Genomic DNA, 71,264 nt, shown 5'->3' with positions numbered 1-71,264 from the left:
GTCTCCTTTGATGGCGCATTTGTCTCCTTTGATGGTACACTTGTCTCCTGTGATGGTGCACTTATCTCCTGTGATGGTGCACTTGTCTCCTGTGATGGTGCACTTGTCTCCTATGATGGTGCACTGCCTCTTTATATAGTTTCTGTTAACTTGTCACTCATTGTGGCCAAACCATCTGCAGCATGAATCAGATATTATCATTATAGTATATTATTCCCTGAAATTCTGCCACATTTCTGCTCAGCTTCTCCTTCTCTATCTCATGTGGTTGACAGACAATACTGAGTGTTCAACCTGACAGGTTCACTGTAACATTGTGCTATTATTTAGAATTATGGACTGCAGAGAAGGATACCGTATGGTTATCCTAGCAAGTGTTCCCAGGAAATGTCCAATATGTAGATAAAACTCCAATACTCTGTTGCCTCCATTGCAGAACATGAAAAGCGTTGTCCCTTCTTCTCTGGTGAGGAGTGCACCGCTGCCAGACAGACAACTTCCTGCTTCCTGTGGTCGCTGCACTTCTGGTTGACTGACTATTCGGACCAGTAGAGTCACTGGCCTGAACTGGTCACTCCCAGTATGCAGTATGGAGAGCACAATGCCACTTAAGCTGGCCACAATATCAAGACATACCTGCATTACAAGACCAACAGGATAATACTTACAAAGACGCGCATGTTCAGCCACCACTTATGGCCTAAATTGGTGACTGGACCATTAGGCAATGAGCTCAAAAATATGTGAAACACCAGGAAAACTCTGTTATATTTTCAGATTCTGGAGAATCCTGCTACATGTGGAGGTACAATACTATTCTCATATATTTGCTTTTCAAAGAAAACTTGATCTTTCTTTCCATGTTTCTGACTTTTAATTTAGATTTGCTGGTCAAAAATCTTTCATTATTTCAGATATGAATTATATTTGGAAGACGACTCGGCTCTTCATACTCCGCTGATTAATTATAACCACTGTTCCTGAAAGATATAAGCAAAGGTTCACAACACAACATTTCATCCACATCTCAAAGTTGTGTGAATTAGCTCTCGGCCACCATTAATTTTCCAGCTGCTTGGACCACCATTGTGAAGATTCCTCGATATCTGGCTATCCAGTGTCTGGTTCTATAATTATTTTGGACTATCACCCACTACATTATTTTCAGCTCACTATTTGGCTTTATTACTCCCTTCTCTGTGACTTGTGTCTCTTTTGGGTTTAGTGTCACTAGTTTGTTACAAGTGTCGTATTCAAGCTTGGAAGCTACAATTTCTTATTTGGACCCAGTCATTGACAGTTTGACCACTGGGACCCTCACCAATCCTAAGAACAAGAACTCTGAAAATCCCTATGTGAATAGATTGGTGGTCGATCATTCTTAATGGGAGTGTCAAAGACCATCCAACCACTGCGCCTGGACTATCTCCTGGGGTCCCATAGAGAATGGATTGAATTTTTTGGACCAAATGACAGGTCCATTTTAAACATACATCTGTGCTGAGTTAATGGTTGAGAGGTAGTGATTTCAAAGACCTTGGTCCCATGTTCCCCTTGGAGTTAGAGTTTTAGGCATCTAGTCAACAGGACTCATGACCATAGAGATGTTGTGCTAGGAGTTGGAAGGTCCTCTGTGAGCCGTAGCAGCACTTATGGGGCAACAAATGGTCATCTAGGCATGGCGGACTCTCTGCTATCAATGTAATGGAAGTAATAATGTTGTCCAGCAAAGATTGTGTCCAAAATCAAGGTTGTACCATCACTTATGACAGAGATGCTGTGTGCCTCTGCAAGCATTATATGTTATATATCTATAGGAATATGTTGATGACTGATGGCCATGGGCTTCACTATGGAAGAGGTGAGGATTCTCTGTTTTACATAACCTTTTGTTACAGATATGTCTGTGGAAATTGTAGATGTTAAGGATTTGCCTGAACACAAATCATGGTCTTTCATCCTGTGTCTGGTCAGAAGGAAAGCCTTCCATCCACAGACGTTTTGTGAGTAGAAGACGGATGAAGGTAAGACCTTGCAGACACTATCAGGAGCCATCAATGGGTGAAGCTCAGGTACATCAATAGAGTAGAGGCCTGTACCTGTAGATATGATCACACATGGATTGTCATTGGTCATACAATAATATGGGACAATTCTGATTATTCCGGAGAAAAAACATTTTTGAGCCAAGAGTGACAGTAAATAATATTAAGATGGATATTGATGGTGGCCACCAAAACCTCTTGCCCTACGTCATTGTTTTAGCCCTGGAGTTAACAGCAGGAACATTTTTCAATGCCTTTATTATATCCGTCATCTTCTATGACTTCTATAAAGAGAAAAACATGATTGACAGTAATAAAATCGTGATGTGCATTTGCATTTCGAATGTGATTTACAACGTTCTGACAGCTGCCGGCATCATGGATGACTGTGTTGGTCTTCACTCCTCACTCACATTTGACCTGTCCTATTTGTATATGATCTTAGTGCTCTACAACATCAGCTCTTGTGGGTGGCTCTCCGCCGGCCTTGGGGTCTTCTACTTTGTAATGATATCCCAGGCCAAACTTCTTGCTTGGGTGAAGTTCCGCATCAGCTCCATTGTTCCTTGGATGTTGTTGATTCTTGAGGTTGTGTCCTTCATCAACAGCCTCTCCAGCAGTTTACTGCTCATTTTTCCTCGGATAAGATCTCGAAACATCACGGAGAGTACTCCATCTATCATGCAGGTGCTAGCAGAGAACAAAGCAGGACTTATTAACGCTGCTGTAGCAAATACTTCCATGCCTATTGTGATAATTCTGATCTCCACCATCTGTACCATATTGACCCTTAAACAACACAGTCTGAAAATGAAAAGAGGTATGGAAACAGTGGACCAGAGATGCTTGACCCCATTTGAGAGGGTGGTTTGTAGAATGACATATTTCCTCCTTTTCTACTTGGCCTTTTACTCTCTGGTATTGAATTTTTATTTTTCTATTGTTTCCCAAGTGGAGTCAGGATTCTGGGTAACGTTAATGCTGATGTCGTCCTTCACCCCGGTACAATCTATGCTCCTCATTCTTGGTAATCCCAGATTTAAAGATGTCTGGAAAGAGATGCTCTGTTATCAGAAATTAGTCAAGTTGTTACGTGGAAGTAACGATGGAAGAATGTGATCCGGTTCTATGGTGATTGGTTTTGCGTGGGTCATTTTATTTATCTGGGATCTCAATATTAGTGATCTGTGTGTGAGTACAAGGAACATCTGGAATAAATATGTTCATTGCCATAAAAATTGTGGTGTGCAATGTATGATAAATAGGAAATAGCTGTCTAATGGAGTTGAGAGGACCTTAGGCTCGAGGCTCGGAGTTTAGGCTCGGAAAATGATGTGAAAAATCACCAAGGTGAGTATAGTGCTGTGCTTGTGTCTGAGTGATGCCTAGCATTGTGCGCACTGTAGTTAGTGTTTGATTGGCTCAAATTTGGCTTACATTCAGTATTCTCAGATGTTTTGTTCAGAGAGAATAATAAAAAAAACAAAAAAATACCGCCCATCCACCTCTGGAAATGTTTTGCTTTTGGCCTATAGCAAAACATTTCTGGAGATGGGTGGGCGGTGTTTGTTTTTTTTATTGTCCGTGAACGAAACATCTGAGAACGCTGAATGTAAGCCAATTTTGAGTTGATCAAACACTAACCGCAGCTCGCACAATGCGGGGCATCACTCAGAAACTAGCACAGCGCGATACTCACCTTGGTGATTTTCACGTAATTTTCCAAGCCCAAACCCCGAGCCTCAGGTTCACTCAACTCTGCTCGCTAACCTAAAAACAGTGAGATTCTGTCAGTTAATGGCCACAGTGTGAATGTGCACCTATACATTGCACTTATACCAACAGGTGTGTCGGGCAATTTCTTTGGTCTTCCTTTATTTTCTAAGCCTTGTCTGACGAGAGATGACAAAAACAACTTGGCAGTCAAATCTTGAAGCAAAGACGGTGAATTTTCATTCCCAGACACTGAATAGCACAAACGTTTCGGGCGGTAACAGACTGTCACGTTCTCACCGGAGTCCGCTCCTGTGACTTCTGCTTTGGTCACCAGGTGCTGCCGTGTTCCCAATGTCGACTGTGCTGGTGATAGAAGACGAGTCGTGCCAGTGACTCTGGTGGGTGCAGGCTCCACTCATCCACAAGCTTGGTTTCCCTGGGACCTGCTATACCACTGGCTGACTGTAGGTGGCGTGCGTCTTCCAGCTGAAGTTACCACCATTCAGTTATGGCCAATGGGAAGACACCACATTCTTCTAATTCCCCCTCTTGCCTGCTGGTCACTGCTACAGATAGTTTTGTATTCCTGCTTGTGTCTGTTGCCCACTCTGTTCTGACTATTGATCCCTGTGTTTTGACCTCTGCCTGCTCTCTGACTACTCTCCTGCCTGCCATTTTTGTACCTCGCTGCCATCTCCAGTTTTGACCTCTGTCTGATTTCCTGACTATGCTCTTGTCTGCCAATTTTGTCCCTTTTCTGTATCTCTTGGTTTGACCCTGCCTGCCGACTAATCTTCTTGGACTCAGCCTTTCACAGGTAGTGATCTCCGGGGCCCCGTAGTAAATCCAAATCCCTGTATATGGGTTAAGGGTTTCGGGGTTCTCGGAATCCTGCTTAGTGAGCGGCTTTCCTCTAACCTGTACGTAACTGCCATTCTGAGACTGTGGTTCCAGGCAGGACCTTCCTCAGTGTGCAGTGGTGATTCAGCGAGAGGTATCAAGAGGCTGGCGCTTATCTTAACTTTGCGATGTCCACCACTGAAGTGAGCTAGCTTTAGTTTTGATACAATCACGGTTCTACCAGATTATCAGTCAAGAACTATTAAACTCACTGAGTATCATGTCGGCATCTGACGCTGTTCACACTGCAGAATCTGACACTTCACACTGTGCCTCCTTTGGTGCTTCTGAGTTACACAGACAGGCTCGGGCGTCGACCAGCTGTGTTCTCCTTAGTGAGTGGGCTTGAAGAAATTTATTTCTACTATCCTGGTGGTTACTTCTTGCATTGCATGTTGTGGGAGAACTATCACAGTCACTCCCCACCTTTTTAAGATGGAGGAGCCTGTCTTCCCATGCCAACTATATCTTTAACTACACCTTCTGTGTGCTGTACTGGGATACACCCAGTACTGCTGGTGATTGTATTGCTTTGTGCATGGTCTTGTTGTGGAGTTGTTTCATCTTGTTGTTTCCTCCCAGCTCTTATTTTCCTCCTTATCACTTTTTGTCTAGTAACTCTGTGTGAGCGTGCTATGTGATAAGGCCACTTTACACGCTACGATTTATCTGACCATCTCATTAGCGATGTGACACGCCCAGATCGTAGTTACGATTTGCCGAGATCGCTCATAGGTCGTTTATTAGCAGGTACACGTAACGATCTCACAAGCGACGCAAAATCGTTCAGCGATATATTGTTTGACCAAGGCGGTCATGTGGATGTTGTTCGTTGTTGGCAGGGTGTCAAACGTAGCAATATGTCTGCTGCGTTCCAAACGATGAACAATATTTTGAAAGTGAACGACGTGTCAACGATCAACGATTTTCAACCTATTTGCGATCGCTCGAAGTCGCACGTAGGTGTCACACGCAACGACATCGCTAACGATGCCGGATGTGCGTCACGGAATCCGTGACCCCGACGACATATCGTCAGATAAATCGTAGCGTGTAACGCCTATAGAGTTTTGGTTTCCCCTGTTTGTCCTTATCTGTGGGTTCTACCACTTCTGTCGTGGCCCTCCCCTGTTGTGATAGAGAGGGGGTATCAGATCAGGGCTGTGGCTGTGCCTTATAGGTAATGATGTCATGGTGATCATGTAACACTGATGGACGGGGGAGGTTCACATTTCTATTCACGCCCCTACTTTTCCCATTGGTGCATAGTTCAGGGGGACCTTGTCCTTTGTCTGTGACCCGATATAAACTGATCACATGAGCTAATAAAATAGGATTCTGGAAATTCACCATATTATTTTGTGCGCTGTATTGATTTCCTGAGCGCTTGTAAAACAAATCTTATTAATTTTGGGTTCAAGAGGCATAGAAGGAGGGTATTTCGCTGACACCTGCACTTTATAGGATATTTTGTTGTTTTTTTTCACCGATTGACTGCAGCTGTGATGGGGTTTTCTGGAACACACAGATGTAGATCAAGCATCTGAAACTCACCCGGGTAAATGGGCCGCACATAGAAACAATGTGAAGTTGAAGGGCCACATTGCTTGTTTTCTTTACAACTTTTTGATAACTGTTTATTCAATTTTTTGTTAGTTTGTATAATGAAATAGCTACATTTTTGGGGTGTACATTTTTTTGCAGTGTCCATTGTATGGGTTATGGTGCAGTTTTATAGCTTAGATCATTCTGGATACAGAGATACCAAACATGACATCATGGGCCATCCGCCGATGTCCCCTGATAGCCTCTGATTGGCTGGCATCTTGTATAACTGTTGTCATCGCTCTCTGCACCACAATACATTTCAGTTGAATGGTCATCGGCGGGCCCCCATCCTCTCCGGGCCTGGTTATCATTCCTGTTCTGGTCTCCGGGACCCTGCAGGACATGTGTTCATCTGTGGACCCCCATCCTCTTCGGGCGTGGTTATCATTCCTGCTCTGGTCTCCAGTGCCCTGAAGGTCATGTGTTCATCTGTGGACCCCCATCCTCTCCGGGCCTGGTTATCATTCCTGCTCTGGTCTCTGGTGCCCTGCAGGACATGTGTTCATCTATGGATCCCATCCTCTCTGGGTTGGGTTATCATTCCGGCTTTGGTCTCCGGTGCTCTGCAGGACATGTGTTCATCTGTGGATCCCCATCCTCTCCGGGCTGGGTTATCATTCCGGCTCTGGTCTCCGGTGCCCTGTAGGACATGTGTTCATCTGTGGACCCCCCTCCTCTCCTGGCCTGGTTATCATTACGGCTCTGGTCTCGGGTGCCCTGCAGGACATGTGTTCATCTGTGGACCCCCCTCCTCTCCGGGCCTGGTTATCATTCCGGCTCTGGTCTCCGGTGCCCTGCAGGACATGTGTTCATCTGTGGACCCCCATCCTCTCCGGGCCTGGTTATCATTACAGCTCTGTTCTACAGTGCCCTGCAGGACATGTGTTCATGGGCAGACCCCCCCTCCTCTCCGGGCCTGGTTATCATTACGGCTCTGGTCTACGGTGCCCTGCAGGACATGTGTTCATCGGCAGACCCCCTTCCTCTCCGGGCCTGGTTATCATTACGGCTCTGGTCTCGGGTGCCCTGCAGGACATGTGTTCATCTGTGGACCCCCATCCTCTCCGGGTCTGGTTATCATTCCGGGTCTGGTTATCATTCCGGCTCTGGTCTCTGGTGCCCTGCAGGACATGTGTTCATCGGCAGACCCCCCTCCTCTCTGGGCCTGGTTATCATTCCGGCTCTAGTCTACGGTGCCCTGCAGGACATGTGTTCATCTGTGGACCCCCATCCTCTCCGGGCCTGGTTATCATTACGGCTCTGGTCTCCGGTGCCCTGCAGGACATGTGTTCATCTGTGGACCCCCCTCCTCTCCGGGCCTGGTTATCATTACGGCTCTGGTCTCGAATGCCCTGTAGGACATGTGTTCATCTGTGGACTCCCATCCTCTCCGGGCCTGGTTATCATTACGGTTCTGGTCTATGGTGACCTGAAGGACATGTGTTCATCTGTGGACCCCCCTCCTCTCCGGGCCTGGTTATCATTACGGCTCTGGTCTCAGGTGCCCTGCAGGACATGTGTTCATCTGTGGACCCCCATCCTGTCCGGGCCTGGTTATCATTACGGCTCTGGTCTACGGTGCCCTGCAGGACATGTGTTCATCGGCAGACCCCCCTCCTCTCCGGGCCTAGTTATCATTACGGCTCTGGTCTACGGTGCCCTGCAGGACATGTGTTCATCTGTGGACCCCCCTCCTCTCCGGGCCTAGTTATCATTGCGGCTCTGGTCTCCGGTGCCCTGCAGGACATGTGTTCATCTGTGGACCGCCATCCTCTCCGGGCCTAGTTATCATTGCGGCTCTGGTCTCCGGTGCCCTGCAGGACATGTGTTCATCTGTGGACCGCCATCCTCTCCGGGCCTAGTTATCATTGCGGCTCTGGTCTCCGGTGCCCTGCAGGACATGTGTTCATCTGTGGACCGCCATCCTCTCCGGGCCTAGTTATCATTGCGGCTCTGGTCTCCGGTGCCCTGCAGGACATGTGTTAATGATCCCTGATGTAGATAATTTATTATTATATTATTGTATGAGTTATTGCAGTTATATTAGATATATTTATTATTATTATAGACCTGATCCATATCTCTTCATTACAATGTCTGTAAAATGTAAGGAGCTTAAATAAAGCAGAAATAAAGAATAATAAAAATATTAATAAAATAAAATATAAATAAAAATAATAAATATTAACGAATTGGAAGCAAGTGCGTATGTGTACATTTTGTCACCTCACATGTAAAATATGGATATTAAGTAACAAAAAATAGAATTGTACAAAAATATTCAAGTGATATTACAGATAATCAAGTAATATAAGAAGAATTATACCTGGGATAGAGGTTTCTATGACGCGGATCTGCTGTCCCGGATATAAACATTGCAATAGGGGCAATGTGAAGACAAGGTGTCTGCTCAGATGAGGGCAATGTGTATGAGATAGTCAAAAAAATGTCAATAAACTCTCACTGAGGTTTTTTTGGGAAATCTATAGTCATAGGAGTGAAGAATTAGTCATGGGACCATTTAATTACTCCAATATGGGCCTTTCGCTGCAGCCACCTGACGTTAATCTCTTTGCTTGTACAGTGGAACCTCGGTATACGAGTAACTTCGTGTGCTAGTATTTCGCTATACAAGCGAAGCTCGCTGTAAATTTGTAACTATGTTTACAAGCAATGCTTTGCTATATGAGCAAATACTCACCGCACACACTTCCGGTTCCGTACTTTCACCGCGCTCCTACGAACTCTTGCAGTCCGCACAAACACACACAAACACACTGTAACGTCACCACTGGAGTCTGCTCCAGCGACTTCTGCTCCGATCGCCAGGCGACGCCGTGTTTCTGCCGTGGATAGTGCTGGTGATGGGAGAGGAGTGGATACCAGCGGCATCGGTGGGCGCAGGCTCCGATCATCCACTGGGCTTGGTTTCCTGGGGATCTGCAGTACCACTGGCTGACTGTAGGTGGCGGGTGTCTCCCAGCTGAAGTACCATCATTCAGCTACAGCCAATGGGAAGACACCACACCCTTCTGAATTCCCCTCCTGTCACATGACCACTGCCAGAGATAGTTCTGATTTTCCTGGCTCCTGTTACGTCCTATTCTGTTTTGTGATTCCTGTGTGCTGACTTCTGCGTGTTTTCTGACTACCCTCCTGCCTGCTGTTTATGTACCTCGCTGCGATCCGGATTTTACCTCTGCTACGTTTTCTGATTACGTCATTGCCTGCCGATTCTGTCCCTGTTCCGCAATTCCTGGTTTGACCCTGGCTGACGACTACTCTCATCAGACTGCAGCCTTCCACAGGTAGTGATCACCAGTGCCCTGTGTAATTCCAAATCCCTATATAGGGGTTAAAGGGTTTCAGGGTTCTGGGGGCCCTGCTTGGTGAGTGGCTTCCCTCTAGTCTGTCCATTACAGCCCATCTGAGTTTGTGGATCCAGGCAGGCGTTACACACACACACACACACACACATACTATGCTCACTTTACCCTCCGTTCCCTCGGCAGCCTCCTGGTTCTTGTAGTCTGCCGGTATGTGTAACCGGTAAACATCGCGACGATGCAGGAGCTTCCACTGTCAGCCTTTCTCAAAGGCAGAGCCCTGACCAATCAGAGGCAAGTGGATCCTGCGTATGACGTCTGGTGCTGAAGCACTGACAGCGGAAGCTCCTGCATCGGTCGCAATAGTTACTGGATACACATACCTGCGGACTACAAGAACCAGGTTAGAGGCCGCCGAGGGAACGGAGGGTAGGTGAGCATAATATGTGTGCGCGTTTGTGTGTGTTTGTGTGTGTTTGTGTGTGTTTGTGCATGTGTGGAATGGCACAATAGGGGACCAAGGATGGGACATTGCACAAGCTGTGGAACAAATTGTCTGAGCTTGCATTATTTCCTACAGGAAATTTTGCTTTGCTAGACGAGTAACTTGGTTAACAAGCAACTCCCAGAACGGATTGTTCTCGAAAACCAAGGCTCCACTGTACAAGTGATCCACTGATGGATTATATGAAGATCAAAAGAACTGTTAGAAGGCATGATAATGAAGACAGTACAAGGCCTCTTTCACATGTCTGTGTTTTTGGCATGTTTGATGTCCGTTTTCGCAGGTACCGGAGACACGGACACACGTCGACCCATTAAAATCAATGGGTCAGCGCACACCTCCGTATTTTCACACTGATGTGTGTCAGTGTGCTCCACGCGGCGACATGTCCGTTTTTCTTCAGCAGCACTGATGTCACACGGCCCGCACACTGATGTGATCCGTGTGACACGTACCGGAGAAAACACGTGTCTATGAAATAAAACTATTTTCTTTACTTTTCTGTTTCCAGCACTGCTATCACTTGCTTCCGGGCCCGCTCATTATGCTCATGCATAGTCACTGCACTGCAGACCCGGAAGCAGCAGCGCTGGGGAACAGATGAGTATATGTAATAGCCAATTTATGACAACCCAAGGGAATGGAAATAAATATAGCACAAGGTTGAAAGTACAAAAATCTCCTAGGAGACACTAATATAAAACTTAACATTTATTAATGACCTTAAATAAAAAGTGAACAGGGTCACTGGTAATCGTGATTAATGTTAAAAGAAAATAACACACATCTGGAGTATGATCCCAGCCTCATATGAGTCAATACCGTCATGTATGATCAATGCAAAAACATACAGCATCTGACTCAAGCCATTCAGAGATCAACCCCAGTGCACGCGACACAGATTGAATCCATGCATATAATGGTCATGTCAGACCTACTCCACTCCAAATATAAACTTAGCCCACTCATATAATGGACCTTAGAGTGGTCATGGAAAGTGAGATCCAAACCTGCCACTTAAACTTCAGGAAACCACCCTCATTCAACCGTGGGGGTCCTACTGTAGCAAAAAAGGAAAGGTCTCACCACATCCAGGCGGGCTTCATTCAATTTAGTAAACCTGCATCCAATATGCTCATTACTTCGGTTTACTTCAATATAAAGCAATCTACTTCCGACGCGTTTCTACATCCTACCTAAGGTACACAAGGGCCTTGACCCTCTCAGGGGACGCCCCATTGTCTCAGGCATTGGGGGTCTCACTGAGAAATTGAGTGTCTATGTGGACAGGATACTGCGCCCGTTTGTGTTGTCCCTTAACTCCTACTTGGGGGACACTACTGAATTTCTGAGAAAGATTGATGATGTCTTCCTTGAAGATGGAATAGTCCTTTGTAGTATAGATGTTGAGACACTTTACTCCTCGATCCCTCATGATTTAGGGATCGAGGCAGTGAGGTACTATTTGAACTCTAGAGGAAGTCATCTTGCTGCACATAGTGACTTTGTGATCCAAGCCCTTCGTTTCTGTCTGACAAAAAACGTATTTACCTTTGGAGGGAGGTACTTCCACCAGCTCAGGGGTACGGCGATGGGGAGTTGTTGTGCCCCATCGTATGCCAACTTATTCCTGGGCTGGTGTGAGGAGAAGGTGGTCTTTGGAGGTAAACCTGACACGGAGGATGTGGTAATGTGGGTCAGGTTTATTGACGACATTTTTGTGATTTGGAAGGGGTGTGAGGATGGTTTCAAGGAATTTGTATGTTCACTGAATGTGAATGATCTGGGCCTTAGGTTCACCTTTGAGATGCACCAGAGCAGACTGGCCTTTCTGGATGTCCTTGTGGAGAGGGGACCTGAGGGGAAACTTATGACTAGTACATACAGAAAAGAAACGTCATCTAACTCATTGTTAAGATGGGAGAGTGCGCACCCTAGGTCTCACAAAAAGGGCATCCCGAAGGGCCAGTTTATCAGAATGAGACGGAATTGCTCGAGTGATGAGGCATTTGGAGTACAGGCAGTGGATTTAACGAGGCAACTGGAGGAGAGAGGCTACCCTGCCAAGGAGGTCAGGAGAGCCTTCGAATCAGTGTGTCAGATGGACCGCACGAGTGTCCTGAATCCTAGGCCCAAGAAGGAAAATTCAAATGAATCTTTAAGATATATTACCACATATAATAATGGAGCAATGGGTCTACGTAATATTCTTTGTAAACATTGGCCAATTCTAAAGATGGATCCGACTGTTGGAAAGTACATACCTGACAATCCTTCTATAACGTATCGCAAGGCTAGGTCCTTAAAAGATAGACTGGTTCACAGTTTTTTCAAGGAGGACAGGCCATCATGGTTGGCATGTAGGGTGAAGGGATGCTTTAAATGTCATAACTGTGTTAATTGTTTCCTCATTGAAGAGGGTAAGGCCTTTCGTAGTGGGTCTAATGATAGGACCTTTGAGATCAGGTCACTGATTACATGCAGAACTAAAGGGGTCATATATAGAGTGACATGCCCCTGCAATAAACAGTACATAGGAAAAACCATCAGGGAACTAAGGAAAAGAGTTGGTGAACACAAGAATGACATCAGAAATAGGAATGACACTCCGTTGGCTAGACACATTAATACCCATCATGAAGGGAATGAGAATTGCATTAGAATAATGGGCATCGATCATGTCAAGCCACCGCCAAGAGGAGGCAACTGGGATAAGATGATTATTCGCAAGGAATGTTTCTGAATTTACACATTGGGCACCATGGCCCCAGCTGGCCTTAACGAACAACTTTCTTTTACCCCCTTTTTAGGTACACCTTAGCTGGTAGGAATAGCCAGGAGGGTCAGCCGACGGTGAGTGGGGGCGCCACTGGCGGAGGTTTTTAAGGTGCCGACCTCTGCAGGAAGGTAGGGATAGATGTATAAGTGAGGGTTAGGTGTAGTGTGCACTTAGCTCCCCTTCCTTCCCCCCTTTTTTCCTTTTTCTTTATTTTTGAGGAGGGTGGTTGAAACCCCTTTAAAATCCTTGCAATCTGAAGTGATTTTGCCTTGTATGTAAGAAATGGTGGTCTGTCCTCTTGGTAGATGAGTTATCCTTTTATTAAGTGTCTGCAATTGGGATGGGAGAAACAGCAATACATTTTTAAGTTTTTTTACCATCTTCCTTCTTTTGGCCCAGCTTCATGGCACTCTATGTGGTAGTATGATGGAAGAGGTTTTTCTTCCTGAATTTTTTTGAACATGTAGAGTATGACTGTTTCTGTAGGAGGAGAGGGGGTTTTCTCGCCGTAATATCACTGTAACTTTTGGTGTATTTTTTAATATGAAGAGGTCTGTATACCGTTACGGGTAGACTATAATATGGTTATAGATGGGTCTTGTACCTATCTATTATTGGTATGTTTCAATAGATGGAACGCAAGCCCTGGTGGGACGCAGATGTGATCAATATGATATGTTGTTCCGGTTGGCGTTCCACAGTCCGGATGGAGCGTCACCAGATGCTGTATGTTTTTGCATTGATCATACATGACGGTATTGACTCATATGAGGCTGGGATCATACTCCAGATGTGTGTTATTTTCTTTTAACATTAATCACGATTACCAGTGACCCTGTTTACTTTTTATTTAAGGTCATTAATAAATGTTAAGTTTTATATTAGTGTCTCCTAGGAGATTTTTGTACTTTCAACCTTGTGCTATATTTATGAACAGATGAGTATAGAAGTTCCTGCTGTCTGTGTGCTATCATAGATCACTGACAGCACACGCTGAACACACACGGACACACACACATATGCGCACCCACACCACAGGCCATGAAAAACGTGTATATTTTACACGGACGTATGAAAGAGGCCCAAGATGGAGAGCCAGGCTGTCTGCCAGAAGCCTCGTTCTATCAGAAATACAGAACTGGAAATCAGTTAATGTATATCTGGCAAAATCTCAGGGATCGTTCAACTGCCGAACCCTTTTGTTCTGTAGGAACAACCATTAGAAGAGTCTGGAAGCAGCTTATTTACTGTTACTGAGAATGCATGCACACTCCTCTGAATGGAGCATACATGTGTATGGGACGGGGAAAACAGATAACCGTCCAATGAAGATGAAGACGTCTTTATAATTCCAATTCTAATCAATGCTGAATCCAAAGTATCTACAATTGCCCTGTGAAAAAAATAAATGTCTTACTTATTTTTTTAGTAAGTACGCAATGAGGAGCAAGAAAGAAAGACTTCAAAATGTAAAAAATAAACAGATATATTTTATATAGAATAAAAAAGGTTGACAAAAATAAGAGTTCATTGTATGTTGATTACAGAAAATAAAAAGTAGCATTGTCCTTTAGCTTATGTGATGGATTCAATAATAATAATAATAATAGTCCATTTCTTTACCAAATCAGTACATTTATTTTCTTTCCCTCGCACTAATCTTCTGCGGGGCTGTCACACACTATCTGTACAGTTTCCTCAGTATTTTATGACTTTCTTTATCTCTATTACTAATCTGTGAGCTGACGTCCTCTCATTATTCAGATTCACCACAAAATGGCTGCTGCCATCCCTGAATTGACTTTTACACAGGCTCAAATCGTCGTTCCTGATTGGCTGGGCTATACCATGTGATGTGATAGCTGCAAGGCATTATGGAAACGTCTGCCTAAAGCGGGCTTTACACGCTGCAACATCGCTACATCGGTAGTGATGCACATCCGGCGCCGGTAGCGACATCGCAGCGTGTGACGCAAATGAGAGACAATCAACGAGCGCAAATACGTGCGATATCGTAGCTCGTTGTCATGTCGTCCATTTCCATAATATCACTACAGCGACGGTACGATGTTGTCGCTACAGCGGCATCACACATCGCTGTGTGTGACGCCGCTGGAACGATAAACATCTCCTTATCTCCATCCACCGGAAAAAAAGGAAGGAAAGAGGTGGGCGGGAGGTTCCGACCGCTCATCTCCGCCTCTCCTTTTCTATTGGGCGGCGGTTCAGTGACGCTGCTGTGAGTGACGTCGCTGTGACGCTGAACGAACCGCCCCCTTAGAAAGGAGGCAGTTTGCCAGTCACAGCGACGTCGCAGAGCAGGTATGTGCGTGTGAAGCTGCCGTAGCGATAATGTTCGCTACGACAGCGATCACCACTTATTGCATGTGCAACGGGGGCGGGTGTAATCACACTCGGCATCGTTAGCAATCGCTAGCGATGTCGCAGCGTGTAAAGCCCGCTTAAGGTCATGTGACTTTCTGTCGGTGCTGCAATCTTCTGCACTGGGTAAATTTGTGGTCACCATTTTTGTGTAGTAAATTGCACATTGTTTGAATTAGTTCAACAAATCCTCTAAACTTGACCCAAATTTGGTTTAGTCGCCTCTAAATCTCTCTAATAAGGATGGCCACCTATAGCAGTATCAATTAATTCAAGACGCCATGTTTCTTGAGCTCTATACAGAGGACCTCACCCCATGATAACCAGTCCACCCTATACTGGATTCGTAGGCGGGATTTACACGCTGCGACATCGCTAGCAATGCTAGCGATGTAGAGCGCGATAGCACCCGCCCCCGTCGCACATGCGATATCTTGTGATAGCTGCCGTAGCGAACATTATCGCTACGGCAGCGTCACACGCATTTACCTGGTCGGTGACATCACTGTGACCGGCGAACAATATCTCCCTCAAGGGGGAGGTGCGTTCGGCGTCACAGCGATGTCACCGCGATGTCACTAAGCAGTCGGCCAATAAAAGCGGAGGGGCGGAGATGAGCGGGACATAACATCCCGCCCACCTCCTTGCTTCCGCATTGCCGGTAGACGCAGGTAAGGAGATGTTTGTCGTTCCTGCGGTGTTTCACATAGCGATGTGTGCTGCTGCAGGAATGACAAACAACATCGTACCGGCGGCAGCAACGATATTATGGAATGGAGCAACGTGTCACCAATCAACGATTTTTGACATTTTTGCGATCGGTGATCTTCGCTCCTAGGGTTTACAAGCTGCGATGTCAGTAACGGCGCCGGATGTGCGTCACTAACAACGTGACCCCGACGATATATCACTACCGATGTCGCAATGTGAAAAGCCCACCTTACTGTAAAGTGAACATAGGAAAACCACAATTGTTGGATAGAGTCTTCACTCCAAAATATAAACCCCGTCTTCAAATGTTTCCTGCAAACTCCTCATCCATCTGATCTTTTTTGTCTGAACTCTTTATCACTAAAATTATGTCCCTTTATGAGATGATAAAGTCTCCCAAAATTTGTTTTACCCAAATTTTGCAGATTCAATTTGGTTTGAACAAATTTGGTCTGCATCTAAAGTGTCCTGATTACCAAGAAAAGACGCTTCCTATGGTCGGAGGTCTCTCCAGACCCCAAAACAAAGCACTCCGAGGAGGAGAAGAGGTAAGAATAGAAATAACTCTCACAGTCCCGGACTCCTCCGTCACCGCTGCTTCAATGATCATCATTAGAGACCCTCATTTCTCTGGTTCTGAGCCCCCCATGCTTGTGTGAGCCGGGGCGGTGGAGGTGGTGAATGGAGTCAGATGGCGGTCTAGGATTGGGGAGAATAATTTGCTTTCTATCTCACCCTCTCTGTTGGATTTACCGTATACTAATCAAATTATGAGAATTTTGGATTTTCCAGTATCGAAAGTTTTCAATAAAAAGTCATAATGAATTTGTTTTTTTGTGAATCCGCTCAATTTTAGTCTCTTTATTGACTGATATTTCATAGGAAATCTTCACAATGTTTCCATACATCTGTCACGGATTGGAGGAATTCTCACCAATAAAGAAATCTCCTCTGGTAATTTTCTCTCATTTTTAGAGATATTTCATTGTAGTTGTAGAAGAAGATTAGAGTGCAGATTTTATATCTGGAAATCCAATAATTTTACTTACACGTCCCCTTAATGTTCGCTTACTTCCATCGTCGGTTGAGGGAACCCCCAGACCCGTTTATCATGATCTCCATTGTGTGCTTTTTACAAGTAAATTACAGTAAAAATGTGTTAACCACGGCAACCAATCAGAGCTCAACTTTCACTTTACCAGAGCAACCAATCAAAGCCCAGCTATACCCAAGCAACACTCAGCTTTCATTCTACCCAATCAGAGCTCAGCTTGAATTGCACCAGAGGAGTCAATCAGCGCTCAGCTTTCATTTTACCAGAACAACCAATCGAAGCTCAGCTTTCATTTTACCAGAGCAACCAAACGAAGCTCAGCTTTCATTTTGCCCAATCAGAGCTCAGCTTTCATTTTACCAGAACAACCAATCGAAGCTCAGCTTTCATTTTACCAGAGCAACCAAACGAAGCTCAGCTTTCATTTTGCCCAATCAGAGCTCAGCTTTCATTTTACCAGAGCAGTGTAAGAAATGAATGAGGTCCATCTGTGGGTCATCAAATGAACCAAAATTTCAACTTTGTAAGATTTGTTTGAATTTGGAATAAAAGCTATATTAATTGAAGGTGTTTATTAAGCTCTGAGGGGAAGGAGTTAGAAAATAAAAGTAACATTATACTCACCCTCCCCTCATCTGTCTGGTTGTGGCAGCTCCCTGCTCTGTTCTCCGCTGGCTCGCTTGCTCCCTGTGGCTCCAGCTTGTCCTCCATCTTCTTCTTTACTCTTCAGCGCCTCCCACCTCTGGGCCTCATGTGATGTCACGATGGGCACTGTTCATGTCATCATGATGTCACTTGAGAGCTGATCAGCACTGAAGGCCGTGAGGAGTGAAGATGGCAGATGAAACCTGAGCCGGAGCCGCAGGGATTTAGTGCGGCAGCGGAGGGCCGGACAAAAAACTGCAAAATCAGATGTGGTGCCTTTGGAGTTGTCTCCCTGGCCGCCAGCCCCAACAATGGTTAATGGCAATTTAGAATTTAAAAAAGCTAAAATTGTTGACTCTCATTTTTTATATTGTTCCCTTCAATGCCTGGTGCTCTGGAGGGGTACGGACTGGAGGAGAGGATCTGGGTCCCAGCATCGGATGTAAATGCCACAAGGTTGGTTCTTTCATTTCATGCTGCCCATCTGGATAAGCCTGGTCCTGAGAGCACTCGTAGAAGGGGGTACTGTCATGGGTGTATCACAGATGACAGAGCCCTGTGGAGTCCGGCTATAAAAGGTCTCAGTGTTTGGCTGCAGAAACTGCTTCCTCACTTTCTATTATTCCTGCTTGGTCTATATGGTATCTTATGTACCTCCTCTGTTTGGGGTTTATCCCTTGCCCTTTAGGACCCTGCTGAATTTCACACCCTTTCAGCTGTTTTCATCACCACTTCCCTTTATGTCCTTAAATACTCTTATTCCCTTCTGGTCTGTGCTTGTGATAGCTCTAACTCCCTTCAGAAGTTAGAGTCAGTTCAAAGGCGGCAACTAGACTAGCACAAGGAATGGAAGGCCGCCTGTATGATGAGTAGTGGAGGCCGCCCGTATGATGAGTAATGGAAGGCCGCCTGTATGATGAGTAATGGAGGCCGCTCGTATGATGAGTAATGGAGGCCGCCCGTATGATGAGTAATGGAAGGCCGCCTGTATGATGAGTAGTGGAGGCCGCCCGTATGATGAGTAATGGAAGGCCGCCTGTATGATGAGTAGTGGAGGCCGCCCGTATGATGAGTAATGGAGGCCGCCCGTATGATGAGTAATGGAGGCTGCCCGTATAATGAGTAATGGAGGCCGCCCGTATGATGAGTAATGGAGGCCGCCCGTATGATGAGTAGTGGAGGCCGCCCGTATGATGAGTAATGGAGGCCGCCCGTATGATGAGTAATGGAGGCCGCCCGTATGATGAGTAATGGAAGGCCGCCTGTATGATGAGAAGTGGAGGCCGCCCGTATGATGAGTAATGGAGGCCGCCCGTATGATGAGTAATGGAGGCTGCCCGTATGATGAGTAATGGAGGCTGCCCATATGATGAGTAATGGAGGCTGCCCGTATGATGAGTAATGGAGGCCGCCCATATGATGAGTAATGGAGGCTGCGCGTATGATGAGTAATGGAGGCCGCCCGTATGATGAGTAATGGAGGCCGCCCGTATGATGAGTAATGGAGGCTGCGCGTATGATGAGTAATGGAGGCCGCCCGTATGATGAGTAATGGAGGCCGCCCGTATGATGAGTAATGGAGGCTGCCCGTATAATGAGTAATGGAGGCCGCCCGTATGATGAGTAATGGAGGCCGCCCGTATGATGAGTAGTGGAGGCCGCCCGTATGATGAGTAATGGAGGCCGCCCGTATGATGAGTAATGGAGGCCGCCCGTATGATGTGTAATGGAAGGCCGCCTGTATGATGAGAAGTGGAGGCCGCCCGTATGATGAGTAATGGAGGCCGCCCGTATGATGAGTAATGGAGGCTGCCCGTATGATGAGTAATGGAGGCTGCCCGTATGATGAGTAATGGAGGCTGCCCGTATGATGAGTAATGGAGGCCGCCCGTATGATGAGTAATGGAGGCTGCGCGTATGATGAGTAATGGAGGCCGCCCGTATGATGAGTAATGGAGGCCGCCCGTATGATGAAGAATGGAGGCCGCCCGTATGATGAGGAATGGAGGCTGCCCATATGATGAGAGGTGGAAAAAGTGAGATATGTTTAACTTAGAAAAAAGCCGTCTCAGAGGAGATCTCATTTATATGTATAAATACATGTGTGGTCAATATAAAGGACTGGCACATGACTTATTTCTTCCAAAGACAGTACTAAGGACCAGGGGACACTCACTGCGAGTGGAAAAAAAGACAGTCCGGCAGCTAAACAGGAAAGGGTTCTTTACAGTTAGAGCAGTCAGACTGTGGAATGCCCTACCACAGGAGGTAGTAATGGCAGATACTATAACAGCTTTATATCAGGGCGGATGATTCCTCAGTATACAGAACATTGTTGGTTATAAATGACTTTATGACAAAATGTAGAATTGGTGGAGGAAGGTGAACTACATGGACTGAGGTCTTTTTTAAACCTATGTAACTATGTAACTAAGATCCAAGTGCAAGCAGGCGGTTTGCAATCAACTGGAGTAACTTCATTGCATGTTGTAGGCCCTCTCCCTGAATCTTTTTGGAGATAAGTTGTTTATTTTCCCTTGTTTGTTATCCCTGTGTTTCCTTTGGCTCTTTGTTGGGTTGACGAAGAGCTTATCCCATCCATTACCTATCTAGGTCCCAGGTCAGGGCCAACCAGGGTTAGGTATCCTGCTCGCCGAATAGGTGTGGAACCTATCTGGGGTGGTGAGGGAAGTCACGGCCCAGCCGTAGGCTTGGTCAAGGGTCACTGTTACATCTCGTGGCTCTCCTGAGGCAAGGACTGAGGCAGTCTCCCATTCCTTGCCTGCCACGAGCACTCCTGCTCAGCAGCGCCGAAGGTCTGCCAGACTGTGCAGTGTGCAGGAGATACCTTCTCAGAGCGGCAGCAGAAGGGTGACACCTAGTGGTTCTCCTGTTACAAGGAGTGAAGCGGTCTCCCATTCCTGGCCTGCCGCAGACTCTCCTGCTCAGCGGCCCCGAAGGTCTGCGAGGCTGCGCAATGTGCAGAGGTTTACTGCTCAGGGAAGCAGTGAGATTCCCGTTATCTCTGCACATTGTGAGACCGAGGATCCCGCCTCTATTTCCCAGAGGCAGGAGGGGGAGCATGTGCAATGCGTGGTGGGTCCTGATTCGCTCACTGACGTCACACGGCTTGATGACAAGGCTGGTGACGTGGTGAATCCTGACTGGCCAGGCTGGGACGTCGTGGACCCTGATTGGGTCAAGTCCGTCATCTCCGCCTCGCGCCCGCCCCCGGGTGGAGCTGCACCTCCTTAAAAGCTCCCCCTGCCATCATGGCGGCGCGCGACCGTCCTTCTATGTTTGGATGTCTGGCAGCGTGCTGCCACGCCACTGCTCAGGCATTACTGTCTCTTGTGGGCTTGGCCCTTGCTGCTCCGGCAGTACCTCGTTTGCAGGCCGTGTTCCTGCCTTGCTGCTCCGGCAGTACCCCCGTCAACAGGCCGTGTTCCTGTCCCAGGTGAGCTCCTCAAGTCTCCATTGGACTCACCTGGTTATTGAAAGCACACGTGCGTGGGCACCTCTGTGCTACCCTCGTGCCATATTCTCGTGACTTCCACTGGCACACGTGCGTGGGCACCTCTGTGCTTCCCCGTGCAACAGGTACACCGAGCCGTGAGATCTGTGCCATACAACCCTCAGGGGTTAGGGCAGATCGGTGTACATAGATCGTCTGTGACTTTCCAGACGATCGCTAGCAGCAACCCGCTCACTCTTCACCCACCATAGCGGCGGTCCCTTACACCGCACCGTGGACCTTGACCGGCGGAAGCAGTCCATTTCCCATCTTGGCACGCTTCCCCGGGTCCCCCTCGTAACATTACGGTCGCGCCAAAGGTCTGGCTATGGCTGAAGAGCAGCAGCAGTTGCTGCGTTATGTGCAGCAGTTGGAGTCACGATTGGCAGCAGTGGAGCAGTCTTCCTCCGATAAGACTACTCTGACGACAGTCGCCACCCAGGCGGCTACCCAGGCTGTGCTATTGGGCGGAAGGTCTCCTCGCCTTGCGCTTCCAGAGCGCTTTAGCGGCAACAGCTCTGAGTGCCGTGGGTTTATAAACCAGGTTACCACCTACTTAGAGCTGTCCGCGACTCTTTACGCTACCGAGAAGGCGAAGGTAGCCTTCGTCCAGTCCCTGCTCACAGGGAGAGCGCTGAAGTGGTCCACGCCGTTGTGGGAGCACGGAGATCGTGTGGTGAATAACTTAGCAGCTTATCTTGGGGCCATGAGAATGGTGTTCCTCGGGCCTCAAGTCACCCACGATTCCGCGCTGCGCCTCCTACGACTTCGGCAAGGGTCTGCTTCAGTCGGGGACTTTGCTGTACACTTTAGGACACTGGCCGCAGAGCTGGACTGGCCGGATAAGGTCCTTGTCCCTGTGTTTTGGGAGGGCCTGGCAGGGTTTGTCAAAGACGCACTGGCCACACGTGAGGTGCCTGCCACTTTAGAGTCCTTGATTCAGGTTGCCTCTCGCATAGACATCCGCCAGGCGGAGCGAAGGCTCGAGGTCTCTTCAGCACCCACGTCTTCTCGGCCTAAAAAGCGTCTGACTCCCGTCTTCCATCAGACAGGTCCCCCAGCCAGTCCTGTAGGCGACTCCGTGGAGTCAATGGAAGTGTCCAAGGTGGTCTCCTCTGCCCCAGGTTCTCGGTCTTGTGTCATCTGCTTTTCCTGTGGGCAAAGGGGACACATAGCTACCCTATGTCCCAAACCGTCGGGAAAAGACAGCGTCTAGTTTCTATCAGAGGGGGGACTCTAGACGCTACTTCTCCCTCTAGGTTGACTATCAGCGCCCAGTTGCAGTTCGGCACTACTCTCTTCTCTGCCCTGGCTTGCTTGGACTCAGGCGCTGAAGGCAATTTCATCTCGACCTCCCTGCCAACCCGATACTCAGTTCCCCTGGTTCTGTTGCCCAAGCCACTCAGGGTCCGGGTAGTCGACGGGTCCATACTACTCGATCCTATCACCCAGATCACCATCCCTCTCAGGATGGATGTACCACCGGGACACCATGAGCAGGTGTCCTTCCTGGTGCTTCCAGGGGGGACGGATGAGATCCTACTGGGTCTTCCCTGGTTGAGACAGCATGCTCCTATACTCAACTGGGCAACAGGGGAGATCTCATCCTGGGCAGGATCCTGTAGAGAGCACCTCGTGACTACCGAACCACCCGCTACCATTAGGTCGGTTGGGTCCTCAGGGAATACTGAGGGGCCGGGTTTACCGACACCTTATGAGGCCTACAGGGATGTCTTTTCCAAAAGGGCCGCAGATACTCTTCCTCCCCACCGGCCATATGATTGCCGAATAGACCTGAAGCCAGGCTCCGAGCCCCCTAGGGGCAGAGTGTATCCACTCTCTGCTCCAGAGACGGAGGCTATGTCCAAATATATTCAGGACAGCCTGGCGAAGGGGTTCATTCGCAAGTCTATTTCACCGGCTGGTGCAGGGTTCTTTTTTGTGCAGAAGAAGGAAGGGGATCTGCGCCCCTGTATCGATTACAGGGGATTAAATGCAATCACAATCAAGAACAAATACCCTTTGCCCCTCATTACTGAGCTATTTGATCGATTCCGCGGGGCAAAGGTCTTCACAAAGCTGGATCTACGCGGGGCGTATAATCTAGTGCGAGTCCGAAAGGGCGATGAGTGGAAGACCGCCTTTAACACCAGGGACGGTCACTACGAGTATCTAGTAATGCCCTTCGGACTCTGCAATGCCCCCGCCGTATTTCAAGACTTTGTGAATGACATTTTCCGGGATTTGTATCTTTCCGTGGTTGCATACCTGGATGACATTCTTATCTTCTCCCCCGATCTTACCACCCATCGGAGGGATGTCATCCGAGTACTTAAGAGGCTCCGCACCCATTCGTTATATGCTAAGCTGGAAAAGTGCGTTTTTGAACAGGAATCCTTGCCGTTCCTGGGGTACATAGTGTCCAGTCAGGGGTTAGCAATGGATCCGGGGAAGTTGGAGACAGTGATGAACTGGCCTGAGCCCCGCTCGCTGAAGGCGATCCAGCGATTCTTGGGGTTTATCAATTATTATCGCCAGTTCATTCCCAACTTCTCGACGGTGGCAGCACCCATCATTGCCCTTACCCGCAAGGGCGCTAATCCCAAAGCATGGACACGGGAAACGGTAGAGGCATTTCACACTCTCAAAACTCACTTCTCCAGAGCTCCCATCCTTCATCGTCCAGACATCTCCAAACCCTTCCTACTGGAGGTAGACGCCTCTTCGGTCGGTGCAGGTGCAGTCCTGTACCAGAAAAACGAACGAGGAAGGAAACATCCGTGTTTCTTTTTCTCCAAGACCTTTTCTCCGGCCGAGAGGAACTACTCCATAGGGGATAGGGAGTTACTGGCGATGAAACTAGCATTCCAGGAATGGCGGCATCTCCTGGAGGGTGCGAAGCATCCATTTGAGGTTTTTTCTGACCACAAAAACCTCACATACCTCCAGACAGCACAACGCCTGAACCCAAGGCAGGCCCGTTGGTCTTTATTCTTCTCCCGCTTCCGCTTTATTATCCGCCACCTGGCCGGTGAGAAGAACGTACGGGCCCATGCCTTGTCACGTTGTATGGTTGTGTTGGAGGAGGACGAGGAGGAGCCTCGTCTTATACTACCCCCGGACAGCTTGAGGATGGTCACTCCCACTTCTTTGGACCAGGTGCCACCTGGCAAAACCCTCGTTCCCCCTGAACTACGGAACGAGGTGCTATCGTGGGCCCATGCCTCCAAGGTCGGGGGTCACTTCGGGGTCAAAAGGACCAGAGACCTGGTGACCAGGCATTATTGGTGGCCGAGACTACCCCAGGACATACAGGAATATGTGGGAGCCTGTATGTCGTGTGCTCGGAATAAGCCGTCCCGGCAGAGACCGGCAGGTCTTCTTCACCCACTGCCAGTGCCGGATCGTCCCTGGGAAGTGGTAGGGATGGACTTCCTGGGAGATCTGCCCAAGTCAGCAGGGCACAGGGTCGTATGGGTCATCACGGACCACTTCTCTAAAATGGTCCACTTGGTGCCTCTCCCACGACTCCCGACGTCACGTGCTCTCGCCACCTTGTTCATTCGGCATGTATTTAGGTTGCATGGCATGCCTGACAAGGTGGTGAGCGACCGGGGTCCCCAGTTCGCGTCTCGCTTCTGGAGAGAGCTCTGTAAGCTCCTGCAGATAGAGCTGAACATCTCCTCCGCATACCATCCCGAGACCAATGGACTAGTGGAGAGGACTAATCAGACCTTGGTAACTTACCTCCGCCATTTTATATCCGCGCACCACGACAACTGGGCTAACCTCCTTCCTTGGGCCGAATTTGCCATTAACAATTCGGTCCATGAATCCTCTGGCCAGACTCCGTTCCTACTCAATAACGGACAACATCCCAGAATCCCGGTTCCGATGCCCATTACGTCACTCGATACTAGAGTGGAGGATTGGGCGACCAAGGCCCGGGAGATCTGGGATGACACCCAAGAGGCTCTTAAAAGGGCCAAAGACCGGATGGTGACAACGGCTGATGTTCGCCGCCGCCCTGCACCATCCTTCGCCCCTGGTGACCTAGTATGGCTGTCCTCTAAGAATGTTAACCTACGGGTACAGGCAGCCAAATTCGCCCCTAGGTATCTGGGTCCGTTTAAAGTACTACAGCAGGTAAACCCAGTGGCATATCGACTCCAGCTCCCTCCACGCTGGGCTATAGCCAACACCTTTCACGTGTCCCTCCTGAAACCCGTACGACTTAATAAATTCTCGGGGTCCCTGCCGGCTCAAACCGACTCCCCGTCCGACGACCCTGAGGTGGCAAAACTTGTGGAGACAAAAGTCATACAGGGCAAGAGGTACTACCTCGTGGAGTGGGCCGGCCGTGGTCCGGAGCATAGATCCTGGGAGTTGGAGGATCATATCCGCGCCCCGGGTTTGATAGCGGCCTTTGAGCACGGACAGGGGGGGGGGGCCTAGACGGGGGGGTAATGTTACATCTCGTGGCTCTCCTGAGGCAAGGACTGAGGCAGTCTCCCATTCCTTGCCTGCCACGAGCACTCCTGCTCAGCAGCGCCGAAGGTCTGCCAGACTGCGCAGTGTGCAGGAGATACCTTCTCAGAGAGGCAGCAGAAGGGTGACACCTAGTGGTTCTCCTGTTACAAGGAGTGAAGCGGTCTCCCATTCCTGGCCTGCCGCAGACTCTCCTGCTCAGCGGCCCCGAAGGTCTGCGAGGCTGCGCAATGTGCAGAGGTTTACTGCTCAGGGAAGCAGTGAGATTCCCGTTATCTCTGCACATTGTGAGACCGAGGATCCCGCCTCTATTTCCCAGAGGCAGGAGGGTGAGCATGTGCAATGCGTGGTGGGTCCTGATTCGCTCACTGACGTCACACGGCTTGATGACAAGGCTGGTGACGTGGTGAATCCTGACTGGCCAGGCTGGGACGTCGTGGACCCTGATTGGGTCAAGTCCGTCATCTCCGCCTCGCGCCCGCCCCCGGGTGGAGCTGCACCTCCTTAAAAGCTCCCCCTGCCATCATGGCGGCGCGCGACCGTCCTTCTATGTTTGGATGTCTGGCAGCGTGCTGCCACGCCACTGCTCAGGCATTACTGTCTCTTGTGGGCTTGGCCCTTGCTGCTCCGGCAGTACCTCGTTTGCAGGCCGTGTTCCTGCCTTGCTGCTCCGGCAGTACCCCCGTCAACAGGCCGTGTTCCTGTCCCAGGTGAGCTCCTCAAGTCTCCATTGGACTCACCTGGTTATTGAAAGCACACGTGCGTGGGCACCTCTGTGCTACCCTCGTGCCATATTCTCGTGACTTCCACTGGCACACGTGCGTGGGCACCTCTGTGCTTCCCCGTGCAACAGGTACACCGAGCCGTGAGATCTGTGCCATACAACCCTCAGGGGTTAGGGCAGATCGGTGTACATAGATCGTCTGTGACATTCCAGACGATCGCTAGCAGCAACCCGCTCACTCTTCACCCACCATAGCGGCGGTCCCTTACACCGCACAGTGGACCTTGACCGGCGGAAGCAGTCCATTTCCCATCTTGGCACGCTTCCCCGGGTCCCCCTCGTAACAGGTCACCACCTCCCCCTTTCCTGGACACAGGGTCTCCCTTCCTGTCCCTTTCGCCATTCGCTCGGTACTTCCCCATACCTAGAATGACAGTTTCTCACAGGACAATAGGTCGTGGCACAAAAAAATCACATGAGCTGCACCTATAGCCCCAGAATTTATAGAATTGATCTGCGCATAGGTTATGGGTCATACAGTCTTTAATGCAAAATATGATCAGCTGTGTACATAGAAGCTCTACGGATATTCTAATCACGGTTACCTGGTCAATAGTTGGCTTTTGGGTTTCTCTGGTGACCACCCTATAATATTCTAGTTAGGGGTAATATCCTACACATTAGAAGGTCCTGCAGATTTTTGTCTTTGACAAGACACATGTTTCTGTAACTTTGGATTGCCAGTAATTAGGGTCACAGACTGCAGAGAAGGATACAGCATGATCACTATCCAGCTCATGGTCCCCAGGACAGCACCAATTTGTAAGGAAAATAACATTACCCCTGCGACTATAACACATAACATCAAGTCCAGGACTAACAGCAGAATCATTGTCCTGATGGCGCCAATATGTCCCTGAAGTTGAGAATATTTGATATCAGACGAGTTTTTCTGAATCTTCCAGATGTGTCTCAGGAGAGACTTGACACTAAGCAGAATGCATAAGAACGTAACAAGAAAGGGCAAACAATTCCCAAATATGATCTTCACAAGTATCAGAAGGAAAGGCATGTCAATTCTATAGTCACCGACCGTCCAGTTTCCATTGTTAATTATATTCATCCTTGTAGCTGTCCATAGAAAAGGCAAATTAATGAGAAATGATCCCAAGGTTGACCCCAGGAGAAGCACATTCACAGCAGAAGACAACCTTGACTTCATCCACAGTAAAACCTTCTGGGAGAAGTTGACCAGTTTTAGGCAGTAACAGATGGAGAGCCATGAGGTGTTCCAAAAACAGAGATCAATGAAAAACAAGAACGTGAAGAGGAACGGTGGAAGGGTGACATCGAGGATTAGAAGAAAAATCTGGGAGTAGAATAAAAAGGCTCCATAAGTGACAATGATCTGGAGGAGAGCATTGATGGAAGCCATGGTGAGGACAATTTTATCAGCCCCACCACCCGTGAGATGTTGTCTCCAGTTTTTGCAATAAACAAGTACAATTCCAACATTGGAAACAATTCCTGAAACCAAAGTGATGATACCGATAGATAAGATGAAAGCCCAAAATGGTGATATCATTGTGCCGGTGGACCGAGCTTTCTCTGACAGTGTTTCTATGGGATATGGTGGTGGACACGCTTCAGCTTATGAACCACACCCAGAAGCAGCAACCTCGAAATGCAAAACAGTGAGGAGTTAAGTTTCCTTCTTGAGCGGGAGATTTGTTTGTGACCATGTTGGTCTTGGGCGGAGGGAGCCAAACAAACATCAATATAGGGAAATCAATGAGTAGAAAAGGAATACTGCACTCCGATTCAAATAATGGTGCTCGGATAGGATCCCACTCCATATCAATATATAAGAAGAATCTGGCTCTCAGATTGGCAGTAGGAAATATGTCTTTAATTCACGGCTCAACCGCAAGGTGTGCAAAACATGTGTCGTTTCGATCTCTCTGACCTTTACCAAAGCAATACACAGGTGAAGAACCCAGGCAGGACAGATAAAGCAAAAGCGCTTGGTGCAGTAGTGACCGGTGTGCTGAGGGGTAATGCGCATTATTACAGGACGGTGCGTGCTGATGGTCTACCTTCAATGTTCAGAGCCTCATAAATCACAGCCGCCACCAGTGATTTCCATGTGTGAAATCTGAGGATTCAGCCTAATCTATTTGCGTTCTTGTCTCCAGTTGATGGTTATGTAAATCACCAGTTTTGACATTCAAACTGCGGTCGGTTTTCTGTTACATTGTCCAAACCATCGTTCACACGTGAGAAGTGAAGTAACGAGGCGGCTGCTTGTACCATCAGCAACATCTCTACCACTGACAGAGGAGTAATAATGGGGGGAAGACATTACACATAATAGCTTGCTCCAACGTAGCCAGGAAATGCAATCAGCATTAAAATTATGTAATGTTAATCGGTCGCGTGTTATTGTGCTCTGGGTTCTTCCAAGTATGCAAAGTATAATGTGCATAGGGGTAAAAAAATGGCTTCCGCAGCTCAATACCTGCTCCTCCACTGGTTCCTTATTGTTCCAGGCTTTTCTGGTCCTCATTCTTCCTTCACTTCGTGAACGACACATGACATTACATACTGATATTGTGACATTATAAATTACAGCCAAGCGTTGCCTGGGGTCTACTCAGTGCCAGAAGCATGAACATAGAGAGGAAGAAAACACGGGCAAGGACATGGCCGGCCAGGAAGACCAAAAAAGCCAATGTAGAATTGTTGGGGCAGCCACAGAGGCAGAACAGGTGAGCGGCAGCTACAGAGGCAGAACAGGTGAGCGGCAGCCACAGAGGCAGAACAGGTGAGCGGCAGAACAGGTGAGCGGCAGCTACAGAGGCAGAGGCAGAACAGGTGAGCAACAGCCACAGAGGCAGAACAGGTGAGCGGCAGCCACAGAGGCAGAACAGGTGAGCGGCAGCTACAGAGGCAGAGGCAGAACAGGTGAGCAGCAGCTACAGAGGCAGAACAGGTGAGCAGCAGCCACAGAGGCAGAGGCAGAACAGGTGAGCAACAGCCACAGAGGCAGAGCAGGTGAGGGGCAGCCACAGAGGCAGAACAGGTGAGGGGCAGCCACAGAGGCAGAACAGATGAGGGGCAGCCACAGAGGCAGAACAGGTGAGCGACAGCCACAGAGGTAGAACAGGTGAGCGGCAACCACAGAGGCAGAACAGGTAAGCGACAGCCACAGAGGTAGAACAGGTGAGCGGCAGCCACAGAGGCAGAACAGGTGAGGGGCAGCCACAGAGGCAGAACAGATGAGGGGCAGCCACAGAGGCAGAACAGGTGAGCGACAGCCACAGAGGTAGAACAGGTGAGCGGCAGCCACAGAGTCAGAACAGGTGAGCGGCAGCCACAGAGGCAGAGGCAGAACAGGTGAGCAGCAGCCACAGAGGCAGAGGCAGAACAGGTGAGTAACAGCCACAGAGGCAGAACAGGTGAGGGGCAGCCACAGAGGCAGAACAGGTGAGGGGCAGCCACAGAGGCAGAACAGGTGAGGGGCAGCCACAGAGGCAGAAGAGGTGAGCGACAGCCACAGAGGTAGAACAGGTGAGCGGCAACCACAGAGGCAGAACAGGTAAGCGGCAGCTACAGAGGCAGAACAGGTGAGGGGCAGCCACAGAGGCAGAGGCAGAACAGGTGAGCGACAGCCACAGAGGTAGAACAGGTGAGTGGCAGCCACAGAGGCAGAACAGGTGAGCGGCAGTTACAGAGGCAGAACAGGTGAGGGGCACCAACAGAGGCAGAACAGGTGAGCGACAGCCACAGAGGCAGAACAGGAGAGTGGCAGCCACAGAGGCAGAACAGGTGAGGAGCAGCCACAGAGGCAGAACAGGTGAGGAGCAGCCACAGAGGCAGAACAGGTGAGCGACAGCCACAGAGGTAGAACAGGTGAGCGACAGCCACAGAGGTAGAACAGGTGAGCGACAGCCACAGAGGCAGAACAGGTGAGCGGCAGCCACAGAGGCAGAGGCAGAACAGGTGAGCAGCAGCCACAGAGGCAGAACAGGTGAGCAGCAGCCACAGAGGCAGAGGCAGAACAGGTGAGCAACAGCCACAGAGGCAGAACAGGTGAGGGGCAGCCACAGAGGCAGAACAGGTGAGGGGCAGCTACAGAGGCAGAACAGGTGAGGGGCAGCCACAAAGGCAGAACAGGTGAGCGACAGCCACAGAGGTAGAACAGGTGAGCGGCAGCCACAGAGGCAGAAGAGGTAAGCGGCAGCTACAGAGGCAGAACAGGTGAGGGGCAGCCACAGAGGCAAAACAGGTGAGCGGCAGTTACAGAGGCAGAACAGGTGAGGGGCACCAACAGAGGCAGAACAGGTGAGCGACAGCCACAGAGGCAGAACAGGAGAGTGGCAGCCACAGAGGCAGAACAGGTGAGGAGCAGCCACAGAGGCAGAACAGGTGAGCGACAGCCACAGAGGTAGAACAGGTGAGCGACAGCAACAGAGGCAGAACATGTGAGCGACAGCCACAGAGGCAGAACAGGTGAGCGTCAGCCACAGAGGCAGAGGCAGAACAGGTGAGCAGCAGCCACAGAGGCAGAACAGGTGAGCAGCAGCCACAGAGGCAGAGGCAGAACAGGTGAGCAACAGCCACAGAGGCAGAACAGGTGAGGGGCAGCCACAGAGGCAGAACAGGTGAGGGGCAGCCACAGAGGCAGAACAGGTGAGCGACAGCCACAGAGGTAGAACAGGTGAGCGGCAGCCACAGAGGCAGAACAGGTAAGCGGCAGCTACAGAGGCAGAACAGGTGAGGGGAAGCCACAGAGGCAGAGGCAGAACAGGTGAGCGACAGCCACAGAGGTAGAACAGGTGAGTGGCAGCCACAGAGGCAGAACAGGTGAGCGGCAGTTACAGAGGCAGAACAGGTGAGGGGCACCAACAGAGGCAGAACAGGTGAACGACAGCCACAGAGGCAGAACAGGAGCGTGGCAGCCACAGAGGCAGAACAGGTGAGGAGCAGCCACAGAGGCAGAACAGGAGAGTGGCAGCCACAGAGGCAGAACAGGTGAGGGGCAGCCACAGAGGCAGAACAGGTGAGGGGCAGCCACAGAGGCAGAACAGGTGAGGGGCAGCCACAGAGGCAGAACAGGTGAGCGACAGCCACAGAGGTAGAACAGGTGAGCGGCAGCCACGGAGGCAGAACAGGTAAGCGGCAGCTACAGAGGCAGAACAGGTGAGGGGCAGCCACAGAGGCAGAGGCAGAACAGGTGAGCGACAGCCACAGAGGTAGAACAGGTGAGTAGCAGCCACAGAGGCAGAACAGGTGAGCGGCAGTTACAGAGGCAGAACAGGTGAGCGACAGCCACAGAGGCAGAACAGGTGAGCACATCTCCAGTATAAGCCAGTTACCTGATGATTTTGGTGGTTCATAGAGACTATGTACCAACTTATCGCCTAGCAACATTTCCTTCATGAAGGTTAATGTTGGAAAGTGGAAAATTTGGTCTTGTAGGTCTGAGTCTGCTATGAGAGATGTCCCCAGTGTTGATATTATCCACTTAATAATCAGAAATGCCTATAAGTCTTGTAGTTTTCTAGAATATTGGTTGTTGATTTCTTTCCAATAATACTTCTCTATTATTACCTACTTTGTATTTTAAGACCTCCATCAAAACTGAAACACAAAAAACTATTCCTCCTAAGGTCTTTTGCTTGATGATTGAAATCAATGAGTGAGAAAACCTTTCTTCTAATATGTAGAAACTGACTTTCGTAAAGCCGTTCTTAAGATTCTTCTCATGGTGTCTATGGCATTCTGAAATTGTGGCAGTTGGTTTTCGGCATTTAGTGGAAACCGGTGCACCAGCCCGGTCTCTCTGGATATTTACATCCAGAAATTAAATTCTTTCACCTCCTATTTCTCAAGTAAATGTAAATCCAATCTTATTTTGATTAAGGTATAAAGCAAAAACCTTGAAGAAGTCTCCATCTCCAGAATATAGGACATGGACATCATCAATGTAGCGCTCCCAACGCAGAGTTTGTGGTCACTACCAGACAGGATACATAGTGAATATAGTTAACTTCAAATGAATATCTAATGAAAGTGAATGTTTTTATTGTTTTATTTTCTATCTCTTTCTTTCGATTAGGTCATAGGGTTTTATTTTTTGTGACCCAGCCTGTAATATACTAAATAGTCAGGATTTAAATCTTACGCATTAGAAGGTCCTGAAGATCTTTTTCTTTGACAATACAAATGTTCCTGTAACTTTGGATTTCCAGTGATTAGAATCACAGATTGTAGAGAAGGATATAGCAGGATAATTATCCAGGAGATGGTCCCCAGGAAATCTCCAATGTTCAGAGAAAGTATCCTTACCTCCACGAATACAACGCAGAACATCAAGTCCAGGACTAACAGCAGAATCATTGTCCTAATGGCGCCAAAATGTCCCTGAAGATGGGAATATTTCATATCAGACGAGTTTTTCTGAATCTTCCAGATGTGTCTCAGGAGAGACTTGACACTAAGCAGAATGCATAAGAACGTAAAAAGAAAGGGCAAAAAATTCCCAAATATGATCTTTACAAGTAAGAAAGACAAAGGAAAGTCAAGTCTACTGTCACCGACGGTCCAGTTTCCATTGTTATTTAGATTCATCCATGTAGTTTTCCATAGAAGGGGCGAATTAATAAGAAATGATCCCAAGGTTGATCCCAGTAGAAGCACATTCACAGCAGAAGAGAATCTGGACTTCATCCACAGTAAAACTTTCTGGGAAAAGTTGACCAGTTTTAGGCAGTAACAGATCGAGAGGAAGGAGGTGTTCCAAAAACAGAGATCAACGAAAGAAAAGAACGTGAAGAGAAACAGTGGAAGGGTGACATCGAGGAGAAGAAAAACCTGCGAAAATAATAACCCTCCATAACCGAGCAAAACCTGGAGGAGAGCATTAGTTAAAGCCATGGTGAGGACGATTTTATCAACCCCACCAGACATCAGTTGTCGTCTCCAGTTTTTCATATAAATAATGATAATGGCGACATTCAGCATAATCCCAGAGACCAAAGTGATGAAGTCGATTATTAAGACGAAGACCCACAATGGTGATATCATTGTGCCGGGGAGCCGAGCTTTCTCCAATGTGATACGGTGAAGACCCTATGAATCTATGAATCACTTCCAGAATCAGCAAGGTGAACACGCAAATCAGTCCGGTATCACGTCTCCTTATTGAAAGAGATATTTGTTTGTGATCATGTTTCTCTATGGCAGTGGATGCAGAACAGACATCCCCTCCTCCTCCTCCTCCTCCTCTACAATGACTGATAACACCTCTATATACAGTAGATAGCACAGAATCCACCACACACTAGGAAATGTCATAACTCACCTCCTCCTGTACAATGACTGATAACACCTCAATATTAAGCTGATAACACAGGATCCACCATTCATAATAGATGTAGTGCCACGCTACCACCAATGCAAAGAAGTGTTGATTAATATTAGTAATTTATTTTACAGATCGACACGTTTCTGGGATCAAGTCCCCTTCCTCAGGACCATGGAAATCAAAAACAGTCTGTTGTTGATTTCCATGGTCCTGAGGAAGGGGACTTGATCCCAGAAACGTGTCGATCTGTAAAATAAATTACTAATATTAATTAACACTTCTTCACATTGTTGGTAGCGCGGCACTACATCCATTCTTTCTCCAGTACCTTGTTCACGTGGAGCTGCAGCAACCGCCATTAAATTATACCTTATATAGGAGTTGTGCCTGCCACAACCCTGCCAGGTGAGTGGTTTCAATTTTACCTAACTCACCATTTATCTGGTAAAGCCTAATTTTGCGCTCTCCTTTGTTTTCAACCATTCATAATAGGTGATGTTACAGCTCACCTCCTCCCCCACCTTTATAATGACTGATAACACCTCTATCTACAGTAGATAACACATTTTGCACGTCTTTTATTATGTTGTGCTGCTAACGGACCATACTGGACAAATCAGATATTGGGGTCAGTCGGGTATCACATCGAATTATATTGGGGGATGTAATGAGAGGCACTGACTTGTTTCATACCTCAGCCTCGGTTCTGATGGTGACCCCGGCCGGCGCTGTGTCTATTACAGGACGGTGCCCGCTGATGTCGCAACTTTCAGGGCCTCATAGTTCACAGCTGCCACCAGTGATTTCCATATGTAAAATCGGAGGATTCAGCCTAATCTATTTGCGTTCTTGTCTCCAGTTGATGGTTTTGTAAATCTCCAGTTTTGACAGTCAAACTGCGGTGGGTTTTCTGTTACATTGTCCAAACCATCATTCACGTGTGAGAAGTGAGGTAACGAGGCGGCTGCTTGTAACACAGCAACATCTCTACTGCTGACAGAGGAGTAATAATGGGGGGAAGACGTCACATAGAATAGGTGAGGACCCTGTGGAAGATTTTTCAGTGGGATCGGTGATGAGTAAATCTACTGAATTGTACCGTTCACTTCAATGTGGCCAGAAATGCACTCAGCATTAATATATGCAATGTCACTGGTTTGTGCCTTATTATCCTTCAAGTCTGAGAAGTGAGATAACGAGGCGGCTGCTGCTCAGAAAAGCAATACTTCCACTATGGCTGCAAGTATTACAGAGTAAATTAATTAAGAAGTCCTCATCCCTGGCATTGCATATTTTTGGGATAGGGGCTTCTTCCTCACTCTTTGACCTCTTTGGAAAGTATAATACTAAGACACATTGAATAAATTAGACATTGACCAAATTTCCAGGACAAATTGAAGTTTCAACAGATTTTCTCCTCACTAATCACAATACAAGCTGTGAAAGTGTAACGCCTGCCTGGATCCACAGACTCAGACGGGCTGTAAAGGATAGGCTAGAGGAGGCCACTTACCAAGCAGGACCACTAGAACCCTGAAACCCTTTAACCGCTATGCAGGAATTTGTAATTACACTGGGCTCAAGGTGATCACTACCTGTGGTAGGCTGCAGTCTGATGAGAGTAGTCGTCAGGCAGGGTTGAACCGGGAAATGCAAAACAGGGACAGAATCAGCAGGCAATGATGTAATCAGAAAACAAAGCAGAGGTCAAATCTGGGTCGGGCAGCGAGGTACAAAAGCAGCAGGCAGGAGGGTAGTCAGTAAACAAGCAGAAGTCAGCACACCAGAATCACTAAACAGAACCAGGACAGGAACCATGAATACAGAACTATATCTGGCAGTGGTCAGCAGACAGGAGGATAAATAAGAAGGGTGTGGTGTCTTCCCATTGTTTGTAGCTGAATGGTGGTAACTTCAGCTGGAAGACACATGCCACTTATAGTCAGCCAGTGGTCCCAAGGAAACGCAGCCCAGTGGATGAGCAGAGCCTGCGCCCACCAGCACTGCTGGCATCGACTACTCTCCTATCACCAGCACTATCCACAGCAAGAACACGGCGTTGCCTGGTGATCGAAGTAGAAGTTGCTGGAGCCAACTCCGGTGGGGATGTAACAGAAGGAGGATCCTCACCTAATTTACTGTATGTCTGACTTCTTACCACCCACCCAGCTGGGTCATAAGGCAAAAGCCACATCAAGGTCATAGGAAAGACATATGCCCCTATGAAAAAACACACGAAGAAGTTCTGGCCAAGTCATTGTCATGATGATAGAGGGAAAGCAGGGAACCGGGGCTCCTAGACTGACCCTCAAACTAGGGGGCCCTAGCTATTCCTGATCTCAGAGTTACCTCTGAAGGTGAGGATGTCTGAGCCACCAACCTGGTCTTGCTCCAGGCCTGATTTTATACCCCCATTCCACCCCAGGTGAGGCCAGTACAGGAGTGTGATAAAACCAGCAGAGATAGACAAATGGGAAAACAAAGCACATCTCACAGCACACTCACACAGATGTATAAGACAATAAGACGCAAGAATGAATATAAGAGCAGGGAGGAAACAACAAGATAACAGAAGAACTCCAAGAACCACGCAATATAACCACTAACAGGACTGGGACAGAATAGCACACAGACCGATACAGCAAAGCTATAGTCATTGTGGGAAGACAGACTCCACCACCTCAAAAAGGCGGGGAGCAAATGTGACAGCTTTCCAACAGCATGTGATCCCAGAGGTACCCAGCAGGCTAGCAGAGGTTAACTCTTGCTAACCAGATCAGAAATGCGCACACAGCTGGTCGACACCCGAGCCTGACTGTTTAATTCTAAACAGCAGAGAAACTGTATGTGGAGTGTGAGAATTTGTAGTGTGAACAGCGTCCGATGCCACCATGACACTCGGTGAGTTTTGAGCAAAACTCCGTATGACAGTCATGCTTTAAGGCAGATGCCCCATCCAGACTATACAGCAGAGATGAAGACACATTAGGCTATAAAGTAAGATGGGCGCCCGGCTCAGGAAATAAGTAAAATGCTTTTAGCCAAGTTTTCCGCTTTTGGAATCTTTGCGTGGACATGATCGCTTTTGCCCCAGTGGTGCGTCATCTGATGGATTAGTGACGGATATAATATAATATAATATCACCCACACATTGATATCAGCCATTGGGAGGATATTAACCATTATATTCCAATATAACAACACATCCTTTTTCTCATTATAGAGATTTCATTGAAGACTTTTCTTTATTGAGGTCATCCATCTCTACAGATAACATAGTCCCGGGTACAGAGGCTGAATATACTCTCACCGGGAGCTACAGGGTGCAGGAGGCGAGAGGACATTTTTATAAAATTATATGAAAAGTAAAAATGTCAAAAACTTAAAGTTATAAACTTCATAGAGGAGTCCAAAAGCCAACAACATCCCCCTGGTCTACAATGTGTGGAGCGGCAGGACCAAGGAGGCCACCAGCTAAATAACCACAACGCCCGACGTGTCTACTGCTCCGATGTTCTCCAGAACCTCTCTCCATTTTCCACTAAAACTTCATTCATTTTCTTTTATAGTTTCTGAAACAAAATCAATGAGATGACTGGTTAGGTGGAGTGAGGCTCAGTCTGGATTCATCAATACATGCACCTGCTGGAGCTAAAGTCGGGGGCGGCAGGTAAAATAATCTTAATGTTCTTGGAGATCTTGCTGGTTTTGTTTTGCATTAGTGCAGACCACGTGTCGGGCAGTTGTGCTCTTGTGGCCCTCACTATATAACACAAAGGTTTAGGTAGAAGTAAAGTCCAAGGCTAAATACAGATCCCTTGAATCAACACTTGGGGTCAGGAAATAAATATTCTCTTTCACTGTAAATTTCGAGAATAAGTAAATTATTTAGATGTTCACAAAATGCACTGTATACAACATCACATACGTCTCTTAGACTTGATGAAGCTGGTGTGCTTATGATGAAAATATGTATAAGAATTAATGTATAATCCTGATATTAAAATGAGCATTTTATGAGTCCATGTAATGGGTGAGTGGGATCATGAGTCTGAATGTATTCAATCTCAATCTGATGGCTGCAGCTTGTGCTGAGCAATGTGAGATTCCAGCTGTAGCTGAGAGGGCGGACAATCTGGAGATGTCAAAGAGGTAAGAGGGTGGAGATTTAGCAGCTGCGGGGAAGAGGTGCACTGAGGAGCTGTCAATCAGGTTAGGGGGTGGAGCTTCAACAGCTGCAGGGAGGAGGGGCACGGAGGAGCTGTCAATCAGGTTAGGGGGTGGAGATTCAACAGCAGAGAGGAGGGGTACTTAAGAGCTGTCAATCTGGTCTTAGGGGGTGGAGATTCAGCAGCAGGGAGGAGGAGCACTGAGGAGTTGTCAATCAAGTTAGGGGGTGGAGATTTAGCAGCTGCAGGGAGGAGGGGCACTGAAGAGCTGTCAATCAATTTAGGGGCGGAGATTCAGCAGCAGTGACTAGAGGCACTGAGGAGTTGTCAATCAGGTTAGGGGCGGAGATTAAGCAGCAGCAGGGAGGAGGACACTGAGGAGCTGTCAATAAGGTTAGTTAGGGGGTAGACATTCAGCAGCAGGGAGGAAGAGCACCGAGGAGCTGTCAATCAGACTTGGTAGACAGAGATTGAAGAGCCCAAAGAGGAGGACACTGGGGAGATGTCAATTAATATACAGTATAAATTGAGAAATCTGGTGATAAATTTGATTGATTAGGTAACAAACTTTTCAGAACATGAACATAACGGACAGAGGTAACTTCATAAACAACCAGATTGCAAACATGATACACTGCACCAAATTTTAACACCTTCTTTTCTTCCACTTTTTTTATTTCACACCATCAGCTCTAAGATATAACTGCAATGTTCATTATGTGAAAGGGATTTCTCAGAATTGCAATTAAGAAAAAAATCCCATCTGATATGGGAGCCCTGTGCACTGCAAAGCTTATAGGTAGTTTTCCTCCAAAAATCATGGTTAGTACAAGGCACCAGTCTCCATTCCTGACTTTCTCATTGGCAGCACATGCCTGTTGGCAGGTCTCTGGCCCTGGAGCGATGCAGATATCTGAGGTCTGGTATGATTCTCCTGGGGAGTGTCAGCCTTTTTTGGGGGGGTAAACTTACCCTTAACCAGTGTGTCCCCAAAAATAAGCCCCACCCTAGTGCATTTTGTGGAGGAAAAAATAATATAAGACAGTGTCTTATTTTCGGGGAAACACGGTATGAGCTCCAAGTCCACAGGCTATTGGGAGTTCGTCGGAATTTGCGCAGCGCACATGAGCAAGCAACGTGCCTTCATAGGAGAAGCCGGCCGGACATGATTGCTCTAGTCAGGGGGATTCCATGTATGACCGATATTAAGAGGCCTCATTATGGTAAGAGAAATTATAGACTACTCAGTACAAGGTCTGTAACACCGCAGAGATCTGAATTTTTAATTTTAACGGCCTTCAGCGCTATCTCGAGCTCTGGCGACTTGATGGATGAACACTCTATATGGAGATCGATCTTGTGCGCCCAGATAGGACTTATATCTGAATATCGAAGACAAACTGCACATTTATCTTATTACTCCAATAACGAAAATTAAAGTCATGACATGTATTAATCTATAAAAAGACATTATATTCATGGGAAAATCCCTTAAAAAAATAATTATCTTCATTTCTAACCATCTTACCTCCATTTATTACGTTTCTCAGCTTCATCAGGGGCTCTAAATATTTCTTCTCCTCTGCGGTGAACAGGAACATATCTAAAGCTTTCTCTTTAATAGAGGGCTGGCTGCGTAAGATCCGGGATTTCTCCTCATTGTCTCCATTGTTTAGGTCATCGACCACCACAATCACATTTCTATCTAAAAAATAAAAATAAATCCCCAACAAGTTCTTTCAACATTGTATTACATAAACTGTAAAGACACTTATATCATAAATGACCATAATGTTCGGTTGATAATTGGATTGATATCTATTGTACTGCAGATGTGATCTTCACCCTGAAGACCCAAAACCAATCCTAGTCTAAAGGCCACTTTACACACTGCGATATCGTGACCGATATCGCTAGCATAGGTACCCGCCCCCATTGGTTGTGCGACACGGGCAAATCGCTGCCCGTGGCGCACAACATCGCGCGGACCCGTCACACTACTTACCTGCCCTGCGACATCGCTGTGACCAGCGAACCGCCTCCTTTCTAAGGGGGCGGTTCATTCAGCGTCACAACGATGTCACAGCAGCGTCACTGAACCGTTGCCCAATAGAAGCGGAGAGGCGGAGATGAGCGGTACGAACATCCCGCCCACCTGCTTCCTTCCTCATTGCCGGTGGCCGCAGGTAAGGAGAGGTTCCTCGTTCCTGCGGCGTCACACGGAGTGATGTGTGCTGCCGCAGGAGCGATGAACTACTTCGTACCTGCAGCTCCAACGATATTAGAGAATGGACCCCCATGTCACCGATGAGCGATTTTGCACGTTTTTGCGACGATGCAAAATCGCTCATAGGTGTCACACGCAACGGCATCGCTAATGCGGCCGGATGTGCGTCACAAAATTCCGTGACCCCAACGACTTCGCATTAGCGATATCGTAGCGTGTAAAGCGGCCTTAAGACCAATATGACAAAGACTAAGTAACCAAAACCAAAACGACCAATCAAATTCAAGGAGACCCAAGATTCTAATGAAGCCTCGAATAAGAAACACTAATGAGGTTATCTTTTCTAAAAAAAAGAAAAAAAATATTTAGAAGTCAATACTTTAATTACACCGGTGGCGCCAGGTTGGCCACTCCACTTCCATCTCACTTTCCATACAGGAACGTATTCCTTGCTCCTCAGTTCTGTGTGTGAAGGGAGTCGGCCGACTGCTCATTCCAATGCCTAAGCCAGTCTCCTTCTCTGTCACCACCAAAGTGTAGACCAAAGAAGTTATGACAGCCATTAAAATGAGCAGCCAGCCAACCCCTCACATAATGAGAAGGCAGCGTGCCGACACAGGAACCTTTCTCGTATGGTGAGACCTTAGGTGAAACTGGAGAACCATGGACCAGAAGGGATTGAGGAACCTGCAGCAATTCAGCTATATCACCATCTTAATGTTTTTACTGAATTTCCATATAATTTTTTGGGTTGGACAACTTGTATAAGACTCTGTAAAAATGCCTGTGCCATGTACGTTGTCACTTACTCATCATCCGGGACATGTAGTCCAGCTCCTCGTCATACAGAGAGTCGGTGACATCTGTGATATTGATCCTCCCTCGGTTTTTGGTGTGATACAAGATCCCAAAGGTACAATTGGAGACGTTAGTCATGAACTGGTTGAAGCCTCTGTTGGATATATAATAAGACTGGACGTTTTCTACAGCATCTCGGAAATATTCAGATTCCAGCTTCTTCTTCAGCCATTCATAGTCAATTTCTGAAGATCTTGAAAAGATTCCAACTTTATGGTACTGAGAAAGTCGGAAAGACCAAAGAGAGAAGAGTAGAACATGAGCGATAGACTGAACTTCAACTAGAGATCCTTTGTGATACCTATAAGATTTCTTATTTTGGTCTACGGAAGGAATTTGGCAATTGTGAAGTCTTATCTCTTGCAATTCTCCTCTAAATCTGTCTAATGTGTGCCCCACGTTTATTATCATACCCACTATTGTCAGCTGTACTGTGCCAGTGTATACCAAAGAGAGTGTGTGGTAGACTTGTTGCAAGCCACTGTAGATAAATCATCAATGTTTAGAGATAAGCAAATCAATTTGATACTAATCGATTCGTATTGAAGCTTTAAGAATTGCTTAACCTACTAAATTTGAATAATTCAGGATTCGTGCAAATCACATAAATTGGATGCCAACAAAGCCTCTATGAAAGCCAAAGCAGGGAATGCAGCAGCCACTTTGTGGTGAATCTAAATAAAGACATTGTAGCCCTACAGATTGAGAAAGTCATAAAACATTGAAGAAACTGTACAGACAGTGTGTGACTACCGAGCAGAGAAGAACGTCTACCCATAGGATAACCTAAGTTTGTGCTAAAATGCTTTAAAGGTGTTGGATACAGTCCTAGGAAACCTCAGACTGTGATACGCGTCTTGTCTATGGCAATGGAAGAGTTTTTGGTACTTTGGTTGGGCCACAAAATGAATTGTTGGAAACATTTCATGAATCTGGGAACTTCAAATTGAAAACAATTGCTCGTCTCTCTTCATGTGACAGATTTGTGCACTTTCTTGCTAATTTTAGAACTTTGAAGCAAGATGGGATTTTCCAATTTTGAATTGGAATTCTAATTCCAATTTTCCAATAAAATTTCCAACAATTTTAATTATTTGGATTAAATAATTCCTTAACATTGAGACAAGACTTAGAATAGTGTGTACAGAGCTGTAGATGATCTTTCTTCTCTTTGCCGACGGCTCGTCTACCTTCCATCACCTTTCTCGTGTGTGTCCATGTAGAATTATTCCACAGAGTCGACTCTTACCTTCCAGGAGTCTGAGAACAAGAGTACAAAAAAGCTGAAAAGTGACGCCTCAGCCCATAATCTTATCTGGGGAAGTGACTTGGACTCGCGGTACCTTTTACAATTTTCTTCATACTCTCGATCTTCTTGTTGGAAGACTCAAGATTGTCTTTATACCAGGCGATTTCTTGTTTCGAGAATTTTAGAACAGGAAAGTTGTGCTGATCGTTCATCTCTTCGGGAGGCCAAGTGTCTGGAGACTTTTCACTCAGCAAAATGATGACCTTCTTCATGCCTTGAAGCCAAAAAGATAAAAGCTAATATTCAGAAATACTTAGTCTAAGCCTTAAACTTAAACAGTAGAGACTTTGGACATTTGTTATGTTATAAGAGTAAATTCTTCTGATGGTTGTAGGTGTAACACTCTTACCAGCTTCCCCACACTGTCCTGCCCCTCTTCATGACAGAGATGCCGGCATGCTCACCATTCCAGGGGCTGCTCCGTCCTTGGACCATGCCGCCAGCTCACAGAGCCTGCACACACAGCATTGGTCTCCTGGGAGCTCTCTTAGGATATGCACGACCACCTTAACTTAAAGAGCCAGCGTGCCCTAACCTGCAAGGGCCTCTCAGCCATAGGCTAAGAGCCACTAGGTATTTAGGGCACCCTCCCCTTATGGGAAGTGCCTGGGCAGTGTGGTCTATTCCTAAAGAAGTGTCGCTACTTGTGCAGGTCCCTTACTTATGTACTGCTGCTGTGTTACTTGCACTTGTCTGTTTCGTAGTCCCAGCTACTGCTGAATCGTACCCTATCAGCCAAGTCTGATAGACTGGCCACTGTTGCATCTTACCTTATAGGCCACGTCTGCTGTACCGACTGCTGCTGCATTATACTTTATCGGCCAAACCTGCTATACCGGACACAGCTGTATCGTACCCTATCGGCAAAGTCTTCTATACTGGCCACTGCTGCATCGTACCCTATCATCCAAGCCAACTGTACCATATGCTGCTGTATCGTACCATATCAGCCAAACCTGCTATACCGGACGCTGCTGTATCGTACCCTATGGGCCAAGTCTGCTATACTGGCCACTGCTGCATCGTACCTTATTATCCAAGCCAGCTTTGCCATAAGCTGCTGTATTGTACCGTATCAGCCAAACCTGCTATACCGGATGCTGCTGTATTGTACCCTATCGGCCAAGTCTGCTATACTGGCCACTGCTGCATCATACCCTATCATCCAAGCCAACTGTACCATATGCTGCTGTATCGTATCATATCAGCCAAACCTACTTTACCGGACGCTGCTGTATGGTACCCTATGGGCCAAGTCTGCTATACTGGCCACTGCTGCATCGTACCCTATTATCCAAGCCAGCTTTGCCATAAGCTGCTGTATTGTACCGTATCAGCCAAACCTGCTATACCGGACGCTGCTGTATCGTACCCTATCGGCCAAGTCTGCTATACTGGCCACTGCTGCATCGCACCCTATCATCCAAGCCAACTGTACCATATGCTGCTGTATCGTACCATATCAGCCAAACCTGCTATACCGGACGCTGCTGCATTGCACTTTTTCAACCAAACCTGCACTACCGGGTGCTACTGTATCGTACCATATTGGCTACGTCTGTTATACCAGCCACTGCTGCAACATATCCTATCTTCCAAGCCAACTGTACCGTATGCTGCTGTATCGTACCATTTCAGAGACTGGCAGTGGCCATACCCCTGGGGTCATCTCTCACCGCACTGAGTCTCCCGGTGTGGTATCTGGTTTCTACCTGAAAGCACAACACCCTCACCATCAGAGGCTCTGGTGAAATCCTGGTGTGAGCCATAGTCATGCCCCTCGGGTCTTCTGTGTGCTGTGGCCCAGTGGGTCCACTCCCTGCTTGTGAGCATTACATTAGGTAATTATTACAGTGACTTCTGGATACGGAGTGGTCCCAATAACATGGACGTATAGTCTACATCATGTGATTCGGTTATACTTGTGATATACAATACATACAAGCCAAATATGAATAAAGCCACATACACACTGAATCTAACTTACCATAAGAAGAGGACAAGTCCGCCACTTCTTGTAATGATCCCGAATCCCATTGGTCATTTCCAAAACAGAACAGGACACAAGAGCAGGAGGAAACGCGATTCTTAAACTTCTCATTTAAATCAATTTCAAATGTCTTTTGCTCTTGGACAATTTTATACTGATTGCAGACGTCTGACTTCAGCGCGTCCTTCATCCAGACCAATGAATCTGGAGACTTGGTCACAACCTGCGACTCAAAAGAAGCAACCGCATCAGAATGGAAAGAGCGCGAGGACATTTCACTCATCAGTGACGGGATTGGCTGCGCTCGTTCTACAAACAGGAAAGTGTCTCTGGTGTCCGACCTTCATCAGGTCGCGTGTGACAGAGGCCGGAAAACGTCTCATTGCAACATCCAATCCGGCCGTCTTCTCTGCCTCTGTAATGCGGCTGAAGCTGATTAATAGACGTAAGCCAGCGTTCACACACGGCCATGATGGGAAGCATTACTTGGCAGCAGAAAAAACCCTTTCCCATAGCAGAACGTATTATTCATTAGTAACGCATCATGAGGATTAGATTTACTTTGATACAAGACATGTAACATGACACTAGACATGAGAGGATTGATCCGCAAAGGGTTAACTTTGAGTCAAATTTCCTGAAATTCACTGGGCCGCGCAAATTCATGCATTCTGCAATACGATTTGCAAAGATCGGCAAAGAAAATGCCAGTGTCAGTTCACGCACAACATTGAAGACTGTGGCATCAGGTGGGCGCAAATATTCCCAAAATGCTCTGCAGGTATCACATCACATGCTGTATCCCAGCCAATCAGGATGGGGGGACTAACAGTATAAAACATGGGGGCCGGCCAAGGAACTACTGTTTTTAGTTTTACTGTAAAGGGATACAAGGTCAGAGTGAAATCATAGGGATAAAAAAAGTAATCTGAGTGTGGTATACTACTTCAGTATTGAAGAAGACTGAAAATGGAAGCAGTAGTCACAGCCTCTGAAAACGAATCCAAAAATTCAAATGATATAAAGGGAGGTGCTGTATCTGTATAGTCACTCAGTGTGTTATATAGGCAGGTGCTGTATCTGTATAGTCACTCAGTGTGATATATAGGAAAGTGCTGTATCTGTATAGTCACTCAGTGTGATATATAGGAAAGTGCTGTATCTGTATAGTCACTCAGTGTGTTATATAGGAAAGTGCTGTATCTGTATAGTCACTCAGTGTGTTATATAGGAAAGTGCTGTATCTGTATATTCATTCAGTGTAATATATAGGGAAATGCTTTGTCTGTATAGTCACTCAGTGTAATATATAGGGAGGTACTGTATCTGTATAGTCACTCAGTGTAATATATAGGGAGGTGCTGTATCTGTATAGTCACTCAGTGTAATATATAGGGAAGTGCTGTATCTGTATAGTCACTCAGTGTGATATATAGGAAAGTGCTGTATCTGTATAGTCACTCAGTGTGTTATATAGGAAAGTGCTGTATCTGTATAGTCACTCAGTGTGTTATATAGGAAAGTGCTGTATCTGTATAGTCATTCAGTGTAATATATAGGGAAATGCTTTGTCTGTATAGTCACTCAGTTTGAAATATATGGAAGCGCTGTATCTGTATAGTTACTCAGTATGATATATATTGAAGCCCTGTATCTGTATAGTTACTCAGTGTGATATATAGGGAAGTGCTGTATCTGTATAGTCACACTGTGATATATAGGGAAGTGCTGTATCTGTATAGTCGCTTAGTGTAATATATAGGGAACTTCTGTATCTGTATAGTCACTCAGTGTGATATATAGGGAAGTGCTGTATCTGTATAGTCACACTGTGATATATAGGGAAGTGCTGTATCTGTATAGTCGCTTAGTGTAATATATAGGGAACTTCTGTATCTGTATAGTCACTCAGTGTGATATATAGGGAAGTGCTGTATCTGTATAGTCACTCAGTGTGATATATAGGGAAGTGCTTTGTCTGTATAGTCACTCAGTGTAATATATAGGGAGGTGCTGTATCTGTATAGTCACTCAGTGTGTTATATAGGAAAGTGCTGTATCTGTATAGTCACTCAGTGTGTTATATAGGAAAGTGCTGTATCTGTATAGTTATTCAGTGTAATATATAGGGAAATGCTTTGTCTGTATAGTCACTCAGTTTGAAATATATGGAAGCGCTGTATCTGTATAGTTACTCAGTATGATATATATTGAAGCCCTGTATCTGTATAGTTACTCAGTGTGATATATAGGGAAGTGCTGTATCTGTATAGTCACACTGTGATATATAGGGAAGTGCTGTATCTGTATAGTCGCTTAGTGTAATATATAGGGAACTTCTGTATCTGTATAGTCACTCAGTGTGATATATAGGGAAGTGCTGTATCTGTATAGTCACTCAGTATGATATATAGGGAAGTGCTGTATCTGTATAGTCACTCAGTGTGTTATATAGGAAAGTGCTGTATCTGTATAGTCACTCAGTATGATATATAGGGAAGTGCTGTATCTGTATAGTCACTCAGTGTGATATATAGGGAAGTGCTGTATCTGTATAGTCACTCAGTGTGATATATAGGGAAGTGCTGTATCTGTATAGTCACTCAGTGTGATATATAGGGAAGTGCTGTATCTGTATAGTCACTCAGTGTGATATATAGGGAAGTGCTGTATCTGTATAGTCACTCAGTGTGATATATAGGGAAGTGCTGTATCTGTATAGTCACTCAGTGTGATATATAGGGAAGTGATGTATCTGTATAGTCACTCAGTGTGATATATAAGGAAATACTGTATATGTAGAGTCACTCAGTGTGATATATAGGGAATTTCTGTATGTGTATAGTAATCAGTTTGATATATAGGGAGGTGCTGTATCTTTATAGTCACTCAGTGTGATATATAGCGAAGTGCTGTATCTGTATAGTCACTCAGTGTGATATATAGGGAAGTGCTGCATCTGTATAGTCACTCAGTGTGATATATAGGGAAGTGCTGTATCTGTATAGTCACAAAGTGTGATATATAGGGAGGGGCAGTATCTGTATAGTCACTCAGGGGCACAAAAATATGAAACCGCTCCCAAAATAGAGCTAATTTTTTAAATGCTTGGTGACATAAAGCAATAGATTCTTCACTTTCAAAACAGTACAGACTTTGTAATTGCATAATAGTCTTGTAATTAGAAAACATGCTGTGGATTAAAAATTTTAATGCATTTTCACTCTTAGTTGAGAAGCCATTACTTTTTTACAATCAAAACAGTCCATCTGTTTCATCTCTCTAAATAATGTAAAACATTTCAGCGACTTGTAAAAAAAACCTATTGTTTCTGAATTAGCAAAGAGCAAAGTTCTTTCTATGTCCTGAACTGGGATAAATTTTGCACTCAACGATGTAAAAATTGTCAACACAAAGGACAGATACCAGAAACTAACTAACCCAAAGTGGTGGATACACTTCGAGTGAGATGAGGTTATTGTGTCCATATAAAAGGTTTGTACCAATCAGGTAGGTTATTTAGATACCTTGTGAGGTGAGTCTTGATCGGGGATAGACCTTCATCCGGACAGTGATAGGGACAACCTAATAGGATTTTTTAATAAACATTGCACTCAAAAAGATTTATAGGGGGAGAGAAGGGCATAATAGGGCAAGCCGTCGTGGAACGGGGGCAAAACTTGAACCCTAGGGTGGATAATATCTCCGTTGGTAGAAAGGGGATAATAGGTAAAGATCCCATATCGAGGCAATTTTCCCCATTTTTTTTCTCCCCTTTTAACCATAGTCACTTGTTTTCTTGTGTATTTGTAATAATTGGGCTCATTTTTTAGTCTTCTTTTTTAGAAAATATTTTTAAAAGGTATGTTGTAAACGTGTATTTTTTCGGTGATTAACCAATGGAGGATCACTAGCAGTGAGGTCTAGCGTATACTCCCACAGCTTACACATCCCCCACCACACTACTCCACAAGACATTGTCATCACCACCCCACTCAAAACATTAGATCTCACCCACAAAGAGGACGTGTTATTCTGCCAGGAGATATATAACCAATCATCTGTAAAATAGAGAAGGAAAGTGATGAACATGAGAGTGATGCCACACAAAGGGTTAATGGATCATGAGCTCATATATATATATATATATATATATATATATATACTGTATACACTCACCGGACATTGAGCAGTCGTCAGGATGAAATTCTTCATTTTTTCCTAGATTAGAATGTAAAATACAGTTACTGACTCTCATCATATAATCCCCAATAATAGAAACACAATAGGGACATGTTGGTGACACGGCTGGTCACATCTGGACATTCTGTACGGGGATGAGCTATTATCAATATGAATCTGCTCCTTCCATTGATCAGCATCAGTTCCCCATGTTTTGCTCTTCCATGGATTGGCATCAGTTCCCCATGTTTTGCTCTTCCATGGATTGGCATCAGTTCCCCATGTTTTGCTCTTCCATGGATTGGCAGCAGTTCCCCGTGTTTCTCTCCTTGCATGGATTGGCATCAGTTCCCCTTGTTTTACTCCTTCCATGAATCGGCAGCAGTTCCCCTTGTTTTACTCCTTCCATGAATCAGCAGCAGTTCCCCGTGTTTCTCTCCTTCCATGGATTGGCAGCAGTTCCTGGTGTTTCGTTCCTTCCATGGATTGGCAGCAGTTCCTGGTGTTTCGTTCCTTCCATGGATTGGCAGCAGTTCCCCGTGTTTCTCTCCTTCCATGGATTGGCAGCAGTTCCTGGTGTTTCGCTTCTTCAATGAATCGCCAGCAGTTCCTGGTGTTTCTTTCCTTCCATGGATCGGCAGCTGTTCCCTGTGTTTCACTTCTTTCATAGATCGGCAGCTGTTCCCTGTGTTTCACTTCTTTCATGGATCGGCATCAGTTCCCCGTGTTTTTCTCCTTCCATCGATCGGGATCACATCCCCATGTTTCTCTCCTTCCATGATCGGTATCAGTTCCCCATGTTTCGCTCCTTACATGGATCGGCAGCAGTTCCTGGTGTTTCTCTCCTTCCATGGATCGGCAGCAGGTCCCCATGTTTCTCTCCTTCCATGATCGGCATCATTCCCTGTGTTTCGCTTCTTCCATGAATCGGAAGCAGTTCCTGGTGTTTCTTTCCTTCCATGGATCGGCAGCAGTTCCTGGTGTTTCTTTCCTTCCATGGATTGGCAGCAGTTCCCTCGTGTTTCACTTCTTTCATGGCTTGGCAGCTGTTCCCTGTGTTTCGCTCCTTACATGGATTGGCATCAGTTCCCCGTGTTTTTCTCCTTCCATCGATCGGGATCAGATCCCCATGTTTCTCTCTTTCCATGATTGGTATCAGTTCCCCATGTTTCGCTCCTTCCATGGATTGGCAGCAGTTCCCCGTGTTTCTCTGCCTCCATGGATCGGCAGCAGTTCCCCGTGTTTTTCTTCTTCCATCGATCGGGATCAGATCCCCATGTTTCTCTCCTTCCATGATCGGTATCAGGTCCCCGTGTTTCTCTCCTTCCATGGATCGGCAGCAGTTCCTGGTGTTTCTTTCCTTCCATGGATTGGCAGCAGTTCCCTCGTGTTTCACTTCTTTCATGGCTCGGCAGCTGTTCCCCATGTTTTTCTCCCTCCATGGATCGGCAGCAGTTCCCCGTGTTTTTCTCCTTCCATCGATCGGGATCTGATCCCCATATTTCTCTCCTTCCATGATCGGTATCAGTTCGCCATGTTTCGCTCCTTCCATGGATTGGCAGCAGTTCCCTGTGTTTCGCTTCTTCCATGGATTGGCAGCAGTTCCCTGTGTTTCGCTTCTTCCATGGATTGGCAGCAGTTCCCTGTGTTTCGCTTCTTCCATGGATTGGCAGCAGTTCCCAGTGTTTCTCTTCTTCCATGAATCGGCAGCAGTTCCCTGTGTTTCGCCTCTTTCATGAATCGGCAGCAGTTCCCCGTGTTTCGCTCCTTCCATGTATCGGCAGCAGTTCCCCGTGTTTTCCTTCATCCTCACTTCTATATAAGACACATGTAGCTGACATCCTACCTGAGAATTCTGTTTGTTTTACTGATGTTTCTTCTTTACTGCCCAGATTCACCGCTTCAGACTCTTCACCGCAAACTAAAACATACAAGAAAATAGATTTTAACGCTTGTGATAAGTGAGCACTAAAATGCTCGAGTGCTCGTTACTCGAATCGAGCAGGTCGGACGTTTGGACAGGCTCGACTGCAGGAATGGAAGCCAATGGGAAACTCCAGCATTTTTCCAGAAGACCCCCCAAGGAGGACTGAGGGGTAGTAAAATCGCTGAACTGGATGCAAACATGATGGAGGAGACTCCTGGACTCTCAGGTCTCTGCTGCGAACTAAATTTATCAATAAGTAACAAAAAAAATACATGGGGTTAACCCGATATTTGATAACCAGTCAAGGTAAAGCAGACAGCTGCAGGCTGATATTATGAGGCTGAGAAAGTCCATGGTTATTTGGCCCTTCCCAACCTAAAATTATCAGCCATTAGATGATCCAATTCTGGTGCTTTGCCTCGGCTCTTCCAGACTGCCCTGGTGCGGTGGCAATTGGGAGTAATATTTTGTTGGTTGATGTTAGCTGTGTAATGTCAGCTGGTATCAAGCCCAGGGGTTAGTAATGTAGGGGTGTCTATAAGACACCCCCATTACTAAACCAGTAAGTGAAAAGAAAAAAAAAGACACAAACAAAATTAGTTTATTTGAATAAAGACTCCCGCACACTATCCCTTGTTCACCAATTTATCAAAAATGTTCCCACAAAGTTCCTTCGTAGTCCACGATCCACAAATGCAGCTCCGGCGACTCTTTCACAGTAAAGTGCAGCTATTCACAAGTGCCGGGTGACTACAATGTTCATCAGTGTCGCTGGATCTCGCTGAGCGCAGTATTGAGCTGACTGCTCTGATGAGAGTTCTCATCAGTACCCCGTACTTATGAATAGCGGCACTTTACTGCTAATCACAGTCACCAAAGCTGCATTTGTGGATCGTGAACTATGATGGAACCTTGTGGGAACATTAATATAATTGGTGAACAAGGGATAGTGTGGGGAGTCATTATTCAAATATACTATTTTTGTGTATCTCTTTTTTTTTCTTTTTACTTACCAGGTTTGCCTCTGTATTTCAAACCCCTGGGCTTGATACCAGCTGACATTACACAGCTGACATCAACCCCAAAACCATTACCCCAATTACTACTTCACCAGGGCAATCAGGAATAACAGAGGAGAAATGTCAGAAATTGCCCATTTCATGTAATGCGCCAATTCTGGAGCAGTTGCGGGCTGCTATTTTTAGGCTGGGAAGGGCCAAATAACCTTGGCCCTTCCCATCCTGATAATACCAGCCCCAAGCTGTCTGCTTTACTTTCGCTGGTTATCAAAAATAGGTGGGACCACACATAATTTACTTTATTATTGTTTATGTATTTACTTATTTTTTAGGTTATACAAGACTAAAAACACCCTGTATTGTCACATGAAAGGCAATAAAAGATGCAAGTGTATAAACCTTGCTCTAATCTAAGCTCTCCCTCTAACATCTACTGTCCCTGAACTGCTTCCAGAAGACAGTGTGCTGAGCATTGTCCCCCCAAGACTCATATAAGACCCGATGATGCGATTTCTTTATTGTTTTGGAAATATATATTCGTTTATTAACCCTAATGGTAAAACTAAAGGCAATGGAGGAAAAAAAACCAAGATTGCCAACCCCTCTGAATAAACTCCAGGACATTAGAGTCTTCCATTGTGTATAGAAAATCCAGTGGCCGGGATGGAATCCCCCCAGAGATGCTGAGTTCAGCCCACCAGAAATACAAGCTGCAATGGTTACATTGTTTAATATTATGCTTAGTGCTGGTTACTTCCCTTGTACCTGGAACCAAGGCTTCATCACACCCATCCACAAGAGTGGGGACAGGTATGACCCTGCCAACTGCCGAGGCATATGTGTCAGCAGTAACTTGGGAAAACTGCTCAACAGCATCCTGAACATGACGACCCTGAGGGTGTTTTGCTGCAGGAGGGACTGGTGACTGCACAAAATAGATGCATCATGAGGAAAGAAGTTTATGTGGCCATACTGAAGAACATCTCAAGACATCAGCCAGGAACTTACAGCTTGGGCAGAAATGGGTCTTCCAGATGGACAGTGACCTGAAGCTACTGCCAAACTGGGTACACAGCGGCTTAAGGAGAACAAAGTCAATGTTTTGGAGTGGCCATCACAAATCCCTGATCTCAGTCCTATGGAAAATTTATGGGCAAAGATGAAAAGGCCGGAGCGAGTGGCGAACTCCAAACATGGCTCAGCTCCACCAGATCTGTCAGGAGGAATCGGCCCAAATTCCACCAACTATTGTGAGAAGCTTCTGGAAGGATCCAAAACGTTTCCCCCAAGTCACACAGTGTAAGGATAATGCCACCAAATACTAATGACATGGAGGAGAAACTTCACTGTGCAGAAAGGAAGAAAAATGCCTGAAAACATTATCTCTCATTATTCTGGAGAGTGGAGGGAAAAACCTGCAGATGTGTCTGTATAGAGAGCGGAGGAAAAACCTGCAGATGTGTCTGTATAGAGAGAGGAGGGAAAAACCTGCAGATGTGTCTGTATAGAGAGAGGAGGGAAAAACCTGCAGATGTGTCTGTATAGAGAGCGGAGGGAAAAACCTGCAGAGGTGTCTGTATAGAGAGGGAGGGAAAAACCTGCAGATGTGTCTGTATAGAGAGCGGAGGGAAAAACCTGCAGATGTGTCTGTATAGAGAGCGGAGGGAAAAACCTGCAGATGTGTCTGTATAGAGAGCGGAGGGAAAAACCTGCAGATGTGTCTGTATAGAGAGCAGAGGGAAAAATTGTGTACATCTATACATCTTTTATTTTGATATTATGCCTTTTCCATTGAATACATTAAAAATATGTGAGATATATTCCATTAAATCATTTACTATTTATTTACTTCCCTTTTTGGTCTCTTTTTTTGACCCCCTCCCCTTTTTTTGTCTCTTTTTTTACCCTCCTCCCCTATATTGTCTCTTTTTTCGACCCCCCCCCCCCTCCCCTCTGCTGTCTCTTTTTTTGACTACCTTCCCTTTTTGTCTCTTTTTTTTAAACCCCCTCTCCCCTTTTTTGTCTCTTTTTTCGACCCCCTCCCCTTTGTTGTCTCTTTTTTTAACCCCCTCCCCATTTTTGTCTCTTTTTTCGACCCCCTCCCCTTTTTTTGTCTCTTTTCTCGACCCCCTCCCCTTTGTTGTCTCTTTTTTTGACCACCTTCCCTTTTTGTCTCTTTTTTTACCCCCTCCCCTTTTTTGTCTTTTTTTTTAACCCCCTCCCCTATTTTGTCTCTTTTTTCGACCCCGCCCCCCTCTGTTGTCTCTTTTTTTGACTACCTTCCCTTTTTGTCTCTTTTTTTTAAACCCCCTCTCCCCTTTTTTGTCTCTTTTTTTGATCCCCTCCCCTTTGTTGTCTCTTTTTTTAACCCCCTCCCCATTTTTGTCTCTTTTTTCGACCCCCTCCCCTTTTTTTGTCTCTTTTCTCGACCCCTTCCCCTTTGTTGTCTCTTTTTTTGACCACCTTCCCTTTTTGTCTCTTTTTTTACCCCCTCCCCTTTTTTGTCTTTTTTTTTAACCCCCTCCCCTATTTTGTCTCTTTTTTCGACACCCCTCCCCTCTGTTGTCTCTATTTTTGACCACCTTCTCTTTTTGTCTCTTTTTTTTAACCCCCCTCCTGCTTTTTGTCTCTTTTTTCGGCCCCCTCCCCTTTGTTGTCTCTTTTTTTTAAACCCCTCCCTATTTTTGTTTCTTTTTTCGAACCCCTCCCCTTTCTTGTCTCTTTTTTCGCCCCCCTCCTCTTTGTTGTCTCTTTTTTTGACCACCTTCCCTTTTTGTCTCTTTTTTTTAACCCTCTCCCCATGTTTGTCTCTTTTTTCGACCCCCTCCCCTTTTTTGTCTCTTTTTTCGACCTCCTCCCTTTTTTTGTCTCTTTTTTTGACCCCCTCCCCTTTTTTGTCTCTTTTTTCGACCCCCTCCCCTTTGTTGTCTCTTTTTTCGACCCCCTCCCCTTTGTTGTCTCTTTTTTTGACCACCTTCCCTTTTTGTCTCTTTTTTTAAACCCCCTCCCCGTTTTTGTCTCTTTTCGACCCCCTCCCCTTTTTTGTTTCTTTTTTTACCCCCATCCCCTTTCTTGTCTCTTATCACTCATTCATTTCTTCCATCATTGAATAAAAGTTTCATTTTCTGAATATAACAGTTGTATTACCCGTAACTCTTTGAGCTGACTCAGACGTCGTGTTTCTTTGGCGCTTTGGTCTATTTGAACCACACCCCTGATATTGTGCTGTAACTCGCTGCCTTTTCTGAAGGAGTGAGGTTTCACTTTGAAACGTGTCAATACGACGCCTTTTCATCTATTTCATGGAGTGGACCTTCGTTTCATCCACAGCAGCACCTATTGATCCCCGCTCCTCCAGGTTCCTCTCTGATGTTCCCCAGGTTGGATCGTCCTCCCACAGCTCTGAATGATCAGTCATAAAACCATCGCTCTCAGGACTCCAAAAAAGAAATCTCTTACCTGGTCGTTTAGAACAGTATGGACTCAAATCTTCAAACTCTTCATCTTTATTTGTTTCCTCCTTCACAATTTCTAGAAGAAAAAGAAGAAAATCCAGAACCATGACCTCACGCAGACTGACAAAACTGAGGATAATCTAAAGTGGGCTTTACACGTTGCGACATCGCTAGCGATTGCTAGCGATGTCGAGCGCAATAGCACCCGCCCCCATCGTACATGCGACATTCGGTGATCGCTGCCGTAGTGAACATTATCGCTACGGCAGCGTCACATGCACAAACCTGAGCAGCGACCTCGCTGTGACTGCTGAACAATCCCTCCTTCAAGGGGGAGGTGCGTTTGTCATCACAGCGACGTCATCTCGACGTCACTAAGTGGCCGGCCAATAGAAGCGGAGGGGCGGAGATGAGCGGGACGTAACATCCCACCCACCTCCTTCCTTCCGCATAGCAGGTGGAGGCAGGTAAGGAGATTTTTGTCGTTCCTGCGGTGTCACACATAGTGATGTATGCTGCCGCATGAGCGACAAACAACATCGTACTGGTGGCAGCAGCGATATTATGGAAATGAGCGACGTGTCAACGATCACCGTTTTTGAACGATTTTTCGATCGTTGTTCATAGGGTTTACATGCTGCGATGTCTGTAACGGCGCCGGATGTGCGTCACTAACGACGTGACCCCGACGATATATCGGTAGCGATGTCGCAACGTGTAAAGACCCTTAACTCTCCTCTCAAAAACATCTTTGGAATTTTAGGTTTCTACAGAAAACTTTGCAAAGTAATTTTTGTATGCACCCATCAACCATAACAATGAATAGCACTGATTATCCGGTGAGATCGGCGCCGTCGGTGAGTGGAGACGACATTACGCACTTCAAGTTGCTAAAAACATCTGGGACATTGCTGAGACGGCACAAGTGGGCTCCTCCCGTTATCCGGCAGATAGGGTGGGTCGCTCCCGATGTGCAGTTATTAGCGCCACAGAAAAGATTTGCCTTTCATTTTTTAGTTATTCTTTTTTGGCAAATCCTGAAACTGCAATCATGGAATAGAGGATAGAGCTGTTAATATTAAGAAAAATGTATGCTCACCCGGCCCTCACGTGCCCCATCCCGCGGCCTCGCTCCGGCCAGTTGTCTTCTTCTGTCCAGTCACCAATGAGGTCTCTTCAAAAGCATCTTTGGTGCCACCGGTGTGGACTGAGACTCCTGAAGTACGTCCTACCGGCATGTGAGGACTAGTGACTATGTATCGTCATGTCAGAGCTGCTGAAAACATTGGGGGCCAAAGAGTTTGAAAATTACTTTGTAGGCACCACATGAGTGACCGGACAGAAGACGATGACTGGACCAGGGCTGGACGGCACAGCAGGTTAGAGATGGACCAGGTGAGAATAATTATTTATTACCTGTTTATTATATTCTGGGGTCTGGAGAGCTCACAGTATAAGGCCTGTTTCACACGTCAGTGAAAAACACAGACGTTCTTCACTGCGTGTAAAACACGCACATGTCCCTCCGTGTTCCGTGATACGTGCTCTGTTATCCATGATTGCACATAGACATTACTCACCTGTCCCGTTCCTGCTCTCCATGGTGCTGAAGTCTCCAGCTCTGCAGCGTCCACCCACCGCTCTCTGCAGCTATTTCCGGGTCGGCTCTGACTGCATTCATGAATATGCATGAGCCGGGCAAGAAGCTGCAGAGAGCAGAGGCTGCACACAGCGTCGCTGGAAAGGTGAGTTGAAAATGTCCCATTGATTATAATGTGTCTGCGTATGTCAGTGATTCTGGTACGTATAAAAACTAGCCCATATGTACCAGAATCACTGACGTCTGAAACGGGCCTAATAATGTACATTCAATTCACAATTAAACAAACCTCTCCAAATTAAATTTATGGGATGAAATTGAGCGAACTACAGAATTCAAATTTTGGCAGAATTCCTCGTCCAATTAGTGACTGCATAGTGTGGTCCTAAAAATGACGTCAGGGTCACGGACACCTAAGGCCCACTGACCTGTGTAGTGAAAGATAAGGCATCGTCTCATAGAAGAGTCACTGCACCCAAATTACTGAGAATTAGAGGACAGTGAATTTCATCTCAATAGAACTTTATGAAATATATTTACTTATAATATCCGTGCCGTGTTAAATACTTATTTCACCCGCTGTAATTGGTGTGAATAAGTAAACAAAATTAGCCAAAAAACAAGAAAAAAGATTTAAGACCAAAGTGTAAATTGCAATGGAGAAACTAAAGGTGCTTGCCCCTCTGATTCGGCGGGGAGAGAGGCTTCTTACAGGAGTCTAAGGGGAAATGTTTCTACTTCTGGAGAGGGATTTGCACTGAGGAGCGTCTAACAGCCAGAAACACGGGTTTGGTTTGGCTTCTTATCCTAAGTCATGGGGCAAGGCTTGTTAAAGCGCTGATATTGACTTTTAGAATTGCTAATTCCAATAGGGGGCGCTAGAGTTGCAGTCCTCTTATTCACTGAAGAGGATATTTGCATATTTAATTTTGCAGAGGAGCATTGTGTGGCTTATAAGTCTCCTCACGACAGCTTGGCTCTGCCACAAGAAGAAACGTCCCCTTTGGACTTTCTTGCGTATAACCACACATACCTGACATCCTACCCGAGGGTTTGGGTTGTTTTGCTGCTGATTCTTCTTCTTTCTCCAGATTCATCTCCTCAAAACCTAAAACCCAAGATAAGACATAAAAAAATAGAGTTTAGCTCCTAAGAATTTTCTAAGCGATGTGATTTCTGCTCTGAAGTTAATAAGACTGAAGCCAAAAATGTCCAAAGCTCCAAACAATAGGGGCGCGCTCTGTAATTTCTCTACTCTCTCTCTATCTATGTACTCATCTAACAAATAACTATATTCTGAGGAGGATTCCGAGAAAATTAACAGAAATGAAAAAAAAAATGTTTAAAACCACAATTTATTAATAATTATAAAAACCATAACAAAAAAAATAAATCCTAATAAATATGTCCCCATCCTGTACCCCTCCTGGTATATATGTCCAGTTCCTGGCATATACTGTCAACACTCTAGTATATACTGTCCCCCTCCTGGTATATATGTCCCCCTCCTGGGCCCCTCCTGGTATATATGTCCAGTTCCCAGTATATACTAACCCAATTCTAGCATATACTGCCGCCCCCTCCTGGTATATATGTCCCCGTCCTGGGCCCCTCCTAGTATATACAGTATGTCCTCCTCCTGGGCCCCTCCTGATATATATGTCCAGTTCCTGGTATATACTGTCCCCATTCTAGTATATACTACCACCCTCTCCTGGTATATAAGTCCCCCTCCTGAGCCAATCCTGGTATATATGTCACCCTCCTATATGATGCCTCTCTATAGTTGTGGGATCTCTCAATATAGTTATAGAATCCTTCTCTATAGTTATAGAATCCCTCTCTATATTGGTATAGGATCCCTACCTGTATAGGATCCTTCTCTATAGTTATAGGATCCCTCTCTATATAGTTATAGGATCCTTCTCTATAGTTATAGAATCCCTCTCTATATAGGTATAGGATCCTTCTCTATAGTTATAGGATCTCTCTCTATATAGTTATAGGATCCTTCTCTATAGTTATAGGATCTCTCTCTATATAGGTATAGGATCCCTCCTTGTATAGTTATAGGATCCTTCTCTATATAGGTATGTGATACCTCCTTGTATAGTTATAGGATCCTTCTCTATATAGGTATGTGATACCTCCTTGTATAGTTATAGGATCCTTCTCTATATAGGTATGTGATACCTCCTTGTATAGTTATAGGATCCTTCTCTATATAGGTATGTGATACCTCCTTGTATAGTTATAGGATCCCTCTCTATATAGGATCCCTCCTTGTATAGTTATAGGATCCTTCTCTATATAGGTATAGGATCCATCCCTGTATAGTTATAGGATCCTTCTCTATAGTTATAGGATCTCTCTCTATATAGTTATAGGATCCTTCTCTATAGTTATAGGATCTCTCTCTATATAGTTATAGGATCCTTCTCTATAGTTATAGGATCTCTCTCTATATAGTTATAGGATCTTTCTCTATAGTTATAGGATCTCTCTCTATATAGTTATAGGATCCTTCTCTATAGTTATAGGATCCCTCTCTATATAGTTATAGGATCCTTCTCTATAGTTATAGGATCCCTCTCTATATAGTTATAGGATCCTTCTCTATAGTTATAGGATCTCTCTCTATATAGTTATAGGATCCTTCTCTATAGTTATAGGATCTCTCTCTATATAGTTATAGGATCCTTCTCTATAGTTATAGGATCTCTCTCTATATAGTTATAGGATCCTTCTCTATAGTTATAGGATCCCTCTCTATATAGTTATAGGATCCTTCTCTATAGTTATAGGATCTCTCTCTATATAGGTATAGGATCCCTCCTTGTATAGTTATAGGATCCTTCTCTATATAGGTATGTGATACCTCCTTGTATAGTTATAGGATCCCTCTCTATATAGGATCCCTCCTTGTATAGTTATAGGATCCTTCTCTATATAGGTATAGGATCCATCCCTGTATAGTTATAGGATCCTTTTCTATAGTTATAGGATTCCTCTCTATATAGTTATAGGATCCTTCTCTATAGTTATAGGATCCCTCTCTATAGTTATAGGATCCTTCTCTATAGTTATAGGATCTCTCTCTATACAGGTATGGGATCCTTCCTTGTATAGTTATAGGATCCTTCTCTCATAGTTATAGGATCCCTCTATGTATTTATAGGATCCCGCTATATATTTATAGGATCCTCTCTATGTAGTTACTAACTGTAGAGAGGATCCTATAAGATCCTTCTCTAATATAATGATGGGATTTCTTACCTCTCTTTAGCTCCTTTCTCTCCATTGTCGTCTGTCTTCCGCAGTTTGTTTTTGTCTTTTCTTGTTACTACTTTCACTTTTGCTTTTGATGCCCAGAGTCATAGTTGTAGTGCGGGGAGGGGAGGGGGGAGCTGCGGCTGCAGGAGTGGGGGGGGCTGCGGCTGCAGGAGGGGGGGAGCTGCGCTGCAGGAGAGTGCTGTGGCTGTAATCCTCTGTGCAGAGTCTCATGTATGTGACCCTGCCGTGTATTCTGGGGTATACAGATAACTGTAGGTGTATAGTTATATACATACAGGGTCACTGTAACATTGTATTTCTGGTGTGGATTTCTGATCTTTTCCAGAGATTATTTCTATCCAGATGTGGATTTACAGGAAAGTGATAACATCTGGGGGTCCCGGCCCGGGCAGGGCACATAATCCCCCTGGAGGGGGCAGCTTTCTCTGAGGTCTGTTATCAGAGATTCTGCTTACAATAGAGGAGCCCCCCGACGTGTAGTTTTGGGTCTGGACCCCTCTATTGCTGCTCCCTCATAGTGAGGGGGAACCATAGTGACCACCTCCCCACAGTATGTGCCCCCCACAAATACTGACTGACAGGGAAAAACACACGGGGTCTGTGACAATTGGGGTGTACACGGCTGCATAATCACCAGCCTCTTCAATCACTGTTGCCCCTTCTTTTCCTTCATTTTTACGCCATTTTTATTTTCCTTTATTTTCTTACTAATATTGGGGGAAGTTTATATGAAATATTGTCTATTTTTCACCTTTTTTAATTGCAAGCACAAAAAAACATTTTAAACAGCGTTCCCCTTTATAATTGTGTCTATAGATGGGACATATTTATTTGATGGGGGCAGCGCTAGAAACTGCAGCTCAAACCGGAAGTGTCTTTTTTGTTTGATTTATTTACATTTTTTTTCAATTTATATTTTGATTTTTTTATGTATTTTTTATATATTTCACACACTGCGCCTCCACCCTCCCCCCACAAGGAGCATTTACACATATGAATATATTATTTTTATTGCGGATTTGTCATGTAATGGGGTACATCAGCCTCAGTAATAGGAGAATGTCCGCCTCCGGGATGCATGGCTGTGCGGTCTGGCTCTGCTGGGTCCTGGTGCCTTCCTATACACTGTGATCCCACAGGGTCTGGAGGAGGAAGCACTGTCAGTATTTCCTAATCACTATATACAAGCACTCGTTCAGCGCTGTGTATATACAGTGTATACAGTGATTAGCAGGGTAAATATGGCACTGAACTATGGTTCTCTTCTCTGTGGGGATTCTGGCTGTGTCTGGCAGAATATTTCTCTCTTTCACAGCTGCAAAATGTTGTGTAAGCCGCTTACTCTGCACTGACATTGTACAACGTCATTGCGGAGTAAAGTGTGGGCAGCCCAGATGTTTTTAGCTTACAGGCGGTCCAGAAGTAGCAAACCGTGAAGTAATGCATGAAATACAGATATAATAGGGGACATATTGGACTCCTTATTAATAAAGTGCAGCAGAACAATTCAGCCGGCTTCTCAATCCAGTGTTTATTCCATGATTTGTATCATGTATAACCCTTTTATTTTACCATAGTTATTTCTTTATTGTGTTATTCAACAGATAATTCATTATGAGGAGCAACAAGTTATTCCAGGTTTCTAAACCCAGTAAAATAATGTGCAGGCCAAATGCCCTAATATCCACCCATGGAGGCAATGCCAGTGTCATGATTCATGCATGGCTGCCGTTCCTGAGCCGGTGCATGTATCCTGCCTTCAGGGTTTAGATCCCTTGGGAGGGTCCTACTTGTTCTGGTCTCGTTCTGGGGGTTGCACCACCGTATCTTGGTGCTGCTACCTCTGGGACTCTGCCAATAAGATTTCCGGTTCTGCTGCATGCACTGTTCCTGAGAGAAGTTCTCTGTTTCTTATCCTGCTACCTAGTACTATTCGTCCTGACCTCTGTTTCCCCCTGCTCGACCTGACCTTATCTCCGTTCCTGCCTGACCTGACCTCCGTTCCTGCCCGACCTGACCTGACCTCCGTTCCTGCCCGACCTGACCTGACCTCTGTTCCTGCCCGACGTGACCTGACCTCTGTTCCCCCTGCTCGACCTGACCTTATCTCCGTTCCTGCCTGACCTGACCTCCGTTCCTGCCCGACCTGACCTGACCTCCGTTCCTGCCCGACCTGACCTGACCTCTGTTCCTGCCCGACCTGACCTGACCTCTGTTCCTGCCCGACCTGACCTGACCTCATTCCTGCCCGACCTGGCCTGACCTCCATTCCTGCCCGACCTGACCTAATCTCCGTTCCTGCCCGACCTGGCCTAATCTCCGTTCCTGCCTGACCTGACCTCCGTTCCTGCACGACCTGTCCTGACCTCCGTTTCCCCACCCTGTCCAGACCTCCTTCCCTCCTGCCCGTCTGACCTCCATCCCTTCTTCCTGATCTTACTGCCGTTCCTCCATGTCCTACAGACTCCAGTCCTATTCCATGTCCTCCGCTCCCTTCCATGTGCTTACTTGCTCTCCCCGTATTCGACCTCGGCTCTGTTCTTTGACTTTGGCTTGTTTTCCTCTCGGTACAGACGTGACATCCCGGCATAGATCCTGACTGATCGACTATCCCTGCTCTTGTATTAGCAACCTCTAATGGGCTTCTGTCTAACTACACTCAGGAGTTCTCTTTCTACCTGAGTCCCAGTGCCCCCTAACGATGGCTTGACAGCCAGCAGTTTGGTATTTATGGCCAGAAGATGCTGGACGGAGATTATCATGGCCGCTAGCATGCTGGAAGGAGATTATGTAATGGCTGCAAAAAGTCCAAAGTCAAGAGATGAGGTCGCAGCTAGTGGAGGTACAGATATTGTGGATGTCATGTTTCCTTATACATCCGGACAAGATGAAAACAATTTGGGGCTCTCACAAACCAAAATGAAGAGTCAAACACAGAAAAAATGTTAATAAAGGTAGGAAGTGTCTCTAGAATGTGAAATTGTTCTAATAGCTATGACTGAAGGAACTTCTCCAGATCCCACACATTCCCATCCAGTGCTTCAGCGAAGCCTTCATCCACACTATGGTCCTTCAAGAATCAGATCTTCAGACAATAACATTCCTTCTCGAAATGTAGCCTTGAGGAATCCGCCTGGCCTTCCAGGAAGACACCTCCCAGGACTAAGAATAATTCATGAGACACAACATTATCTAAAATGGAAGAGTTATTAAGCTCTCAATGTGGAGGCCCCTTACTTTTTCCGGGGTCTTAAAGTTTTGGCATCTTTGAGTAACACACATACTTGTGCCAGCGGAGGGTTTCCCTGACAGGTTTGGATTGGCTTCTGTCCACACACCGGACTCCACTCTTTGTGTGATATTGTCAGGGGTGGGATGGAGATTGACCTCCACGGTCCACACCTTAACACGTTATTCTTGGCGCTCTCTGAACATATTTCATTCTGGAGATTTCATTGAAAATGTTTCTTTATTGATCACATTAATGCCGTAATCTGTACAGAGCGACAGCGCAGTGCCCGATACAGCAGCGGATATGGACCCTCATGGGGAGCCGTAGATTAGGGGGCGAACAGATAACATAGTGCCCGGTACAGCAGCAGATATGGACCCTCATGGGGAGCCGCAGATTAGGGGGCGAACAGATAACGTAGTGCCCGTAACAGCAGTGGATTTGGACCCCTATGAGGAGCTGCAGATTAGGGGGCGGACAGATAACATAGTGCCCGGTACAGCAGCGGATATGGACCCTCATGGGGAGCCGCAGATTAGAGGGCGGACAGATAACATAGTGCCCGATAGCGGATATGGACCCTCATGGGGAGCCGCAGATTAGGGGGCGGACAGATAACATAGTGCCCTGTACAGCAGCGGATATGGACCCTCATGGGGAGCCGCAGATTAGAGGGCGGACAGATAACATAGTGCCCGATACAGCAGCGGATATGGACCCTCATGGGGAGCCGCAGATTAGGGGGCGGACAGATAACATAGTGCCCAGTACAGCAGCGGATATGGACCCTCATGGGGAGCCGCAGATTAGGGGGTGAACAGATAACGTAGTGCCCGTAACAGCAGTGGATTTGGACCCCTATGAGGAGCTGCAGATTAGGGGGCGGACAGATAACATAGTGCCCGGTACAGCAGCGGATATGGACCCTCATGGGGAGCCGCAGATTAGGGGGCGGACAGATAACATAGTGCCCAGTACAGCAGCGGATATGGACCCTCACGGGGAGCCGCAGATTAGGGGGCGGACAGATAACATAGTGCCTGGTACAGCAGCGGATATGGACCCTCATGGGGAGCCGCAGATTAGGGGGCGGACAGATAACATAGTGCCCAGTACAGCAGCGGATATGGACCCTCACAGGGAGCCGCAGATTAGGGGGCGGACAGATAACATAGTGCCTGGTACAGCAGCGGATATGGACCCTCATGGGGAGCCGCAGATTAGGGGGCGGACAGATAACATAGTGCCCGGTACAGCAGCGGATATGGACCCTCATGGGGAGCCGCAGATTAGGGGGTGGACAGATAACATAGTGCCCGGTACAGCAGCGGACATGGACCCTCATGGGGAGCCGCAGATTAGGGGGCGGACAGATAACGTAGTGCCCGGTACAGCAGCGGATATGGACCCTCATGGGGAGCCGCAGATTAGGGGGTGGACAGATAACATTGTGCCCGGTACAGCAGCGGATATGGACCCTCATGGGGAGCCGCAGATTAGGGGGTGGACAGATAACATAGTGCCCGGTACAGCAGCGGACATGGACCCTCATGGGGAGCCGCAGATTAGGGGGTGGACAGATAACATAGTGCCCGGTACAGCAGCGGACATGGACCCTCATGGGGAGCCGCAGATTAGGGGGTGGACAGATAACATTGTGCCCGGTACAGCAGCGGATATGGACCCTCATGGGGAGCCGCAGATTAGGGGGTGGACAGATAACATAGTGCCCGGTACAGCAGCGGACATGGACCCTCATGGGGAGGTTCAGATTAGGGGGTGGACAGATAACATAGTGCCCGGTACAGCAGCGGATATGGACCCTCATGGGGAGCCGCAGATTAGGGGGTGGACAGATAACATAGTGCCCGGTACAGCAGCGGACATGGACCCTCATGGGGAGCCGCAGATTAGGGGCAGAAGATGAGAGGAAATTCTTATGACATGATGAAATGAAAAAAAATGAGAATAATAAAGTTGCTAAATAACTGAAACACTGGACTTCTCTTCTGCTGCTCCAACGTCATCGGGAATTTCACTCCATTTTTCCTGGAAATATCAAGGATTTTCTAATAGATTTCATTTCATTTTCTGGAAAAACAACAAAAAATGAAGAATAGTAATTAGGTGAATAATTAGATGGAGTGTGGCTGTGTCTGATTTCACAATGTGCACTGAGTACATACACATTACAATGATGGTTTATACCTGATGAGGCCGATTTACTGACTTTGATCCATGTCATTAGAATACCTGTATATCCTGATTTTAAGATGAGCATTTTCTGAGTATATCTAAAGAGGGAGAGCTCGGATATAATCAATCTCTGCCCGTCTGCACACATTGACTGACAGCTGCAGCTTGTACTGAGCAGTGGGAGATTCAACAGAGAGGAAGTACACTGAGGAGCTGTCAATCAGGCTGGGTAAGTGAAGCTTCAGGCACAGCAGGGAGGAGGTACACTGAGGAGCTGTCAATCAGGCTGGGTAAGTGAAGCTTCAGGCACAGCAGGGAGGAGGTACACTGAGGAGCTGTCAATCAGGCTGGGTAAGTGAAGCTTCAGGCACAGCAGGGAGGAGGTACACTGAGGAGCTGTCAATCAGGCTGGGTAAGTGAAGCTTCAAGCACAGCAGGGAAGAGGTACACTGAGGAGCTGTCAATCAGGCTGGGTAAGTGAAGCTTCAAGCACAGCAGGGAGGAGGTACACTGAGGAGCTGTCAATCAGTATCCAATAAATATTTTGATATTGTGAAATCTGTGAAAACAGATTCACTTTAAAAGGAAGTTGCACTAGATGGACCGATGTAGCGTTAAAATACCCAATTTGTAAACTTGCTTGATGTCCCTAAATTTACATGCTATCCTCCCCTCCTCTTTTTGATAATAACACAATCGGCTGTAATCAGTAATGCTCTTCATGGTTCAGGATAACCCTCATCATTATTAATCACCTTGCCTCCACTTATCAAGTGTCTCATCCTCTTCAGAGGCTCTAGAAAGGTCTTCTCCTCTGCGGTGAACAGGAACAAGTCTAGAGCTTTCTCCTTAATAGAGGGCTGGCTGCGGAAGATCCGGGATTTCTCCTCATCGTCACCATTGTCCAGGTCATCGGCCACCACAATCACATTTTCATCTAAAGATAAAAGTCCTTATTAAATGTTCTGTAAAATGTGGGTCACATATAAATTACAGAACCTATATACATACCTCCCAAGTTTTAAAGAAGGAAAAGAGGGACAAAGTTTGCGGCGCGCGTAGCGCGCCGCGGCAAATTTTTAGGCCACGCCCCCTAACCACACCCATTTCACAGTCACGCCCATATCCACTCCCCATTCACACCCATTCAGCACAAACACGCAGGCAGCCGGCGGGCCTCCAGCACGGACACGCACGCAGCCGGCGGGCCTCCAGCACGGACACGCAGGCAGCCAGCGGGCCTCCAGCACGGACATGCAGGCAGCCGGCGGGCCTCCAGCACGGACACGCAGGCAGCCGGCGGGCCTCCAGCACGGACACGCAGGCAGCCGGCGGGCCTCCAGCACGGACACGCAGGCAGCCGGCGGGCCTCCAGCACGGACACGCAGGCAGCCGGCGGGCCTCCAGCACGGACACGCAGGCAGCCGGCGGGCCTCCAGCACGGACACGCAGGCAGCCGGCGGGCCTCCAGCACGGACACGCAGGCAGCCGGCGGGCCTCCAGCACGGACACGCAGGCAGCCGGCGGGCCTCCAGCACGGACACGCAGGCAGCCGGCGGGCCTCCAGCACGGACACGCAGGCAGCCGGTGGGCCTCCAGCACGGACATGCAGGCAGCCGGCGGGCCTCCAGCACGGACACGCAGGCAGCCGGCGGGCCTCCAGCACGGACACGCAGGCAGCCGGCGGGCCTCCAGCACGGACACGCAGGCAGCCGGCGGGCCTCCAGCACGGACACGCAGGCAGCCGGCGGGCCTCCAGCACGGACACGCAGGCAGCCGGCGGGCCTCCAGCACGGACACGCAGGCAGCCGGCGGGCCTCCAGCACGGACACGCAGGCAGCCGGCGGGCCTCCAGCACGGACACGCAGGCAGCCGGTGGGCCTCCAGCACGGACATGCAGGCAGCCGGCGGGCCTCCAGCACGGACACGCAGGCAGCCAGCGGGCCTCCAGCACGGACACGCAGGCAGCCGGCGGGCCTCCAGCACGGACACGCAGGCAGCCGGCGGGCCTCTAGCACGGACACGCAGGCAGCCGGCGGGCCTCCAGCACGGACACGCAGGCAGCCAGCGGGCCTCCAGCACGGACACGCAGGCAGCCAGCGGGCCTCCAGCACGGACATGCAGGCAGCCGGCGGGCCTCCAGCACGGACACGCAGGCAGCCGGCGGGCCTCCAGCACGGACACGCAGGCAGCCGGCGGGCCTCCAGCACGGACACGCAGGCAGCCGGCGGGCCTCCAGCACGGACACGCAGGCAGCCGGCGGGCCTCCAGCACGGACACGCAGGCAGCCGGCGGGCCTCCAGCACGGACACGCAGGCAGCCGGCGGGCCTCCAGCACGGACACGCAGGCAGCCGGCGGGCCGCCCGCACAGAGAGGCGGCCAGCCGCCCGCAGAGAGAGGCGGCCGGCCGCCCGCACAATGAGGCGGCGGGCCGCCCGCACAGACAGGCGGCGGGGGGCACCCGCACAGACAGGCGGCAGGGGGGCGCCCGCACAGACAGGCGGCAGGGGGGCGCCCGCACAGACAGGCGGCAGGGGGGCGCCCGCACAGACAGGCGGCAGGGGGGCGCCCGCACAGACAGGCGGCGGGGGGCGCCCGCACAGACAGGCGGCAGGGGGGCGCCCGCACAGACAGGCGGCAGGGGGGCGCCCGCACAGACAGGCGGCAGGGGGGCGCCCGCACAGACAGGCGGCAGGGGGGCGCCCGCACAGACAGGCGGCAGGGGGGCGCCCGCACAGACAGGCGGCGGGGGGCGCCCGCACAGACAGGCGGCAGGGGGGGCGCCCGCACAGACAGGCGGCAGGGGGGCGCCCGCACAGACAGGCGGCAGGGGGGCGCCCGCACAGACAGGCGGCAGGGGGGCGCCCGCACAGACAGGCGGCAGGGGGGCGCCCGCACAGACAGGCGGCAGGGGGGCGCCCGCACAGACAGGCGGCAGGGGGGCGCCCGCACAGACAGGCGGCGGGGGGCGCCCGCACAGACAGGCGGCGGGGGGCGCCCGCACAGACAGGTGGCGGGCCGACCGCACAGACAGGCGGCCGGCCGACCGCACAGACAGGCTCCGGCCGGGGGTGAGGGGGGAGGGAGGGAAATCAGCGCTGGGGAGATTAGTTTACTGTACCAGCAGCAGCACAGGCAGCGCTCCTCTCTATGCCACGTCTACTAGGATGGTAGGAGGGAAAAGCAGGGAGGCGGAGAGTGGGTGGGCGGAGCCCGGGAGCCGGCCGTCCCGCCCGTGGCAACGGGACAAACAACGTAAAGCGTGAAAGTCCCGCTGTATCCGGGACGGTTGGGAGGTATGCAGCATGTTAGAATGTGTACATAAGATCCCGCTGGTGGTGGCCGCAGCTTATAGGCCCCAAATCTGGTGACAGGTTCCCTTTAAAGTGAACCTGTCAGGTGCAATCTGCACTCAGAGCCAGGAGCAGTTCTGGGTGTATATTGCTAATCCCTGCCTAACCGTCCCTGTATACACTAGCATAGATAAAGAGATCAAGAACAAATATTTTTAAAGATCTTATATCTTATGCTAATGAGCGCGGGGACTAGTCACAAGGGCGTTACTTCACTTGGCTAGTCGGCTCGCATAGCATGTTAGCATGTTATTACGCCCCTGTGTGAGTACTAACACGCTATATGAGCCGACTAGCCAAGTGAAGTAACGCCCTTGGGACTAGTCCCCGCGCTAATTAGCATAAGATATAAGCTCTTTATAAATACTTTTTCTATAGATGCCTTTATCTATGCTAGTGTATACAGGGACGGTTAGGGAGGGATTAGCAATATACACCCAGAACTGCTCCTGGCTCTGAGTGCAGATTGCACCTGACAGGTTCCCTTTAAAGGGAAACTGTCACCAGAAATTTAGCAAAAAAAATAAAAGATTCCCCTCTGCAGCTCCTGGGCTGCATTCTGGAAAGGTTCCTGTTGTTATTGTGCCCCCTTTGAGACCTAAAATAATACTTTATGAAGTCTTACCTTTTTGTATGCAAATCTGTTTTTATGGTCACGGGGGTGGGCTGCCTGGCGTCCGTTATTCCCCCTCCTGCCGCTGTACGCCGTCCCCCATTGCTCATTTCCATACATGAGGACGCCTTCCTCATGTAACTGTCCTCCTGAAGTTTTGTGCATGCCCAGTGCCACTCTCGCGGGAGTAAGCACTGTGCAAAGTGTGAACGCTTTTGAGGTGATTGCGCAGGCGCGAGATTATGGGCGGCGCTGTGATTGTCATCAGCAGCGTCATCCAAGTACCCGCCCATAATCTCGTGCCCGCGCTTCTCACTCTGCCTCCACCGTTATGCGCAAGCACTGGCCATATGAACCACGTTACCTATTACCATGGGCGCGAGATTATGGGCGGCGCTGTGATTGTCATCAGCAGCGTCATCCAAGTACCTGCCCATAATCTCGTGCCCGCGCTTCTCACTCTGCCTCCACCGTTATGCGCAAGCACTGGCCATATGAACCACGTTACCTATTACCATGGGCGCGAGATTATGGGCGGCGCTGTGATTGTCATCAGCAAAGTCATCCAAGTACCTGCCCATAATCTCGTGCCCGCGCTTCTCACTCTGCCTCCACCGTTATGTGCAAGCACTGGCCATATGAACCACGTTACCTATTACCATGGGCGCGAGATTATGGGCGGCGCTGTGATTGTCATCAGCAGCGTCATCCAAGTACCTGCCCATAATCTCGTGCCCGCGCTTCTCACTCTGCCTCCACCGTTATGCGCAAGCACTGGCCATATGAACCACGTTACCTATTACCGTGGGCGCGAGATTATGGGCGGCGCTGTGATTGTCATCAGCAAAGTCATCCAAGTACCCGCCCATAATCTCGTGCAAGCGGTAATAGGTAACATGGTTCATATGGCCAGCACTTGTGCATAACGGTGGAGTCAGAGGGAAAAGTGCGGGCACGAGATTATGGGCGGGTACTTGGTTAACGCTGCTGATGACAATCACAGCACAGCCCATAATATCGCGCCTGCGCAATCACCTGAAAAAGCGTTCACATGCGCAAAACTTCGGGAGGACAGTTACATGAGGAAGGCGTTCTTGTGTATGTAAATGAGCAATGGGGGACTGCGTAAAGCGGCAGGAGGGGGAATAACGGACGCCAGACACCCCGCCCCCGTGACCATAAAAACACATTTGCATACAAAAAGGTAAGACTTCATAAAGTATTTTTGTAGGTCTCAAAGGGGGCACAATAGCAACAGGAACCTTTCTAGAAGCAGCCCAGGAGCTGGAGAGGGGAATCTATTACTTTTATTGTGAAATTTCTGCTGACAGGTTCCCTTTAACTGGTAGGGCAGCCAGGATAAAGCAGAGCTGAAGCTGTTGGGAAGCTAGGACCCAGCAGCTCTGCTCCACAGGCAGGAGACCACTGATCGGTAAGCTAATAGAAGCCTGCAGATGTCACTCTGCATAGGTTATTGCCAGTGCTATCTGCAGGAGATAAGTGCTGATTGCACGGTCTCCTCAGCGTCCTGACTCCCCGCGTGTCTGCAGCAGTGAGAAGCCGCACACGGGGAGTCAGAGAACAGCTGCAGACAAACGCAGGCTCCGGGACTGGGGGGGGGTCGGCTCTGGGGGAGGGGGGATCGCTCTGCTGCAGGGGGGGGTCGCTCTGCTGCAGGGGGGGGTCGCTCTGCTGCAGGGGGTGATTCATACCTCAGCAGCAGTCACAGGAGTAGGTGCGCGCTCGGCTCTGTAATGAATAGTAGAAGGGAGAAACAGCGAGGCGGGGCTACAGTGGGTGGGTGGAGCCGGGACAAACAGCCTCACGGGCGGGACCCGGGATCAAAGGCTCAGAAGAGGGACTGTACCGCTGTATCCGGGACGGTTGGGAGGTATGCCTTAGGGATGACTTTTGGCAGTGCTTGGTTACTCAGACTGTACAACCGCCAGATAAGGAAGAATAGCAGGAATTTAGCCAACACCAATGTGAAAGATTATCGAACTGCTGTCCAGACGATGACCGGTCTACTGATTTTATACTTGTTGGTTTTTCTTGCTGCAATCTGTTTTGCA

The 71,264-nt window shown here is 47.6% G+C and overlaps 5 protein-coding genes across 5 annotated transcripts; 1 reads left to right on the top strand and 4 right to left on the bottom strand.

The window, feature by feature from the left end:
- The first annotated feature begins 2,213 nt into the window (after nucleotides 1–2,213).
- On the top strand, nucleotides 2,214–3,164 carry LOC142246826 (taste receptor type 2 member 39-like). The gene has a single exon (XM_075319876.1). It carries the CDS (start codon nucleotides 2,214–2,216, stop codon nucleotides 3,162–3,164), a length of 951 nt encoding a protein of 316 aa, XP_075175991.1.
- Nucleotides 3,165–27,070: 23,906 nt separating this feature from the next.
- On the bottom strand, nucleotides 27,071–27,832 carry LOC142246825 (taste receptor type 2 member 40-like). Its single transcript, XM_075319875.1, has one exon. The coding sequence runs from the start codon at nucleotides 27,830–27,832 to the stop codon at nucleotides 27,071–27,073; it is 762 nt and encodes a 253-aa protein (XP_075175990.1).
- Nucleotides 27,833–32,580: 4,748 nt separating this feature from the next.
- Nucleotides 32,581–33,486, bottom strand: LOC142246824 (taste receptor type 2 member 4-like). Its single transcript, XM_075319874.1, has one exon. The coding sequence runs from the start codon at nucleotides 33,484–33,486 to the stop codon at nucleotides 32,581–32,583; it is 906 nt and encodes a 301-aa protein (XP_075175989.1).
- Nucleotides 33,487–36,923: 3,437 nt separating this feature from the next.
- LOC142246823 (uncharacterized) lies at nucleotides 36,924–41,432 on the bottom strand. Its single transcript, XM_075319872.1, has 3 exons — nucleotides 40,973–41,432; nucleotides 39,465–39,641; nucleotides 36,924–37,339 (listed from the first exon to the last, which is right to left on the bottom strand). Exons 1-3 carry the CDS (start codon nucleotides 41,430–41,432, stop codon nucleotides 37,317–37,319), a joined length of 660 nt encoding a protein of 219 aa, XP_075175987.1. The 3' UTR covers nucleotides 36,924–37,316.
- Nucleotides 41,433–41,695: 263 nt separating this feature from the next.
- On the bottom strand, nucleotides 41,696–59,890 carry LOC142246822 (uncharacterized). The gene is made up of 10 exons (XM_075319871.1): nucleotides 59,780–59,890; nucleotides 57,537–57,611; nucleotides 54,908–54,979; nucleotides 50,349–50,423; nucleotides 48,500–48,541; nucleotides 48,335–48,381; nucleotides 44,318–44,543; nucleotides 42,365–42,544; nucleotides 42,271–42,281; nucleotides 41,696–41,716 (listed from the first exon to the last, which is right to left on the bottom strand). The coding sequence occupies exons 1-10, from the start codon at nucleotides 59,802–59,804 to the stop codon at nucleotides 41,696–41,698; spliced, it is 774 nt and encodes a 257-aa protein (XP_075175986.1). The 5' UTR covers nucleotides 59,805–59,890.
- Nucleotides 59,891–71,264: the final 11,374 nt, after the last annotated feature.

Source organism: Anomaloglossus baeobatrachus, chromosome 7 (assembly GCF_048569485.1).
Source record: "Anomaloglossus baeobatrachus isolate aAnoBae1 chromosome 7, aAnoBae1.hap1, whole genome shotgun sequence".
Classification (NCBI taxonomy): domain Eukaryota; kingdom Metazoa; phylum Chordata; class Amphibia; order Anura; family Aromobatidae; genus Anomaloglossus; species Anomaloglossus baeobatrachus.
Note: the sequence above shows the minus strand (reverse complement) of the source record. Positions and strands in the feature narration are given on the sequence as shown.

Excerpts from the sequence above, each read along its gene's own strand:
- LOC142246825 (XM_075319875.1), bottom strand. The coding sequence starts at position 27,832 with ATGGCTTCCATCAATGCTCTCCTCCAGATCATTGTCACTTATGGAGCC.
- LOC142246822 (XM_075319871.1), bottom strand. The coding sequence starts at position 59,804 with ATGGAGAGAAAGGAGCTAAAGAGAG. Across the intron at positions 50,424-54,907 it reads ATACTGTTCTAAACGACCAG|TTTGCGGTGAAGAGTCTGAA; the intron begins GTAAGAGATTTC and ends TGTATGTTTTAG. Across the intron at positions 42,545-44,317 it reads GGACTTGTCCTCTTCTTATG|GCATGAAGAAGGTCATCATT; the intron begins GTAAGTTAGATT and ends TTTGGCTTCAAG.
- LOC142246823 (XM_075319872.1), bottom strand. The coding sequence starts at position 41,432 with ATGATAATAAACGTGGGGCACACATTAGACAGATTTAGAGGAGAATTG. Across the intron at positions 39,642-40,972 it reads CTACATGTCCCGGATGATGA|ATAGAAATGTGATTGTGGTG; the intron begins GTAAGTGACAAC and ends TTTATTTTTTAG. Across the intron at positions 37,340-39,464 it reads GAGAAACGTAATAAATGGAG|AAACTATAAAAGAAAATGAA; the intron begins GTAAGATGGTTA and ends ATTTTGTTTCAG.
- LOC142246826 (XM_075319876.1), top strand. The coding sequence starts at position 2,214 with ATGGATATTGATGGTGGCCACCAAAACCTCTTGCCCTACGTCATTGTT.
- LOC142246824 (XM_075319874.1), bottom strand. The coding sequence starts at position 33,486 with ATGATATCACCATTGTGGGTCTTCGTCTTAATAATCGACTTCATCACT.